Source organism: Glycine max, chromosome 15 (assembly GCF_000004515.6).
Source record: "Glycine max cultivar Williams 82 chromosome 15, Glycine_max_v4.0, whole genome shotgun sequence".
NCBI classification, from domain to species: domain Eukaryota; kingdom Viridiplantae; phylum Streptophyta; class Magnoliopsida; order Fabales; family Fabaceae; genus Glycine; species Glycine max.
In genome coordinates, this window is record NC_038251.2 from 51,180,662 (window position 1) to 51,252,750 (window position 72,089).

A 72,089-nucleotide genomic window follows, 5' to 3' on the forward strand; every position below is an offset into this window, starting at 1 on the left:
TGTTAGATGATGATAATAGCCTTGGATCTTTTCAATCAAATGAAGTCCAATTAGGTGAGTTCCCAGCCATCCAAAACATCATTCTTGGAGAAGAGGGTGTTCATGATGCTGAAGCCAAGAAGTGGTCCCATGATTTTGAAAATGAGTTTGGAGTAGTTGGTGGGATAAAGGAGTCAAGCAAGGATCATTTCCTACCAAAGAACTATGCTGTTGAGCCAGAAATGGACCACACTCAAGCATTTGATTTTGATGACATTGACATGGCAAGGCCAGAATCTGAATTAGACTTTGGTTATATCCAATTATGGCCCTCTTGCCCTCAAAATAATAATACTAGTCTTTAGTTTAATATACAAACCAGTAGTTGGAAAAACAAGTCTCATTTGAAAATCATGAAAATTGTGATTTTACTTAGTAGGTATACTGACTATGGTAAATTAATCAATCAGATTAGGTCCCTTTGATGTATGATGGGTTTTATGTACTCCCCCCCCCCCCCCCCCCCCCCCCCCAAAATCAAGTTAGAACAGGTTGTAGATTGAAGCACAAATATGCAGTGTAATGTATTGAATAAATTGTTGGTAAACAACAACTATCATACACGTTGAAAGTGGGTAGGTGATATTCTCCACTTACTGCCACTAGTGTGACATTTTTTCTTCATGTCCCCACACCTTTGAAGAGCAAGTATAAGACTAGCTCTGTAGCACGTATATAGTTAGCCACAAATGTTGTATTTTACCAAGTCAATTTCCCATTGGTATCCGACTTTGAGTCAAGTGAACTCATTTTAAGGAAATAACTTCTTTCAATATAATTTTTTTTACCTTTTATTTGCGAGCTTCGAACTTGAGACTTTATTCATATTTAAGTGAAATTAACTTCTTGAGAACCATTAGTTTTTACTCAAGTTAATAGATTAAACATAGATGCAACTCCATTAAGTATTATTGGTACTTTTCTCCAACCATTAGTTTTACCTTAAATTATCTTGTAATAAAGGATTCTATTAATTAATGCAAACAATGGAGACAAAACCCCAATTCTGACAGAAGTACAATGACAATGCGTATACAAATAGCACTTATAGAACTGTGCTTAAGTTTTGTCTTTGATTTTATTTTTTTAAACAAAAAATGGTTGAATGAGAATATGTTCTCAAAATTACTCTAATGACATGTCAAGATTATTAGGAGAGACCCACCTAAAAACAAATTATTGCACAAACATTTTTATCCATTAATTTATACTCATTTCAATTAAAACATGCAAATGAGAAACCAAATCAAAAAATTAAAATAGAAAAAGAGAAAAATAATCTATGCCATAAATTGAAAGGAGAAAAAAAGAAGTGAATTGGTGGATGTCATGCATAGGACCAAGTAATGATTGGGACAAGATCTTACCAAACTAGAGCTACCTAGTGGGTGCGGTCATCATTCGCTGCTTTCTCATTGAGTTAATTACAATTAGTCTACCAAATACGAATGGGAGGATGTTGAATAAATTCATTCATGAGTATTGTAATCAATCATGAGGGTGAGCAGTGAACTTCACTGAGTGAACAGTGTGAGGTGTTTGATTCGCCTTTACAAATCTTAGAAGTAAAGCGTTGATTTGATATCAAAGGTAGATGTTGATTTGATCATCTAATTAAGAAGCTGTGGCCTATGACAGACTCTATTAGCATATGTTGTTGTTGTTGTACCTTATCCCAGAGTTACCACCGACGTTGACTGCACACACATGTTGACGTAGTCACACATGGGAAATGGTTAATTTACTTTGGATGCGGCTAAAGAAGCAAATTTGTAGTATCTTTTTCTTATTAGTACTACATTTTATCCATGGAAAATTCTTGCTTATTTATGAGATCCTACCTGTATTACTATATATATTGACACCAAGAATAAACACTACCCAATATTTCAATCAAATGAGTCTCATCAATTTGTAATCAGTTATAAATACTTAAAAATTCATATGAAAAAAAATGCTCGAGAGTATAAAATAATCAAATTAATTCATGTTACTATATGAATCATAATTGTGAGGAAGTATGTTATCAGGAACTCGGTAATGACAGGGCACATTTGGTACAGAATGTAAGGTAAAGTGTGATGATATAAGATATATTGTATAATATCTCATAAAGTTTTAATACTCTGAAGTATATGATATGAGATATATCTTCTATTTAGTAATGATTAGAAATGATGAAACTTTTTAAAAACTATTCTTTAGTTAAAAAATAATTATGATATAAGAATCTATAACGTTGTAGGTAAACAAAAAACCTAATAATTGTTGATAATGTGGATTGACACAAGTAGTTAAAGATTTTTCTCAACTTGTTGTTACTAACTACATATATAGGAATGGACATGTCTCTGAGCTCTACTAGGTTTTAGCCGGAGGTCCCAATGGGGCTATTTCAAGAAGATGACATACTCTATAGGAGTACGAAGAAAAATAAACGTAAGGCTAAAGGTGATAATGATGTTGGGTCTATTTCGAGAAACCACCCACCTAGTGGAACCATGCTCATGGAGTGGAGAGCTCTTATATCAGGAAATTAATTAGTCCACATGGTTGTTTTATCAGTTGTGATGGTATTGAGAGTGGTGAACTATGGTTAAAAATTGCCTAGACAAGGCCTCACTGGCCTTTAACGAGGAAAATGAAAAATTCCTAGAAATCGAGATATCTGTTAATAATAGGAATAGAGGAATTAAAAAATAAATAAGATTAATTTTGTTGTTTAGAAAGCAAGTTGTTTGGATTCTGATATTATAAATAGGAATGATATTGTACAGAACTTGGGTTATGAATAATACGATCAGATTATCGTGTATCCTCTACAATTCTCTTGTGAGGTTGAGAATGAGTGTGTTGGAGGTGTGAGTTCCACCTTTGACATTGGTATCAGTTAGCTTGGGATGTTTGGGACGATGGTGACAACGAAGAAACTTGAGACTCGCCTGGAATCATTTGAGCAGACATTTACAGAGGCACAAGAATCAACCAAGAAAACATTAGATTCGTTGCAGAAAATGTTGGAGAGTCTCGTTTCATCCATAGCATCCTTGAATGGCGAAAAGAAAATCTTGACCGATGAAGACGACGATATAGATGCTCCAGATTCCAGTCGACCAATAGTAGAATGCGCGCAAATTCAATTCCCTATGTTTGATGGAACAAACTTTCGGTATTGGAGAGCAAAAGCTGAGCAATTTTTTGAATTAGAGGCTAAATCGATAGCACAACGTGGGCGGCTACTACTTTTATCCATGGATGGCAAAACCTTCTCATGGCAAAGACATTAGATACACCAACCTAGCTTCAAGGACAAATCGTGGGAACAAATTTTACAAGATGTGGCATATCGATTTGATGACAGTGCATTTGATGATCCTGTAGTGGAGTTATCGAGATTGAAACAAGGAGATTTAGGTAAATATTTGGAAGCATTTGATTCTCTGCCGGCTCGTGTAAGGGTGTCCAAATCCATGGCATTAAGTTTTTTTTTGTCGGGACCGAAAACAGAGTTGGAAAAATCAGTAAGGGTCCACAAACTGTAGTCTCTGCAAGAAGCCGTACATATTGCAAGATTGCAAGAAGAAATTCTAAAAGAATTGGAAAAGAAGATGTAGCAGAAAAGAAAGGGCAGACTTAAACTTAAAACAAGATTCGCAAGGTTGTGGTCAGTACCTGTTAATTCACAGAGGAGCCAGTCCATCACGAGACTGCAACAAAATTATCATACGAATTCAACGTCGTCACCAGCAATGGCCGATTCCAAGGGTACCACATCAACTTCTATTTCTAGGAAGGAAGTTAGTGAAAAGATTGCTAAAGGATTGTGTAGGTTCTGTGGGGATAAGTGAGATAAAAATCATAGGATGAAATGTAAAGTTTGAGGGTAAGCTAAATGCTATTTTCTCCGCTCAAGAAGAAATAGATGTTGAGAGGATGCAGACAAATGATTGTGAAGATGAACAAGCAATAATAGATAGCAGTATAGATATGATTCAAGATGCAGATGTCCACATTTCCCTTAATGCTTTACAAGGCATAGCAGGTGGCAGTACCTTGCAACTTAAAGGATTGATCAAAAAGCAGAAAGTGCCGTTTTTGATGGACACAAGGAGTACACATAACTTTATTAGTGACAAGTGGGTAAAGTTGCTTGGGCTGAAAACTCAGTTTGTCAAGGATTTTCCGATAACGGTTGCTTCAGATAAAAAACTACTGATTACTAGGAAGTGTGAGCAAATAACATGGAAATTCAATGATTGTGCATTCACAGCGGACTTCTTCATATTGCCTAGCAACAACTTTGGGATCATCTTAGGCATGCAGTGGTTCAGGACACTTGGCGAAATATACTAGAACTGTGCAACTCTTACAATGAGATTTCAACATCAAGGCCAGGAAGTGACATTGCAAGGAGAGAAACCTTGTGCAGAAGTTCACGAATTGACTGGGAAGCTCAAGTTGGTACAAGGTAATTGCGTGTCGTTTGCTTTGCATGGTTTAGTTTTGCTTAGTGTTACAAATACAGAGGAGCAGGAGGCACTAACAGTAGAACAACAACATGAGCTCACAACAATTCTGCAGCAATTTCAACAGTTATTTATGGAACTTACACACCTGCCACCTAAGAGGAAATGTGATCACATGATCAATCTTATCAATGACACACCAATCTGCTCGAAAGCCTATAGATATCTGCATGTCCAAAAAGAAGAAATTGAAAAACAAGTGCAGGATTTATTGGCAATAGGATTTATAAGGGAAAGTACTAGTTCTTATGCTTCTCCGTTGGTGTTGGTAAAAAAGAAGGATGTCACTTGGAGGTGTTGCACAAATTTCAGGAAACTTAATGCATTTACCATAAAAAAATAAGTTTCCTATGCCACTAATAGAGGAATTGCTGGATGAATTAAATGGGGCATGCTATTTTTCTAAACTGGATCTTAGAAGTGGGTATAACCAAGTAAGAATGGCCAACGAGAATATACATAAGACATCATTTAGAACGCACAGTGGACACTATGAGTGGGTTGTGTTGCCCTTTGGTTTGTGTAATGCCCTGACCACATTCCAATCACTCGTGAACGATATCTTTAGAAGCTATTTAAGGAAGTTTATCTTAGTATTCTCTGATGACATCCTAGTTTATAATAAGACTTGGAATGAACATGTGGAGTGTTTGATGATAACATTACAAATACTGGAGGAAAATGGCTTAGTGGTCAACTATAAAAAATGCAGTTTTGGAAAAAAGAAAATAGCATATTTGGGCCATGTGATTTTAATTCAAGGGGTACAACCAGACAAAGACAAAATTTCAGCAATTCAACAGCGGCCAACACCAACAACAACGAAAGAACTAAGAGGATTTCTTGGACTCTCTGGATATTACAAAAGGTTCATATGGAATTATGGAAAGATTGCGGTCCCACTAATAGAATTTCATTGGTAAATATCATTTTTAGTAGCTTCTAGCGTTTGGTAAATATTTGGTAAAAAAATTGAAGTATTTGAAACACTACTTGCAGCCCCAGCTAAAAAACTTGTTTGACTATTTGGTAAATATCATTTTTAGTAGCTTCTAGCGTTTTTTGAAACACTACTTGAAGTAGCTTTTCCAATTTTATCCTCAATATATTTTTCCAATTTTCTAGTTTCCTTTTTAAATAAATTATGATTTTGTTATTTTTTTCTTCTCATTTTACACTTTTTAGCTACTTTAACAATTAGGTTTATCGAGCACTTATAATATTAATAAGGTAACTTTTCAGCTTCAAGCTACCCGTTAAGCTTTTGAGCTTTCAATTACTTTTTTCAGCTAATTTTATCAAACATGATCACTTCACTATTTATTTTTTCTCTCTCTTATTTCACCATCTCATTTTCATTCCAATATCAAACAGAAGAAGTGCCAAGTGAACCCTGACCAATGCCACTTAGGGCTCATTCGAACTTTTATTGCTTATGAGCCGTTCAAAATGAGAACCAACCCACTATAATTTAAGTTTACAAATTATGTGTCCAACCTTTTTATCAGTTTATGGGTGCAACATTATACTACGCAAGTTGCATACTTTTTTGGGTTGGATTGTTGGTCCATGTTTCATTTACTTATTTATACTATCCAAGTCTAAAATAGTCATTTTAAATATTTTATTTAATTGAGTTGTTTTAAAAAAATGAATCAAATTACATCTAAAGATTTAAAGTTAATTGCTAATTAAAATAGATGAATGCTAAAATGTATACATAAGGTTATACATAAAATCCCATTTAAGTTTAACCCATCCTAAAATTGTACAATATAATTATATTTTAAAATTCATTCGAGTCCGGATTTAACAAAAAAATAGATATTATTCAGTATTCACACTAGTTAAGGGTCCTCATACATTATATAAACTTACCTCCTATCATGCTTAATATGACCTATCAAAAAAACAACCTCAGTTCTATTTATAACTTAAATTATTGTTGTTGATCACTAAAATTCTTAGAACATGTTTAAATTTCTATTGAAGTTGTAGTGACATGTATTGACATCTAACAGTCCAACACAAAAGAGAGGATTTATATCTGTCGACAAACATAATTCTAGGAGCCGCAAATGATTACTCAAACATGTTCTTATATGTGACACTGAAAATACTATTGAAATGTATTTCTTAACTAATTACTTACGCTTATCCATTAAGATTGGCCTAATGAAGAGAATTGAGATAGATGTATGAGATTTTTGGTTTGATTTTCGTTGTTGTCATTATAAAAAAATCTAATTACTTCCATTCAATAGCCAAATTTTAATATGTTTTTGATGTTGCTAAAAATGTTGATATATATTTTAAATACAAGAAAACAAAGAAAGGTATATATAAAATGATAAATCAAAGGTATTTTTCCACTTCTGTGACAAATTGGTAACTGTACATAAAGAGAGAAAGGATATTAACTAGTGGTGGTTAATGGATATGCCTTGAAAATCATGCTTGTAGCGCTTATGACTTGGCCTTGAAGGTGGAACTGTGCCCTTTGAAAGAAGTGCACGATGAGAATGCACCTTAATTTCCTTATCACTATGGCAATGGCTCCAACTCGAAGATGATGGGGTTGTGCTCTTTGTGCCAAAATTCATTACTTCACTTTCTACTACTGGAAAATATCTCTTTTACGACGATTGTAACGTGTATTCAAAGACGATTTTGAACCGTCGTTGAAAGTTGAAGACTTTCGACAATGGTTTCATAAAAAATCATCTTAAAAAATGATATTTTTCTGAGACGATTGTTAGTTAAAAATCGTCTTAGAAAGTATATTTTCTAAGACGATTTATGTAAGAAATAAATCGTCTTAGAATTTTATTTTTTAAAAAAAATTAAAAATTTGTGAGAATTTTAAGACGGTTCTCTCTTAGAAAGTACTTTCTAAGATGATTTTCTGAAAAATCGTCTTACTAATAAAGGAAAAAAAAAGTTAAAAATTTGAGGATTCTAAAATGGTTTTCTTAAAAATCGTCTTAGAAGGGTATCCTTTTAAGACAATTTTTATGTATCTTTTAAAAAATAATAATAATATTATCATTAAAAAATTGAGCATCTTACACCAGCAAGAACCTGATTAGAAATAAATTACAAATTTCAGCTATAGTGATTCAAAGCACATGCAACATCATATATAAATGCAACATCTCCTAGCCCTAATTAATCATAAAATAGTAGGTCATGAAGAAATACACACTACAACACATGTATATGAAAAGCACTTTCCATTAAGGTCCTGTTTGAATAAACTTCTCTATATACACTTATAGGAGAAGAAATAATAAGGTAAATTGAACTAAACTTTTCATATAAGCTAAAATCAACTTATATGCTTAACTTTTTTATAAACATAGGCTAACAACAAAAAAGTGAAGATAATACATATATATATATATATATATACACACACACACACAAATAAATTAATAATTATATATATAAAAAACAAGTTTGTCATGAGGTGATTGACTTGTCTTTAAGAGAAGAACAAGATAATGACTAAATATGTGTTTGGCTCAACTTGTTTTAGAGAAATAATCCCTTAATTTTGTTAGTTTCTTGAGAGCTTCAAAAAACAAGTACCTTTGGCAATATGTATTGTCTCCTGCATTGGTCCACCATTGGACAAGATGTCCCACTCACTTCTCAGTCGTTCATCACGCAGAAAGTCGAACAGCCTTTGTCGTGACACTTGCATCCAAACAGAAGTTGGGAGATATAATTAAATTCATTTCTTTTATTTCCGACATATATCTTAATCTAATTTATGAAATTCAAAGTACGTGGAAAATGGTTATTATATCTAATAAATGGTTGGGAGATATAATTAATTATCCATTGAATAAAACTTTCCCATTTTCTTCTAAAACAAAACCTTTCCCATTTTTTAAAATTAATACAGTAATATTTATTACCACGTGACTCCCATTTTTAAGAATTTATGATCTTTTGTCCAACTCCATCACATTACACTAATTTTGAGTGGAGGAAACTTTCAGTTAAAAAGAAAAGCAAAATGCAACCAAGTCAAGACTTACTACATGCTTAGCTTAAATTTAAGGTTTGCTTACAGTGATAGTAGGAAGCGATTGGAATGATATAGCTTAAGGGTTAATAAGCCCTTTCCCAAATGTACAAGACCTTGGGCAATCCACACCTATAGATAAGGTAAAAGAAAATTGGTGACCATAAAAACAGTGTAAATTAGAAAATAAGGAGGAAAGCTTAGAGAAAGCTTATGCAGAATAGAAGGTTGGTATCCTTGTAGCAATAACTTGAAAGATTGTAAAGCATGCCAATAATTCGAGCATTGTTTGTTCCAGTACCTATTAGATCCATGGAGATAACTGTTGCCTGAAGCATATAAATTAATTTAGCTACAAATAAGATATAGACCCAAATGTTCAAAGAAAAGAGACTAACATCTTACCATAGCTACTTCTGAATCAATATCATGGCTAAGTCTGCTTAACGTATCCATAACATTGGCCTGTAATTATTCAGAGAAAAATTAGCAAAAGTTAGTGGCATCTTGCAGCCTTATAACAATATGTCATCTTTTAAGAGCAAGGCAATATGTTTCACACTGTTCCATAATAACACTGCCAAAGTGATAAAAATACAGGGAAGCAAGTCCATTTTACCTTTGGATTGAGCAAGCACAAGCAACAAGGTAAAATGAAGTTAGAGGTCACAACTAGTTGAAGTGACTAGAGTTAGTGGATTTAAACATAACTGTTTACTAGAATTGTTGGCTAGAGCTGCAACGTTCAGTGGTGGGTGGGGTTGATTCATGAATCATCATAAGGCCACAAAAAGAATAAAAAATAAAAAATAAAAAAAATATACAACAACTTAAGAAGGAAATCCCAATCTCTTTGCAAGTATGATCAAGAAACACCTTATAATAAATCCGTGAGTATCAACAAAGCTACGACATGGCTGTTGTTAGTATCATAGCATATTATTACTAATGAACATCATATCTAAGACTACAACCTTAACAAATAACAAAAATATTAAATAAAATAAAATACAGCTCTATTTGTAGTATATGGTTTACAATCTACGGTCAATACCAAAATCCCACTCCCACGATATCAAAGAGTCAAAGAGCAATAAATCATTCCAATAAGCCAAAAAGTATTGCATTCAAACACTTCAATTAAACCTTACAAAAACTCAAACCTTAATACTCAAGTTTTCAAGTCACACAAAGCATACACACACACACACACACACACACACACACATATATATATATATATATATATATATATATATATATATATATATATATATATATACACACACACACACACACACACACAAAAGAAAAATCAAATTAGTGTGTGACATGATCATGAAATGCTTATCTTCCTTGCTCATCACGAGAAAACTTGCAGCTAGCTCCCCAAAACATATGCCCCATTCAAATTATTTGAGCCAGAAAACAAACATCAAAACGCAATTCAACAATTGCATCCACACACAAAAAAAATCATTAAAAAAAGAACATATAATAAAATCATAGAACAGGAACCCACCCACAGCAACATTCATGCTTCTCTAATCCTCATATGCAAGGAACGCAAAACCCTTCGATTTTCTGGTGCCTTTGTCCCTAACTAGGTTAACATCAATAACCTCTCCGTATCTGAGTAATAAAAAAACATATACTTCAGATTAAAGAAAAATTGTTAAAAATAAAATAAAAACAAAAAAGTTGATGGATTGAATTGAAATGGAAGAGGAAAGAGTTGTTATACTGAGCAAAAACTGTGAGGAGGTCACCCTCGATAAGATCAAAGGGGATGCCACCGACAAATACGTAAGCGGAATCCTTGTACTTGGTCTAATGCCAAAGAATCATTTGACCAAAAAAGAGTTTAACTATTCAAGCCATGATTCAACTGCTCAATGTTGATTTTCATTTTTAAACAAAAATATGTGGGAAACTTGAGAAAACTTGAAAAAAAAAGTTACATGGTCTCTAAAACCCTAGTGACATCCCCTTCGATGAAAAGAAGAAAACTTGAGACTCTGATGACCTTGTGGTAGAAGATCCATGGCAGCGTCTGCTCTAACCTCGCGGAAGTGCTCGTTGTAATACATATATGAATTCCAAGAAAGAGAAAAAAATCAAATCAACGAATTAGGATTTATAAATGGTGAATTTTTAGAAAGAGGGGAATTGAAGGTAGGGTTTGAGTTTATGATGAGGACCTTGGAGGGGAGGTTAGAGGAGAAATCAAAGGTCCAGTCACGGAAGTAAGGGAAGGAAGGGTTATGGGATTGGAAGAGAGGGTTATTGCCGCAATCAGAGTGGTGACAAAGGGAGGGAGTGGCGGTGGCGGTGGCCATGTCGGGGAACTGGTTGTCATCGGGTGACCAGCGGGTGATGAGGCTAGTGATGTCGTTGCGCCATTGGAGGACGAACGCGAGGGTGGCGAGTGTCAAGGGGAGGACAATGAAGAGCAAGAGGAGACGTGGAGATGGTTATTGGTGGTGGATGGTGCTATGGCAAATGTTACTTGCGCGAAACCCTAGCTCGGCAAAAACATGAGAATACAAAAACACGAGAATACAGAGAGTGAGAGACAAAGGGTGAGAAGTGAGATATAAAAGACATTTATTTCTAAGACGTTTTTTAGAAAACTGTCTTAGAATAACAATCATTCTAAGGCGCTTTTCACGAAACCGTCGTCGTTGAGAAACCTCATATTTATGAATTTGTCATCGCCTAATATACTAAGACAGTTCTTAGAGAATCGTCGTCGTAGAAAACATTTTTTTATAATAGTGTTCATTGGCTAACAAAACTGAACGAAACGGCAATGCAAAAGTGCAATTGGAAACCACCATCATAAACAAAATTGTAAGGTGCCAAGAAGAATAATACGCGGCCATTATGATCTTTCTTAGTTCTTGCTAGAAATCCAAGAGCTTATATAGTTGTCATAGTCTTTACAAGTGGCGCATACTTCGCCTATGGTGCTATATTATCGAGTATTCCGGTGATGCATTGTTGTAAATTTAGCGATGGTTGAGTTAACTTTTGAATGATCCCACTAGAATTTAATTTTACTTAACATGCTGATTTGATTTAGATTAAATTATTCTGACATTTTAAGGTTTTTTTAGATTGCATAGGATATCCTTGTTTTTCTAATGTTTACAACAACCTTTATTTATTTATTTATAGGAGTACATAATGTAATTTTTTCAATTGATGAGGTTAGTGTATAAAGAATGGCAGTGTAATGTTTTTCAATTAGTTAATAAAGTTTATGCAAGGACAAAAGAATGAAGAGTATATATGGTCTAAAATTTTTATGGGATGTCGATATAATTTACTTTTATGTTTATATATAAAATATGTTAAGTGTCCGTAATACATTATTCCCATTACATTTTTTATTTTTTATTAGTTTAAATTTATTAAAAATTATGATTGAGATTTTTCAGATGAGAAGTGAAAAGTTTCTAATTTTCAATAAATTCAATAAAGTGTTAGAAACAATTTTTAGTCTCGTATAATCTATTTGAATTGGTATGAATCAAAGTTATAACTCTTAATTTTATATATAGTTGATAGACTGATAGTATTCATGCAACACAACTCATACATCTAGATGAACCAATGATAGTAGGGATTTCTTCTTTTTTTGTATATAGTAGGAAATGAAAGAACATTTCTACAAGCTAAAGATTTTATACGTGACCGAAATCCATAAGTTTTGTAACTCACCGCCACTTTACATAACCAAAACTAGCCTCAAATGTATATATTCTCTGTTAGGAATCAAATTTGATATACCAAAGTGTAGAAAACAATGAAACATCTGAACTGCCAAAACAGAAGGAACATAGATACTCACTCTTAAGAAGACACAGGTAGTGAGCAATTGACTCGAACCTGGCCTTGAAGTCCAGTGAGAACATCAAGGTTAGACATTTTCAACATGACCCTGGCAAAGTCCATGCGAAAGGTTGATCCATCATCTGAAGCATAAGCAGAGACCAATCTAGCGGTTTTCTCCTCGGCCATCAGCTGCTGATCGGCGAAAAGAAGCCCTCTTCCTCTTAGCAGGCTCTGGTAGTAGTGAGTGTCAAATGATGCTCCTGATGAAACTGAAGATGAGAGTGCTTGCATGTATGACATCCCCATTTTGGAGATCGTAAACTCGTCTACACTTGTGCTGCTGTTCTTGCTATCTGGGCAGTTTAGCCTCATCTGACGAAGGAAATCAAGGGGGATGCTGGGGTCTGGCTGTCCTGTGCCTTGAAAGTTGTACAGCCTTTGCTGAATGAAGTCACAACCGATTTTGCCAATGTTGTGTCCTCCTTCACACCATTAGTCAGATTCTATTCATGGATGATGACATTGAAAACCAATAGAAATGGAAAACAACAATAACAACAAAATCCTTATCCTACTAGGTGAAGTCGGCTACATAGATCCCACCATGCAATCTGGCCGGTTAATGATCAAAAGACTTTATGGATCACATGACATTAATTGTAGGCTTTGCTTACTTTTTTATCCTACTGATAATAAATTTTCATTTGGTCTCCTAATAATATTTGGAGTGACCAAAATGCAAGCAAAACCAACGCTTAGTGGACAAAATAAACAAAAGAAATAATAGTGAGACTGTGAGACTATATAAAGGAAGTAACAAAAAAATGATGAGGACTAGATTACAACTTATTAAGAATGGGGAACTAGATGAAAAACAAAGGGACAAAAAATACATTTAGACTGATACAAGAAATGTATTGAGTGAGTACCAAGAAGGCTGACTGTTTCTCTTGCATTAAATCCTCTGAGATTGAAGAGATTAAGTGTGCGTGTAACGTTATCATCAGGTCTGGGAATCTGATCAGTTGCTTCCTCGAAAAATGATTGATGGCTATCCCTTCTGCCTGTTAAAACTGGATAGAAAGGTCCACCAGCCTACAATGGAGATCCACAAAAAATATCATAAGTACAATGATGCTGAACTTCTATGAAGTGTGATATACATACAGCAAAAGTGAATATTCTTGAAGACTTGGCTGCCCCAAATCATAATATCAATATGCCTGAATTCAAGGAAAAATTATGCACTTGCTTATCTTATCCAGGACATGGATAATATCTATCTAGACACATGATTGAACAAGCACAAAAGTGACATTAAGAGAGAGAAAGCAAACAAGTCAAGACAAACTTGCAACAAACCAACAAGCAGTTGTAGGAAAGAGAATATAAACAAAGTTGAATTCAAACAATTTAGTAAACTTGTTTATAACTGGCTTTACTAATACAACAAACGGGTGAGAAAGATATCATGAAAAGGAACAACTTACCATCACTCTCTGGCTAGTAAAAGATGGTATTTCAGAAAAGAAAAACAAAAGTAATTAAGTATAAACTATTCCAGAAATATTATGAAAACATCACTATTGTTTTACATTTTGGTATATTATTTTGATGGCTAATAAGTTTCAGGATAGAGAAGCAGGACCAAGCAATGCATTACAAGTGTTCCAAACTTGCAATTAAAGTCAAAATGCATCAGAATTCAGATCTTCAATTTAACATCCAAAAACTCTATCTGCTATCATACTACAATCAGAATAACAAATCCTAAACTATCAACATAAACTGAAACTCAAGATACGGTATAGACCCAAGTTAATTGGAAACAAAGAAATATGTACCAAAACAATGGAATCTCTTGCTGCAAGAGCAAGTATGTCAGCACAAGACACAACCCCGGGACATGCTTGCTCCACCTCTTCCTTGATCAAGTCAATTTTGTCAAAACCTCTCAATGTCTGATTCGGCACGGCCTGCTTCTCCACGGAAAGGTTTCTATCACCATTGTTCTCATCCAACAGCAACGAAGCATCACACCCCTGATTCATCAACACCCCAAATGCAACATAAAGTCAATAAGAGATCGTTTACATGCATAGAAAACAGTTTAATCAAAATGTCATCCAATCAAAAATTAACATGTATGGTACGATTATTAACCTTCTTAATAATTACTTATCTAAATTATTTTCTAACTAATTGACAGTATAAGGGTTTTTACACAAATCAAAATTCTCTATAAAGAAAAAGTGAAAATCAACGATCTATACAATAGCACAAGATCATGATCGAAATTTAGGATATTCATGATTCATATTCCAAGTACAAAAAGCAGAGACGAATAACGAATCAAGAAAAGCTAAAAAAACCAAAAGAAAAACCCAAGTAATCAAGAAACACCCATTTGAATAAACACAACAAAGACTCCAAATTCACGGTCTTGAGACCAAGAAACGGAAAAACAAAAAACACCCCATTTTCTGTTTCAACACAAAACACAAAATTTTATCAAAAAACAAGCAACCCAACAAAAGAAAAAAGAAGGACCTCGATGAAGCAATCGTGGAAGAAGAGACGAAGAAGAGCAGGTGCAACGTCCCTGTGGTCGAAGTAGATGCGAGTGAGCGCCGAACGAACAACACCCTCCGCTTGGGGACACGTATCCATGTAGAAGTCGTATTCGAGATTCGACCCATCTCGGATCCTTTGGTTGAATGGAAATGAGTTCGCAAGCTTCACGGAGAAGGTAGAAGAATCGGAGAAAGAAGAAGTGGTTTGGGTTTGGGTTTGGGTTTCGCCTCGAGGGCTTCTGAGAGTGAGGAGCACGGGGATGACGAGTGCCGCCACGATCCAGAGGTTGATGCAGCTTCGCATTTTTGGTTGCTTTCTGCAGAATCTTTGGTGCAGAGAAGAGAGGGAAAAGAAGCGGGAAGCAAGGAAGTTATGTTAGTTGCTGATTAGTTATTTGGTTATAGGCAGAGAGTGGCATTGGGCTTGGGCCTGTGTTCTGATGAGGAGTTTCATGAAGGTGGAATGAATTTGAAAGTAAAAATTAACGCTTAAATGTTTTTAATTTTTAATAAATTTTTGTTTTACAATGATTTTTTCGTAAAATAGTAATTTTATTTTTATTCATTAATACTTATTTTTAATCCCTAATAAATTAATAAATTTTATGTTTATTTATTCTAATATGTATTAGTAACAAATAAGAAATATTTATCATGTTCACGAAATAAACATAAAATTTATTAATTTATTAGGAATAAAAAAAAAATTTAATTTATCAGAGACTACCATAAAATATCAAGGATAAAAAATAAAAATTTTATTTTATTAGAAATTCAAAAAAAACAAAAATTAATTAGAAAACAAACACAAAAATTTGATATTTATTATGGATGAAAAACATATTTAACCAAAAAAAAATACTTTTATCCATAAAAAAAATTAAAAAATATATATAAGGTACAAAGCGAAAAGTTGCAACTCTTCATTGAATAGACATTATTTACTTGAAAAGATGTGACTTTTGATAAAAATGACACGGAACAGATACAACTCTTCTTGAACAGGTACAAAGTGTATAAATAAGAGTATTCTCCATGCACAATATATTAAAATTTTCCTCTCTTCATTAATCCAACCTTTATCATGAATTCATCTCAGCTTTATTATTGTGCTTGCAGTTCTTAGCTCGATCGAGGTTCCTCGTATTCAGGTTTGATTAGATTCTAATATTTCCTTGTAAAATACAACCGCTTGTTTATTGTTTTGTTTGCCGATCATGGTTCATGTTATGTTATACTTCATATTCCATTTTGTCCTCAAATCTTGATTTATGGGTGATCCACAAAGTTTTGAGTTACTTAAAAAATGTGTCTAAACAACATGGTACAAGTGCATAAGATGCTTCATTAAGAGTGTTTCCTCGTTTTACAATTTTTGTCCTATCATAGTTTTTATTGTGATTGTTACTGTAGACTCTGTATTTAACTATATATATATGATGGAATTTAGGCAGACTTTCCAACTCTTACTGGGTCCATTATGATTTACACCTACATTAACACAACATGAGATTGTTTCTTGTCAATTTTGTTTGGTTCATGATGTCACTATGTTTTCAACTTATGATGCGTCGAAGTAAAATATATCATTGTTTCATGGTATTTTCTCTACTTAGTGGAGCTTTGAACTCAATAATGTCCATGAATTTTAAAAAGAAGTCATGAAAAATATTTTTCCTCTCCTCCTGAAAGTAAGGTCTTGTAGAATTTGTAGGTATGTGAATTCTGAAAACAAAATTTGAAGTAAATATAATTCTTCCTTAATGTATTCAAACATTTGTTTATTTATTTTAAATTAATTGGCTGGTTCATGGGGTAGGTTAGGCAAACATTTAAAGGGAAGACGAAATTTATTCTCTCTACCACCATGTACTGTTAGTACAATACAATAGAATGGTGTCATGAGATTGACACGTATATTGCTTATACGGAACTTTAAAACTTCGCATCTTTTGAATAAGCGATGTTGGATGGCATTTCTAGGGTTTGGAAAATAACACCACACTCTTGGAAAAATTGATATTAAAATTAACATTAATGTATGACTTGATACATAACATTAAATTTTTCTTGGACTCTTGATCCTAAGTATTTTTGGAGGGTGAGTCTCAAACTCAACAAATAAATATAAAATTCTACACAATCGAGTTATAAGATTACAAGGCTTCCTCACAACCACAATCCGAGTTCCTTAAAGCAATGTTTAGGAACAATTACATACTATGAACTTTGTGTGTGTTGAGTTTTACTAGTATGTTTGGGGATTATAATGGATCATATCTCTAGCTACCTCAATTTTGTCATTGTCGTATAAAAGTTTTTGTGTGTATGTATAAAAGTAATTTGTTCAAAATAATTACAGCCTCTTCCTCTTGCAAAACAATTTGGAGAGGTAATTTAAAAATAAAGACACAAAAGAATGATTATTTAGTTGTTCAAAATAATTATATCCATTAACTAGTATGAACACTTGATCCTTGTTACTGTTAGTTTGAGTAAAAGGTTATATGCCATCAATTTGAGTTGTGGCAACCAAATATGTTAATGTGTATCAACTGAGTTACTTCTTATTTGATTTTGATTCCAAGGCACTAAAGCTGGTTCTCGAAACGAGATCCCTTCTAGTATTTGCATTGGGATTCTTAATGTTCTCTCCAACGCCATTTTCCTCTCATTTTTTCTAGATTTTGTCGTCGTGCCATTTTATTGCCGATTATCTCTTTCCTGGTATCCTCCTTCTCCAATTCTTGCCAAAATGCTTTATCGACACGATTGACATCAACGTCAAAACATTGTTGGGAGAAACCACTTGGTGCAAACTCAAACCCTAAAAAGTGAATGGTGAATAAAATGAATTTTTTTTATCTTTTAAATAGTAAAACAAATGGGTCTCTTAAAAGTAACATGATCAAGATAGAAAACGAACATTACCTTCTAATGAGCTTCCAGATACATCTGAATTCACATAGGCGATGGTGGAAAGAGATCATGTTGGACTAAAATCAATAGACACTATCTTTTTCCACTGTTTCCTACATAAATTTAAATACCTTTGGACACTCATTAGAAGACAACACTTGCTTTTCTTTTCTTCACATTCCTTTCAAGAGACTCGTGGTTTGCTATTTAAAAAAACAATTTTTTTCTCATTTGATTTACTATTCACTTTCTAGTGTGAGTTTGTGCCAAGTGACTTTGACAACAATGTTTAGACACCAATGTTAGTTCACGTCGATAAAGCTTTTCGACAAGAGTTGTAGAAGTAGGAAATCAAGAGAGAGATAATTGATTGTGCTAGATAGCACGATGACAAGAGTTGAATGAAGAAATGAGGAAAATGGAGTTGGAGAGGACATTGGGAATCCCAAAGAATTAGAAGACGAAATACAAAAAACCTCAAAGAAATTAAATTAACATAAAATAATTGTCAATGACTATGACTTAATCCCAAAACAAAGAGAACTACTCACACATAGTCATGAACAATCCTAAAGAAAACATAAAAGAGAAAGAAGGAATACCGATCGAAGAAGAGAAAAGTTAAGAAAACTCCAAAACTCTCCTAAGTTGTCAATACTCAAAGTCGGAGCCCTTTTATAAAGTTTTTCTAAGCTAAAGACATGACCTAAAATTTGTTTAGGCCCAAAGACACTAAAAACATACAAAATAAGGAAATAACTCATAAGCTTAATGACACGCTCGTGTGCATGGATGGCATGCCCGTGCTAGATGCGTCAACAGCCTAATCAAGAAATAAGGGGCTTGGCATGCCCATGCAAGATTTGCATAAGCCTAATAGTGGAATAGGGGACTTGACACGCTCGTGCCAGATGAAGCCAACAACAAATAGCTCTTTTTTCCTTTCAGAAAGATCCCCGATGGCTAATAAATACTAATGAATTAAACTTAATTATGCACACAATGTATGAAAATTACATATATATATATATATATATATGAGTATACCTTAGAGAAGCAAATTAAATATCAACTTATACTATAGATAGATGGTGCGAGAAACGAAAAATCATTTGAGAACACAAGGACGTGCGTTGCTTCCACATGGAACAAATATCCCAAGGAACGATGGTAGATGATGAGAGAGCAACAATCATCAGCTTTTAATCACATTGCACCCAAAACTTCAACCAGCCAACAATATGAACATATTCAATGGCAGTCATCACCGCACACAATTCATCATATAAAGCAGTTTTAATTCCAATATAAGAAGAAAAACCCTTTACAAAGGCACCACTACTATCTCAATAAAAACCTCCACAAGTCGCATGACTCGGGGAGCCAGGCACAGCACCATCAATGTTGTACTTAATGAAGGCACAAACTGGAGGGAACCAATCAACCCTTTTTAATCTCAAAGGATTTTGGAGGATGAAAGGGAACCAAGAAAGTGAACTCAATCAATTCTTGAATAAACATTAATTTTTGTAAATATTTATATAATATATAGTAACATATGTTTTATAAATTAAGAATAATAAAAAAATATGTTAAAAAATTATAGCATATAAATTTGTAGATTATAAACTTCCCCAGGGCATGGGTTATTAAACTAGTTTATATTAACAATTGTATTTGAAAATCATATTTTTGGAACATCAGAAGTCAAGGTGGAATATTACCTCACTATCTTAATGTTGATGGAACACATCTATTTTCTTGACCTAGTAATGTACATCTCCCGCTTCTACATGTCAATATTCATTTTTGTGTACCAAAATTTGCAGCACCATTAGCAACCAATCATGGCTATTGAGTGCAAGCCTAGAACTTCTATTTGAGATCACTTTGACTGATCCCTCTTCTTAAACTTGGCATGTCACAGTACCAAAGCAAAGCAGACCCAGTGGACATTGTTTCTAAACAGAAGCACAAATATGAAAGTTAATATATTATGTGGATAGTCAAGAGCTGTCACTATTGTTCCTGAAAAATTGCAACAGTTATCAGGAAATCTAAAGAAAATTGCTATTCAAGTTTAGCATCCAAGTTCCACTTACCACCAATATTCCAACTTGTTAGAGTCCGTTTGTACTACTATCTCATTAGAAACGAGTTATGGCCAAAGCTAGCTAAATTTGTTTGCTTTGGAAATCATGCAAAGCTTCGTTTCACACATAATACAAACAAGGGCTTGGAAGGGATGGCTCATGACTGATTAACTTTTCCATAGTGAAAGGCCAAAAGCACCTAATGGCTGGTTTAGAAATTCACAAAAGCAATTAAATATACAATGCAAATGTTATTCTATACGTCATAAACATCACAGCCAGCAGACCACAGAGGGGATGTTTTCAAGGGGGTTGAAGAATTTACACATACGTCTAATCTACTTTGAAATTTCACTTCACTTGTTTTTAACAAGGCAGGGAGAGGAAAACACACCCCCATTTCTACACACTGTTTATGCCTAGGCTTAATCCTATTCTCTAGGCTAAATGAGAAATACTGTGGGAATTCTTTCAGCTCCTTCAGATCTCTCCCCATCTCCACCACAAAGTAACTGTATTTAGGCTCCAAGTTATTTTTAATACTATAACAAAATAGCTGAGGAAATCTTCGGAACATTGAAGTTGCATCACGGCGAGAAAACCCAATATTCTCAAAGTAATCAATCCTGGGCATGAACTTTTCCTCAACACTACATGATAGCAAGTCAGTGTGCTTGTTTACCTCTTCTATGCCAATACTTTGGAGGAAGTACAGGGTAGGACGAAGTCGCTTACTAACACTGCTGACAAGCAACCTGGGACGACGATTTATTACACGCTTAATATCCGAGCCAGGCACATGAACCTCACGATGAAGGAAGGTGAAGACAGGTATGAGGTCTGAGACTTGGGTGGTCAGAATCTCGGGGCACATGCCAACCATACGCCGAAACTCAATTGCAGTGAAATCCAAGGAGGTAATGTACTCCACGGTGGATCTTATGTCAGCAAGAGAGGTTGTGATCACTGTTGGATGGTTTTCAATAAGCAAGAAAGAGTCAATACCGATGGATTCCAGATACAGGAGTTTCTTTTGAAAACCGGTATCATTGGGAGGGATAGTTTGCTTTGGACATCTCCACTTTATAACCTGTAGTACAGCAGAAGCACAGGAATTTTCAAGATGTTGATATTATTCATTAATGAACAATTTGATATGCAAGCTAATAGTCCATTCTCTAACTGAAAAGATGAAATTAATGTGCATGTACAGGAGATAAAAAGACCAAAGAAAGTGTATTATTGACACACCAAAGTGTACCATACAGACTCCCAATAAAAAACAGCACATGTCAAAAAAAATTTCTCCATTCAAATGAATCTTACTATAACTATATGAAAGATAGAATGAAAATAATATGCATATTAGAGGTTAAACCAGGGAGAAAGTTTTCCCAAATTCAACACTATGATAGTAGTATCACTAAAAGTAATTCTTTCGTCATACAGTTTATGATTTGCAAATATCAATAGGATGTTCTATGAATGCAAAATTAGACAACCAATTCCCTAACTGAACCATTGATCAAGATTTTTATTCCCCTATAAATTTAGTGTTTAGGCTAAAGCTACATTTGTTTCCTATCCTTGATTCCATCAGCAAGTTCCACTTTCTATAACAATCTTTGGAAAGTCTTTTAAAGGCAATCGAAAGTAGAAAAGAAAAACAAGTTGAACAAAACAGTGCACATAAAAAACCATCCCCCATTCCAAGGAGAAGTTTGGCTGTTAAACTCAGTTTTAAATCGTATACTCGTACGAGTTTATGTTGTTTCCTATCAACCAGAATGCTTGCAAACTCGCTTGGCTGCAAACTTGAATGAACTTGCAAGAACTCGTATAAACTTGCTAGTTTAGGGTCAAGTTCACAAGTACATAGCAATGCAGCAAAACATCACTCAAAACCCAACAAAACAACTGTGTTTAAGTGTAGCTTCCTTTTGTTTTGTTCTGAAACCTAAGTCACTCAAAACCCACGAGACCCATTGTGACCTGCAATTGCATTCGAGTGTTGCTCAGCCCATCAACCATTCCTCCAATGACCTTGGCCACCATCAACCACCTTGCAACACCAACCATTCTCCTTTGACCAGCCACCAACCATGACCCAGATCTATAACACCATCAATTTACAAAAGGACAACCATCTGTGACACCCACATCACAAAGCCCACAAGGCCACAACAGGAAGCCTGCAACCTAAGAAAGGACACGGCCAGCCACAAACAGAAGCCAGAAACCAGAAAAAGACCAACCACAGCCTTCTAACCTGCATGTAAATGAAAGCTAGAGGAGATGTGCCTTGAATCATGACTGCCTTCATACATTATTAAAACTGAAATCTGCATGTCCAAACCAAAAGGCCAGCAACCCTCTTCTCTGTTACTTTATTTTGTCTTTGTCAATTAATAATTAGTTTTTCTATTTGTTATTATTAAATGTAGAATATTTTGTCTCTATTATGAAGTTCAAGTGTTGGTTTTTGTATTATTTTATAGTATTATATTTGATTTGTATACTATGACTATGTATCTTTTAATATTATTTTGGTATAAGGTAAACTCTTTCAAATTTACAAGTTGAGTTTACCAACCCTCCAAAAGTTTACATAAACTCTTGAGTTTGACAACTTGGCTAAGAGTACCATGTAAAAAACCAAGAGCTTGATTGTATTAGATTCTGATCAATTCGAACAGAAATTGAGCAAAAAGGGATGAATAAGCATCCTATAAACACTATTCAAAAACATGAAGGGTAAATTGGAATTCCAACTTTTCCCCTTTGTGCTAGCTAAAATCTTAACCAAACACACCGTAACACAATTCCAATTCACAAAAGACCGTAGGTACCATGAATCTACCCTGAAGCACGGGAATCATCAAGCAGATTAAAATGAGGTCTTTAACAACTACCAAATGCACACAAAATAGACAACACTCAGTACTTCACTTCTAAGTAACAAGTAACTACGTTGTTTAAAATATAACCAATAGCCAAAACCATGTAACAACTTAAACTAAATTTTCAATCAAAAGACAACTAAATCCTAAATATTACAGAACTTTCCCTCTGCTGAATACCATCCGAACTTCATATAACATTACCAGCAATTTCTACTTTGGTGATACACCTTGACAACGTAAAAGGCAACAAAAGTTTGCACAAACAAAAAGCCTCCCAATTAAAATAAAATAAAATATATATCCATTCAAGGGGCAAAGGACACAATAGAATTCATTAAACAGTAACACCCAAATCTAAAAACACCTCCCAACCATGTCAAGGACAACCAGCAAGTTCATTACACAAATAAGCATAGACCCAGAAAGAAAAACCGAATCTTGAGAATCATTGACCATAGACCCAGCAACAAAAATCAAAACTTGAGTATTCTCAGGCACAATTTGGCAGCTTCTAACAAACCATAAAAATAAAAAATAAAAAAAAAAATTACAGCAATGGGAGAAGAGGGTGAGGCAGAAACACTCACTGTGGCCCTGACAAAGAACTTGGGTCTTCTGCAGTGGAAGAAGGGGATGGAAGTGGGAACCCTTGAATGGAAGGGCTTGCAGAGGCCAGTAAAGGATTTGGGAATGGTTGGAGATGGAGAGAGAGAGTGGTGTTCAGTTGAAAACATGGGGTTAGGGGTGAAGAGAGTGGTGGCAGTGGCAGAGGCCATTTGGGGGTCTCAATGGATAGATAATAGGAAAAGCAAGGTAGAAGAAGAAGGGTTGTGGTGTGGAATGGTATGGCTATGAACAACACTGAATAGTGGTGAAAATAGTAGAGCAATAGGATCGTTGGCGTGTGCTTCCAATTGGAGAAATGGTGGATGAGAAGATAGAGAGAAATCTTGCGTGTGACCCTCTTGTGGGGTCCTAGTCTTTCTGTACACTTCTACATCCATACATTTGGAAAAATCCATCGTCTTACACACAAATGACGAATTTTTAATACAAATAAAAAAAAAATTTATCCAAATAATATAAAATAAAAATTACTTACATGATATTGATCATGTATATATTTTCAAACCCATTTCTCACTTCTATTATATATTTTTGTTTTAAGTTATATATATTTTCAAACTCATTTTGTCATTTGTATTATATATTTTTGTTTTAAGTTATGAAATCAATTCTTGATGAACTAATTTTATAACGTGTTATATTTTTTTTTTCTAAAGCACCTTATTATATGATTTCTCTACAATTAATGTGGTAAGATGCTTTTTTAATTATTTATTTGAGTTTTTTATTTTTGTTTTTTTTAAATTGTTACTTATTTTGTTTTTTTTTTAATTTAAAAATTAACTATTTTTTTGTTTTTATTTATTGGAGTTATTTTGTTTTTGTTTATGTAAAATAAATTATTTAAAAATTAAATGCTTTTTTGGGTTTTATTTGTTTATTTATTTGATTTTATTTGGTTTTGTTTATTTAGAGAAAAAATTATTTTGTTTGTTTTTTATTTAAAAATTATCTGTTTTATTTGTTTTAATTTTTTAAGTTCACTAATTTATATAAATTAAATTATAAAAAATAGAATTTATGTAGAATAGCATTTAAGAAAAATTATATATTTAAATACTTAACATAAATATAATTTAGTTAAATATTTATGAAAATACATATATTTAAGTGATCTAATTATTTAAAAAAACAAATTAAATACATAAAAACGTATTTTGTTTTAATAGTTTGTATTAGTGTAAAATTATGAGTATTTAAATATGAATTAATCTACAACAATATTTAAATAATAATAATTTTTAATTGAAATCAAACAAATTTATTGATGTAAATAATTTTCTCAAATCCTTTGGAGATAAATGATAATCCATAAAATGAAACTACATGATATGTTGCAGGTATGAAACAGAGAGGCTTTTAGTCTATATGTTCTTTATGCAATTCACCAAAAATTATGGCTATTATCCCCTGAAAGCCCAACAAACATTATATTGTTATTGGAATTATTTTAATTTTAAATAAAATCAACATTAAAAAATTTTAAACATAAAGGTATTATTTAAAGTTAAATACTTGCCTAAAATTTACTATGTTTTTTTTGGGTACATAAAAATTTACTATATATTTAAAAAATTACTATTATTTTATAAAAGAAATCTTAAAAATCACATAAAAAAGAACATTTTCTCAAACCATACGTAAATTCGCGTTAATTTAAACTACGTTCTTGTTTCTTCGCGAAACAAAAAACCAAACACGATGAACAAATAAAAATGTCGAGAATAAGGTTTGGAGTGTCATTGTGAGCATTTTGGTTTACAAAAACAATCATCAATCATGGGAAGCGATAGAAAATCGAAACGAGCTTCACCCTCCCAACGTGAAGGTACTTCACTTTCCCTCTATGCAAAACCAAACTAAGTTTTGGGGTTGGAACAAAATTTGATTCATGGGTTTTGCAAAATAGTGAAGAAGATGGAGAAGAAGAAAAAAAATTGGATTTTTTACCCATTTTTCTGTGTATGTTTGTGTGTGCGAACCGTTATTGTTATTATTATAGTTTGTTAATGATTGTGGGGTTAATTGACAGATGAGAAGAGAAGCAAGAGGCAGAGAACGGTAGAGGATGAGGAAAGGAAGAAGCGGAAAAGGGAAAAGAAGGAGAAAAGGAAGGACAAGAAATCTCACCAGCATTCCAAAGAAAATAATTCTGATAAGGGTGAGTGGGGTTTGTATCTTTTATTTTTTATATTTGTCTAATTTTAGAGGTTTTGGACCTAGGGGTAAAGAATCGTGGTGGTGGAATGAAAATGTTCAGAGCAAAGTTAGAGTAAAAAAGGAGTGTTTCAAGGAGTGGTCTAGGTGTAGAAATTCTGAAACTTGGGATAAGTATAAGATAGCTAGAAATGAAACCAAAAAGACGGTGAGTGAGGCAAGAGCCCAAGCTTTTGACGGACTATACCAAGCTCTAGGAACCAGGGACGGAGAAAGATCTATATATAGGCTTGCTAAGGGTAGAGAGAGGAAGACTAGAGATTTGGATCAAGTAAAGTGTGTTAAGGATGAAGAAGGCAAAGTCTTAGTGCATGAAAAAGATATCAAGGAAAGGTGGAAGGCGTATTTCCACAACTTATTTAATGATGAATATGGATATGACTCTAGCAGTCTAGACACAAGAGAAGAGGACCGGAACTATAAGTACTATCGTCGGATTCAGAAACAGGAAGTAAAGGAAGCGTTGAAAAGAATGAGTAATGGTAAGGCGGTGGGGCCAGACAACATACCTATTGAAGTGTGGAAAACTCTTGGAGATAGAGGTCTTGAATGGCTCACCGAACTCTTTAACGAAATTATGAGGTCAAAACGCATGCCGGAGGAATGGAGGAGAAGCACGTTAGTGCCAATCTATAAGAACAAGGGGGATATACAAAATTGTGCAAATTATAGGGGAATCAAGCTCATGAGTCATACCATGAAATTATGGGAAAGAGTGATCGAACGGAGATTAAGAAAGGAGACTCAAGTTACTGAGAATCAATTTGGTTTCATGCCGGGAAGGTCGACCATGGAAGCGATTTATTTATTACGGCGGGTGATGGAGCAATATCGCATGGCCCAACAAGACTTGCACTTGATTTTTATTGACTTGGAGAAAGCGTATGATAGAGTGCCTAGAGAGATTTTGTGGAAAGCTCTAGAGAAGAAAGGGGTTAGGGTTGCATATATTCGAGCTATCCAAGATATGTATGATAGGGTATCGACTAGTGTTAGGACACAGGGTGGAGAGTCAGACGATTTTCCCATCACAATTGGTTTACATCAAGGGTCAACCCTTAGCCCCTACCTTTTTACCTTAATCCTGGATGTCCTCACGGAACAAATCCAAGAGATAGCGCCGAGATGCATGCTTTTTGCAGATGACATAGTCCTCCTTGGAGAGTCGAGGGAGGAGTTGAATGAGAGGTTGGAAACTTGGAGACGAGCTCTAGAAACACATGGCTTTCGCCTAAGCAGAAGCAAATCGGAGTATATGGAATGTAAGTTCAACAAAAGAAGGAGGGTTTCTAACTCAGAGGTGAAAATAGGAGACCATATTATCCCTCAAGTCACACGGTTTAAATATCTTGGGTCTGTAATACAGGATGATGGGGAAATTGAAGGGGATGTGAATCATCGCATTCAAGCAGGATGGATGAAATGGAGAAAAGCATCAGGGGTGTTATGTGATGCAAAGGTACCGATCAAGCTAAAGGGAAAGTTTTATCGGACTGCGGTAAGACCGGCGATTTTGTACGGAACAGAATGTTGGACGGTCAAGAGCCAACATGAGAATAAAGTAGGTGTAGCGGAGATGAGGATGTTGCGGTGGGTGTGTGGTAAGACTCGACAGGATAAAATTAGAAACGAAGCTATTAGAGAGAGGGTTGGAGTAGCGCCTATTGTAGAGAAGATGGTGGAAAATAGACTTAGGTGGTTTGGGCATGTAGAGAGAAGACCGGTAGACTCTGTAGTGAGGAGAGTAGACCAGATGGAGAGAAGACAAACAATTCGAGGCAGAGAAAGACCCAAAAAGACTATAAGAAAGGTTATCAAAAAGGATCTCGAAATTAATGGTTTGGATAGAAGTATGGTACTTGATAGAACATTATGGCGGAAGTTGATCCATGTAGCCGACCCCACCTAGTGGGATAAGGCGTTGTTGTTGTTGTTGTTGTTGTCTAATTTTAGGGTTGTGAATGTTGGGCTTTAAAGGCAGAATAAGAGGGGGGGCGGGGGGAAGAAGGTAGAAATGAGAATGTTAAGATGATATGGCCACACAAGAAAAACAAGGAGATATTGTTGTAGCCCTGATTGAGAAAAAAAAAATGACAGAAAACCAGTTAAAATGATTTGGACACATACACAGGTCATTGGAAGCAGCAATGAGTAGAGTAGACAGCATGGTTTTTAGTCATATGGAAATAGGAAGTGAGAGACCAGGAAGGACATTGGGAGAAGTTGTTAAGAGGAATCTTATGGTAAATAATTTGGTCTTAAACTTATGTAGCCAACTTCATCTAGTGGAATAAAGGATTTTATTGTTGTTGCTTAACTGTAGTGGCTGCAGGACATGATACATGCATATTTAAGTGCTGATTGTCTGGATTGGATAACCAAGTTCCACCTTGGTGGGACTATTAGTTTTAAATCTTGAAGAAACTGAATATGATAAGATTATAAGCATATGTAACCTAGACATTCCAAGAATGGTAACATTAACCTTGTATTATTGTGTCAGTAATGTTGCCTTCAAAGTACCTTAGGATGTGATAGTCTATCTAAGAGATTAGGTCCATATCTCTACTTAAAGGAATATTTCTAATTAGAGGAACAAGGAAAGGAAAGGGTTTGTCTGTAGTCAGCATGATTTGGAGGGTATTGAGAATTGTAAACTAAGCCAGTTCGATTAGGAAGCAAGAGGATATGGAGACTAATTTTTTATTTGCTGAAATCGTCGATGTTCTAGTCTAGCAGGCATGCCAATATTTTGTATTTAAATTTAAAATCTATTTTAGGCATCTTTCTTTTCTTATATATAGGTGTATGAATAGGAAAAGCTGTCTTACTAATACTCCAGCTCTGTAACATAGCTCAAAGGAGACCCAATTTAAATGAATGTGAATTCATGTAGGCTTACTTCTTGGGGTCTTGGACAATGAGAGTATTTCTTATTATCATGACTACCCCACATGTTCGATTTCCTATAGTATTAGTAACAGGGCAAAGTATAGGCATAACACATCACTACCTGATAGGAACTCAGAAAATAAGATGGAACCTAGGTGGAAAGAATCAAAAAGAGTAGAATTTTACTATGGAAAACTGAACACAAAGTGGAGAATTGAATAAGGATCTTTCCTCCCACTCCCTAATCTGATTTGTCGAATACCCTCCCCAATCTGATTTCCTTATTTATCTAACCAAACTCCTCTAACTCACTAACTAACTAACTATTCTCACTAAATAACTTATGGACTAACTAACTAACAGCTGTCCTGATTCAGCCCTCCACATTATACATCCTGACAATACTTCCCCCTTGAAATTCCACCTTGCCCTCAAGGTGGAAATAGGGAATTCTCTTCCTATGAAAGCTCCTGCTGATCAGCTCTTAGCCATGCATCTCTCCCCTGGATGTTGATAATCTCCCCAGACCCACTATCCTATGCCATTTCACTACAAATTCTATTCGCTACTTTTTCCCATCTTTCTCTTTGGCAATGTTGATGATATATTTTTTTATTGACTATATAATTAAAAGCCATAATGATGGGATGTTGACAATACTATTAGGATTATGGAATGTCATATTTGCATGGGTTAGGGATATATTGTAAATAGGGTAGCATCATGGGATTGGTAGATTTTCGTTTTCCCAATATTGATGTTTGTTGGTGATTGGGTCTTAGTTTTAGGAGATTAACTCCAGATTTCCAGCATTAAACAGAATTATCAGATTGATTCTGATTGTATAGTTAGGAGAATATTCCTTTTATTGTTTAAGGATCTGTTGTGTATTCTTTCCTTTTTTAGTTCACGGCAAGTTAAGGGATCTCCCCTGATTTTTAAGCCTAGATTAGTGTACAACTATTGATCTAAATCCCTATTTATCTCTCTTTGAATTTTGAAATCAATCATTCATAGTGAAAAACATTTTTTTCTACAATGTATAATAATTAGGATTGCTTGATATCTATTTGGACTTTCTCTGCTGTTGTTAAATCTATAATTCATAACATTATCCTCAGGGCAATGCTTAAGATATATAAAGTGAAAAGTCTTTTTTAAGAGTGTTTAACATTTAATGTTATCAATGCATTAACTGCCATGGTTTCAAATAGAAACTTTCTATTTATCAATCTATTAACCATTGCTCTTAGGGAAATAGTTTTCAAAACTAAATTTATGATTGAAATTGTTTTTTGATTCGACTTTTATCCCTCTCTCCTACTTGTTCCATATCCCTATTATTTCTAAGCCTCTCCAAGATCTTTCTTCCTACCATATTCTGTTTGGCTTGTCCTACATCAATATTGTAAGTGCTTGAGGTTAAGTTGGCAAATTTACTAAGTAATGGATAATCCTCAAATGTTCTTCTTTTGAGGGAAACTTGTTGTGGAAAGTTTATCTACAACTTCCATTATTTGGTGTGATTGTCTACTGAAAATGCTCTTCAAAATGCAAAAGTCAAGCAAACTCAAAATACTAATTACCTGCTTCTGTTGCTTACAATTGTGGTTAACATTTTACTGTCTTCTGTCACAACTCACAAACTGCTGTTATCAATGGCTCTGCTGATTGTTGTATGGTACTTCATCTTTTATTGAAAATGCTTCAATTTTTAAAAATACTAATTTTGGCTAAATTTTTTTCTCATAGCTTGGTAATTTTCCATATAACAATTTCTCCCTTGGTGAATAGAAAGAAAACTAGAAATTTTCCTTTGAAAGATTTTCTTTCCAAATTAGTTCGATATTATTTTTGTAACACAGGTGAAGTAGAGATGTTTATGTGCTTCCTCTCTATTATGAATTTTCTATTCATCATTGCTTAATATTATATTTGATGAGCATTAACTTTGTTTAGTGTTGTTTGTTTGTTGTTCACTGAACTAGAGTTCTGGTTAATTTACTCTCTTCTATCAAATGGGATTCTTTTCATGGGAAAATAAATCTACATTCTGTTGTTATCTCAGGGAAGTTGAAAGATAAGCACAGAAGCAAACATAGCAAAGGTGATGACCATATGGTAAGTTATATTTCCAATATTATTAATTATGCTACATGCAAAATAACCTTGTATTACTGTCATGCTATATCTGGGTCAGATCATTTTCCTTTCTTCTTTTTTTCCTTTTTTGCATTCATGCTTTTCTCTTCGACAATTGTATCTTTTAAATTTTTATTTAATTTTGTTCTTCATCCCCACATTTAACAGCATTGTTTTTTCTACAAAATTCGTTGATATGGGTGAGGAATGCTTTTATTTTACTACAGAAAAATAATGTAGAAAAAATAAAACAAATAGTTTATGCTGCAATGTCCAACAGCCCAATAATGTTTGTTTCCCATATTTTGAAGACTTTTTCTTGTTGCTACTGTATAATTATCAAAATAATTGAAAACTTTTAAGATGGACCATTCCCATCTATGCATGCCACGGCATTCCTTTAAAAGGCCCGATATCTTGTTGATATATATTGATCTAGTTATGTACTTTTAGTTGTTAGAAGTAATTTTTTATATTATTTATCTATTGGTTTGTTGATATTTACTGTTCATCTTGTTCTTTTGAATGTAGGAATTCCAAGAATTGTCAAATGATGACTATTTTGCGAAGAACAATGAGTTTGCTACCTGGCTAAAAGAAGAGAAGAATGTGTTTTTCTCTGATCTTTTGGCTGAGTCAGCGCGCTTGTTGTTTTCTGATTTCGTCAAAGCCTGGAACAAAGGAAAGCTTGATTCAAATTACTATGAAGGCATTGCAACTGGACCTCGCACATCCCATAACTGGAATATCAAGAAGTAGCTTTAGACATAAGAGCGCTCATCTTGATCCGTTCTCTATAGAGCTTTTGATTAGCCTTGCTTTCTAACCACAAGCTTGAAACAGTAAGTATAGATGTTTTTTTTCTTTTTTTTTTTATCTGTGTAAATGACAATCTGCATCAAATTTCAAGAATTAGTTGTTTGAGGTGCTATATGGAAAAATGATACTAGAACAGAGAACAGGTGAGTTAAAACAAAAATCTTAGGGGATTAGTTTACTCAATGTGACTGATTCTGGATGATGGATAAAAGTAGGGCTGTTTTTACTAATTACTGAAAGATTTATACCAGCTCATCTATGAACCTGTTGTGTATCATTGTAACGAGGGTACAATTTTTTCCTATAATCTCTTTTTCCCAACTATTGTTATCCTTACAATTTTTTTTACTACCTTATACTCAAACTGAGATTTGTGAATCCCCCTACCCCACTTATTGCATGTTTGGATAATTGTTGCATCCTTTCCAAAAAATACATTCAGTTTAGCATCCCACCTAAAGGTATGCTCAGAATGGTTAACCAAACATGTAATGTGTGTTTAAAATGACATAAATACGAACGACGAAAAATGGTCTCGAACATAATCACAATTTGTGATCTTTATTTTTTTTATTTTTCTCTTCTGTTTATCCACAAGAAGGAAAACTTTTTTTTTTCTCTTCATTTTTTTTCATATTATCTCTATGTCCCCATTTAAACAAAGGCTTAGAGTAAACTAAACTGATGTTAGTAGAATAATAGATGTACATGCCTAATATTCTATACATAATCTTGTTTAAACTTGGATATTCATAATCTTGTGTGCCTAAGAGGAAAAGGTTATCTTCTGTTTGTACCCATGAAATCCACCCCTCAAAGTGTGCGTAAAGAATATCAAATATGCACCTCTGTTTTTGAAACCTTTAATATTTTCTTTCTTTTAGGATATAAAATGCACCATGTAAGATAACATGTGATGTAGTCATACTGCATATACAAAATTATCTATACCAACACATTTGACATAATTCCATAATAACATAAATTTGATGTGTAAAGTGAGAAATAAAGATATATTTGTCTTCGTTTAAAGTCTATTAAGCATATGCAGTATTTTAATTAAAATCAAGGGTGGACAGAAAAGTGAGAAAATAAGGATATATTTATCTTCTTAGCGAATTTTATTTTAATCTCAACTAATTATAAATAAGAAAATTTACCAGGAAACAAACACTAAATTTGATAAATTATTATGGACTGAAAAAAATATCAAGAATCAAAAATAAAATTATTTTATTAGGGACTTCATATAAAATAAAAATTTATTAATAAATATAAAAATTAAATATTTATTAGGAATAAAAATATATTTAAACTCTTAAAAACACTAATTTTTTTTGTACTTTGTCTTTAATCTATTAAGAACCATTATTCAGCCTAATTTACTGAAACCTATTAACCACTGGTTTGAAAACTAACGAGATTATAAAAGAGCAGGTAGTGCTTGCTTATTCATATATATTTTTTCCACGAACTAAGGTACTTTCCATTTTCTTGGGATGGGATGGGAAAGGCTTAAATATTGATCATCTTTAATGGCAAAATGAATCGAACTCCTCAAAGTCATTATTTACTTTCTCTAGTATTTGTATACCAATACCACCACATTGTCCACGCAAAATTCATCTTCGTCTCACTTAACCGAGAGGGATGTATTAGGGCTTTTTTTCCAAAATGGATGCAAAATAAAAACTAATTATCATAATGGATCCGATAAAAAGTATTTATCAAAATAAGTAATTTTTGTCACGTAAAAATGTAGGAGATATTATCTTGATATATTTCATCTTGTTAGATATTTAGTTTCGACATTTTCAGTCAATTTAACATCAACCAAGTTATCAACACAGAATATCATTTTGGATTATAAACAAAAAAAGGAAATTGCTTATTTTATTGAAAAATATACTTTTTTTAAAAAAAGTAAATTTAAATAAACTCACTTGTTTTCTGTTTTCATTCATATGTATTTTGTTGATCTTTATTTCAATTTTTAATTAAGATTATAAAATGTAAGTAAAAAATGAAAAATATATTATAATTATAAAGTTTACCATGAAATATAATCATATAATGAAAAGTTAAACAATAATTGACATACTATTACAACTGTAATTTTAATTTTTTTTATATTAAAAATATATTTGCTTAATAAAATAATGTATTTTATCACAAGAGTTTAACTCAGTTGATTAAGTAGGATATGAGTTATTATAAATCTCTTTGTTAGATTCTTTCGAATAAATAATAATAATAATAATAATAATAATAATAATAATAATAATAATATTTCAGATAAAATAATATTATGACTAAATGAATTTCCTTTATTATAGCACAAACATATAATATAAATAAATTGAAGCCTAAAAAACATGTCATTGGGATACTTGAAAGAATTGTGTAGAAATGGATTTTAAAAAAAAGTTTAGCATTAGCAATTAACTTTTAAGAAATTCAAAGCTTGCATTCTTTTGGTGAAGTGCATGAAATAAAGACAAAACAAAAAATTAACTATATTCGTTCAAAGCTTGTATTCTAAATGGCCGTATGCTCGTTTAGATGGAAGGAATTTTAATTTTTCAACCTGTTCTATCCTTCTAAATCTGCAATAATCTCTTTTTAGGCTTCCCAAAATAGAACATGTTCCTTATTAGTTTATATGAAAGTTCTATTTTTGTCTTTATTCCTTGAAATCATTTTTATTTATATTTTTTCTAACTTGCCTGCTGCTTGATCATTTTTGAGGAAATTAGTTGTCATTTACTAAAAGATAATGAACCCAAAAATTATATATAAAAAAGGTGAGGTTTAAATGATTTTTTTTCTCAAAAAAAATATTTTATTTATTCATTATTTTAAAGCCAAAACTTTCATTCAATATCAGACAACAATAACATATACAAAGGGGTACCAGAAAAAAATATAAGGATTTTTATCATGATTTGTAATATATTATAATAATACTAAAATACATATTCTTATTACTTTATTTTTCATTACCAAAAGAAATAACAGTATATATCTTATTACTTCATTCTTCGTCACTCATAGGATGTATTCCTTTTTTCATGATTAATTATATATTTATACTTATTATAAGTAGCTTCATCAATATAACACAAACATGATTGATTGAGGTGGAAATAAATTACTCTAAAATCAAGAATTTAATTTTATAGATATTTTACTTTAGTTTAATTGACTCTAAATTGAACGAAAATATATCAAGGTGGTGCCTCCTACCACAAGATAAATAAAAAGCATAAGGTGTCACTCAACTTGATATCTCCTATGTTCCTATGTAGCAAAAATCATTTATTTTAGTAAATATTTTTTTAACCAACTTATTATCATAATTAGTTTTTGTTTTAACCCATTTGGATTAAAAAAAAAAAAACAATGTATTAGTATCTTGAACAGGGAATTATAGATATTCCAGAATTTGTTCTTGTCGAGTACTTCAATATCGTACAGTTATCTTTCAACTATCACTATATTGGCAACCAAAATTAAGAAAAGGCTTAAGCATAGAATCACAATTCACATATCTTAAACACCTAGTCTTCAAAATTGCATTGATAGACAAAAGAAACATGACAAACGTTACGCTAAAAAATTTCACCTGGCATACTTAACCACTTATTAGGTAAAGATAATTACTATTAGACATTTCAATAACTTCATAACACTATTAACCATATGTGAGATATGTTTAACCATTAGAGTCACGAGTATATATATATATATATATATATATATATATATATATATATATATATTTGATAATTGTATATACATATTTATTTATTTTTAACCACTTGTAAGGCAAGATTAGTCAATTTCAATAATCTCATGACACTATTAATCACTCTCAGACATATTTAACCATTAGCAACACGAGTATAGATTTATAGTTGTATACTCACATTTATTCCCTCTTAACCACTTGTGAGACAAAATTAACAGTATTTACACATCACATGTGATGGTGGATACTGGGTGAAGAATATCAATTATAGATTATCATTAATCAAAAGTAAGCAACATCTTTGGTTCAAAAGGACGGTTTGCTTAGATGAACGTCCAATTTGACGAAGGATTAGAATACAATACACCCTATTTAGGTGTTAAATTATGACTGAGAACAGAAAAGAATATTGTGATTGATTAAAGAGGAAGGGAAATACTGGATGGTACGAAACGAAATACACGAAAGTTATGTGTTGATTACTTTTAGCGTGATTTCTATAAAACTTTCCTTCTTCTTTTTTTCTATTTTTGATTTATATTTAACCAATGATATCCAACCACGTTTTTTCCTAATGAGTTCGTACTGCATTGCTTCGTACCATATAGCAATGGAGGAAATGTAACTTATTCTATCAATCTAACTTGATGAAAAAATATTTGCATTATTTAAAGTACAATTAACAATAGTGTAGAATCAATTAACCTTGAAGAAATCCATCATAGGATCATAGATCATTTGATTAGCATTAACACCCATAACAAAATCAACGTGAGCATAGTCTTCGTTCAACATTACCACGAGCTTGTTCCTATCATGATCTTTGAGGTCATTGAGCAAAACCTGCACATCCTTTGCATCAGATAGCGTATCTTGCCCTCCATAGCTGAGGAAAAGAGGAAATTCATTCGGAATTCCGGTCATGTCATAAAGAGGAGGAAGTGGTTGTCCATAGTGCTGCATATTTTGTCCTTGATCACCATAATCATATTTTGCTATTGTTCCTGTTCTGATCACTGCTCCAAATCCATAGCATGAAACATCAACAACAAATCTATATCTATAATCTATAATATATACAATTCTTTGGATTAGGATGTTTCAAATATTGATGTTTCAAATCCCACTTTATATGTGATAGGTTTATGTACTTTTATATCTGTTTTTATGTAGCATTTGTCTCCAGTTTGACATCAAATTGCTTTTAATGGTAATTTAAATTTATTTTCTTAACAAAACATATCACTTATATAATCATTGATAAACTCTTCATATCCCTGTGCAACTAAATCTAGTTATGTACATGCTAGTACTCCCAATCAGAAATGCATACTTCAAAATCAAATGACATTTGGTCACACACACACACACACCAAAAATGTTGCTTACTAGTTACTAGTGGACTTACTTTGAGATAGATGGACCAAATTCTTAGTTGATGTTGGCTGTGGTTCATGATCAAGAAAGACATCTATCGTGGACGAATTTAAGCAGCAATTGGGACCTAACGTTTCAGCGTAAGTAATACCAAAACAATGTCAATATCTGCAGGAACTGGTTTAATATATACAACTGAAAATTTAGTAATATTTATAGCACCTGCGAAAAGTGTCATTAGGTTTGAGCACTTCAAGTTTAGAATATGGCAGAAGTCTTTCGCAAATTTTACTGCAACATCCCTGCTCATTAGTAAACATTGCTACTATTGGCATTTCTTTTAAGCTTCTTTTATTTATGAAGTTAACTTTTGTGCACTCAAACACATTGCAGAAAGAGATTGTAAATTTCCAAGGTTAAGGTTTTTCAGTTACCCGTTTGGAACAAATTCGCGGAGTCCTAACCAGCATATTTCCTGTTATATTAAGAAAAAGGAAAATATTTTTCATCAAATCAAATTGTATTCAATAGATATTTAATGCTCAGCTAAATGATTTTCTCCTATCTCTCACATTAGCTAGAAATGCAACAGCAGCAATTTTTGTTAGTATTGATGTCATTTGATTCATATGGGCAATTGGGCTAAGTAATGCAGCTGATCTAAACTTGTTCAGCACTTGTCCTTGATAGAAAGCAACTAAAGCCATTAAAGTTCCCTGAAATTTCAAGTTATTGTTAAATATACACTCATTTGAAGTAAAAGGTTTAACCACATTTTTTGTGATATAGTTCTTTTTTTCAATTTTGGTTTTAATCCTCATGCTTTAAAAGTATTGAGTCCTATAATTATCATTTTTAATATTAATTATTTTTATTTATATTTTTTATATATTAATGATGAATTATAAAATTTAGAAATAAATTAATGATGATGCAAGATTAATTTTATGAAATTATTATTTTATTTTTTCTAGTTATTTTTTATTGTACGTGTAAAATAAGTCAGGATGATAATTATTTTGGTACAGCCCCCAATAGCTTTTTCCTGTTAAAGTTAATGTGATCTGTATGCCATGACGTAACTGCCATACTTGTTGGAGAATATCTTTCTCCTTCGTGAAAGTGTTGATACTTATTGATGAAGTAACGTTATCTGCATATGGGAAATTAGAGATTCGTAAAATCAAACACATAACTAAACTTTTTTTGGCTAACGGAATTGCGTTCCAAACAAAAGGATATTTTATTGTGAGATGAGAGTGGGACTTTAACAATAATATGTGATCATGGATTCATATTTTGTTGTATCAATGGAATGAATAAATTAATTGAGAAGAATCATTGGATAGCAAGAAATTGCGTTCCTTATCGAAATACTTATCTCGGGCACAGTGTTGTCATTATTTTCAGCATCAGTATCATCCGTGTTTTAAACCTTTCTCGGACACCACAATTGCAATTATTTTCAGTCACATAAAATCAATGAAGTTGCGTTTCCTTTGCAATTTCGGCGCTGCAACAATCAATTGGTTCAAGTGTTCTGTTATACATGATGGATTTTATTGGAGTTTGTTTTATATCCATGACTAACCTGTTGATTGGTTAAATTGTTGGCATTATATAATTTACAATGCCCCAAAGGATCAGTTATGTTTATGATAATATCACTTGATACTCTCTGTCTAGTGTGGACCTTGTTCACATATGAAAATCCCAACGGGAAAAAAAGAAAAGTCTATTTCTGCATAAGTAAATGAACATGATCATTGGCAAAGGAAAGGTGAACCAGGAAAGGAATTTGAGATCGCAGTGCAATTATATTGCATTGAACTTAACCGGCAATATATAAAATAATAAATTTAAGGAACAATCATCAGAGATTCTAAAAAGGGAAAAATAATAATTAGCAATATTCATTGAGAAGTCATTGCCGCGTCGTCTAAACAAACTAGGTCTGTTTGAAAATGTTTATGACTTTGGAAAAGGTTTATCTGAAGGCTTGCTGGTCATCACAACGAGTAGCTCGCAAATTCACTATTGCCATTACAATGTCACTATTTAAGCCTCCAATTAAACCCAACTGTGAAACAACTTCAGGAACACAAGATTTCTTCATTGCAGATTATTCTACTTCAGCCAAATAGTCATCAATTTCAGCTGGTGTCAATACCCTGCAACATCATTAACATGCTATTGTTAAGTCACCCAGTTAAACAATCTAAATATGAAAGGATGGCTTTGAAGTTTGAAGTCTAGATTGATTTAGAATTTAAGTGTAGAAAACTTGAAAGTCTCATTTTTGTGATGCAATTCTCTTTTACTTTGAAATACTCCAAATTTATTATTTCAGATTGAACAACCCAAAATCAACACAATTAGACTGATGACAGAAACCAGAGAGTCATGCAATGTAGGTATATTTCAAGTATGCATATATGCACCTGAACTTTTTATCAGCACCAATTATGCCAATTTCAATGTTTTTTCCTGAGATCTGTCCCTCAAACCTGGAAAACACCACAAAAGAAAACAGTAAAGAAAATTTGAGAAACAATCCAAAAGACTAAATAAATACTACAGTAGCATATGAGAATAAAAAACAATAGCATAAAAACTGTCAATAAAGGGAAATAAGAACGGTCGTTAACTCCCTGTCATTATCAAAGTTTTTAAAGTAATATAAGCTTGATTTAAAACTTGAAAGAATAAAGCCAGAGGATGTGATGATGGTTGGGAGGGATGTGCCGTAGGTAATTGTCAAGACCACTACTATAAAATTTCCTTAAATACCCTAATTAGCCAATATTCTCATCTGAACCCAAATTAGCCAATGATGCATTTTCCTCCCCCAGACTATAATTGTGAAACACAAGCTATCATGCATTACTACTTATGGTAGGAGAATAACATTTGACCAAAAAGAGATGAAAATAGCCAAATAATATAAAATAATGTTTGGGCCTCCTAATGGACAGTAATAGTTAAACATGTCATTTTCATTAAGGTTTTATAATTATTTAGTGCATAAACTTGGAATGTCATGCTCCTACCCTTCCTTCAGAGTCAACATTGCTGTGTGGACTGCATCATCAAGCTCCATATCATCTGTGTACCTGTAAGTGGACAATCAAGTCAACCATAGAAATGATGGGGAAAATGAGGTATAACAAATGAATCTCAAATCACTCAGGGAAACATAATCACAATTATCTTCAAAGAAAGAAAGTTCCAAACACAAAATTAACAACTGTAGAGATGCATTAAAATAGGCACAGCAGGCAAATTTATTTATAATACATTAAAAAAAAAAAAAAACTAATGTACACTGGAGTCAGAAGGCTCCTCGCTATGCAAAGGTATGGGGGAGGGTCATCGTATATGCAAAGAGGCTATTTCCAGATTTGAAAACATGACCAACCAGTCACCAAAGCACAACTTAACCGATGCACCAAGGCTCACCCTCTTATAATACATAATAATGTAAAATCATTTTTGAAGTGTGCATTCATGAATGTCACTTCAGCTATTATGGATTACAAGAATCAATGGATTTTTAAGTTCTCGTACAGCTATTATGTGTCATCATATCGTACATTAATGTTCAGCATTGACAGTTTTCATAGATTTCACCACTACTTACAGTGTACAAGGGGTACCAGCCACAGCACATAATGGACACAAACACAAAAAAAATTGATGCACTCCACACATTTTGCTTGCAGAACTGCTATTGATGAAAAGCTTACCTCTTCTCAAGAAACGTCTTTGCATTAGAAACATTTTTCCCCATAGCAGAAGCTTTCCAAGAAAAATATGAACCTGATGGATCCACCTACAAAAAAACAAATCACATCAAATCACAACCTTCAATTCCATCTCTTTAAAATTTAAAGCAGTAACTTTAAACAAGTCTTAAATGCAACAACAAAGAGATCCCAGTAGGCCAGTACAAATGCAATGAATACACAAATGTCTAGATGCATAGTGATATGGACAACCAATTCTCTGATGACACATTTGAATTTGAACACACATAATCAATGGGCAATTTTCAATTTGAAGCAAAACTAATTCAGGTGAAGCAAAACAAGGCAGCATAGAATTTATGTAATTAAATTATAGTCTTCAGAGAATCTAAGGAGCACTTAATCATTTCACCAATGAATGAGGTTCTGAGATCTAGACTTGTTACACGTACAGTCTGTATATGTGACAGCTAAACATACAGAGTTCGAGTTCACAACAAAGGGTTAGACAATGCAATATAATCACAAATTAGGATTGCAAGTGATGGTCATTTACCAGGGTTTAAAAGCAATATGTCAAGAGTTACATCAAAAAAAGAATATTAACACACCTGATATAATTGTGGCCCATTATCATCAAACCCGGCAACTAGCAGAGACACTCCAAAAGGCCTGACACCACTATCATGACAGAAACAGAAATGTCAGAATTCAAAAAATGATAAAGGGTAAAAATGGAAAGTGAATGTAGTTGGGTGTATACAGAAATAATCACAGGATCAAACTAAGTTCAGTGCATGTAGTTAGCTGCTTATTAAGGATTTATCTACTATAAAAATCTGTCTAATTGACATATCGAATTTCTATATGGTCACATCTAACATATACCTCCAGAGGAAAAGGAAAGAGTAACAGCTCAATCAATATTAATTCATGCTGTTTCTTTTCAAAAGATAAATCCGTTTTAGGCATCTTAAGTTTAGCTTTAAATTTCCAGAGAATTATATTCATGTCCCAGGTTTCTAGAAGCTAATGATAATTGAGACTTTGACAAATCAATCCGTCATCATTTAATTACAACAAGCAATCCCCCTCAACATTGAAAGACATCTGAATGGTGTTCATAGTATTGGAGGATTTCAAAATAATTAGTTTATTATTAAAAAATATTGTCATAAAGTTAAGGGAGAGAATCAGTAGCTAAAAAAAAATCTGGTGGGGGGATGACAGGGAAAAAAAACAAAAAACAGAGGTAGGGAGTCACTCATTTAAGGGGTTGTTTGGTTGGAGAGAAGAGAAAAGAGAAGAAATATTTGAATTAAGTAGAGAGATAAAGGTGTGGGACCCACGCAAAAATTTAAAAATTTCTTCTTCTTTACTCCCTATTTGATCTCAACCAAACAACTTGTAAGGGATCAAATTGACAAAGCCTCAAAGATGAGGACGGTAACGTTAACTATACCTCAAAGATGAGGACGGTAACTTTAACTGTACCTGAATTATACTCTTGAGTATTTTCATCCCAATTTTCCTTTTCTTGGGGTATTTCTTTCTTCCTTTCTTTTTTTAGGGAGGGGGATGATGATGATGATGTATATGCATGAAATAAACTTCTATCTTATCATTTCACAAGCTAAATTACAGGGGTCATATTATATCTCAAAGAGAGGACAGTTTGCAAATAAATATTTACCCAGACTGAGTAAATTCCTGCATTACAGCGGCAACTTCCCTGACAAGTTGAGTGACAGGAATTGGTTCCTGCAAATTTCAATTATTATCAGATATAACTTCCACCTGTTGATCAATGTTAGCAGAAGAAATAATTGTTTGAAAGGGCTGATGGTTAATGGATCCTGAATAAAAGAGTCGGCAATAGTTAAAGAGGCAGTCAGGAAGTTCTTTGCCCAGAGATTCCAAGAATTAGAGCAGGATAGGCCTAGGTTGGATGGGATATGCTTCCAGACCATTGGTAGCCAGCAAAATGATATTCTGGTAGAGCGCTTTCAGGAGGATGAGGTAAAAAGGGCGGTGTGGATGTGTGGGAGTGACAAAAGTCCGGGGCCAGATGGACTGAACTTCAAATTCATCAAACAATTTTGGCATACTATTAAATCTGATTTCTTGAGGTTCTTGGACGAATTCTATGTCAATGGAATTTTTCCAAGGGGTTCTAATGCATCTTTCATAGCCCTAATTCCCAAGGTATCGGATCCTCAAATGTTGAATGAGTACAGACCCATCTCACTGATAGGGTGCATGTACAAGATTGTTGCGAAAATACTAGCGAACAGATTGAAGAAGGTCATGCCTAGTATCATACATGAAAGGCAATCAGCATTTATAGAGGGCAAGCACATGCTATTATGAGAAGCATATGATTTTGTATCTTGGGAGTTCATCATGTACATGATGAAAAGAATGGGCTTTTGTGCTAAATGGATTTAGTGGATGGATGGGTGTTTAAAATCAGCATCTGTCTCCGTTTTGGTGAATGGTAGTCCCTCAACTGAGTTCTTACCTCAGAAAGGGCTCAGGCAGGGAGATCCACTATCACCTCTTCTTTTTAATATTGCTGCTGAGGCACTTAATGGTATTTTGTCACAAGCCATGGAGAAGGGGCTGTATAGGGGATTCTTATGTGGGAAAAACAAGGTGGAAATCAGCATTCTCTAGTATGCGGATGATATAATTTTCTTTGGAGAGGCAACGATGGATAATGTTAGAGCTATCAAAGCAATTTTGAGGGCCTTTGAACTTGTATCAGGGCTCAAAATCAACTTTGCTAAAAGTGGGTTTGGTGTTTTCGGGGTGTCGGATCAATGGAGAATTGTCGCAACTGATTACCTCAATTGTAACTTGTTGTCATTCCCTTTCACATACCTTGGTATTCCTATTGGAGCAAATCTGAGAAGATACCAGACATGGGACCCTATCATTTCTAAGTGTGAGAGAAAATTAACGAAGTGAAAGCAAAGACGTTTCATAAAGTCAATGCTAACATCCATTCCTATTTATTTTTTCTCTTTTTTCAGGGTGCCCAAAAAGGTGGTGGACAAGTTGGTGAGTCTACAAAGGCGTTTCCTATGGGGTGGGGGTCATGGTCAAAACAAGATATCATGGGTCAAGTGGGAAACTGTATGCTTGTCAAAAGAAGAAGGGGGCTTGGGAGTCAAAGACATAAATTCCTTTAACATGTCATTACTGGGCAAATGGATAGGGAATCTATTTCATCAGCAGGCGGAATTGTGGGCTAGGGTACTCGAATCAAAATATGGAGGATGGCGGAGTTTAAGTGAAGGACCTAGAGCAAATGGTGATTCTATATGGTGGAGAGACCTAAAGTTCGTGTTTCAGCAGCCACAACATGGAGCTATGATGAAGAACACAACATTATGGAAGGTAGGATGTGGGGATAAGTTTAAATTTTGGGAGGACGGCTGGATTGGTGGAGAGGATACGTTGTTATCAAGATATCCTAGGCTGTATGCCATTTCTTCTCAGCAAAACCAAAAAATACAGCAAATAGGGGCTTTCGGAGGTACGGGTTGGTAGTGGGATTTCAGGCGGAGGAGGCCATTGTTCGATAGTGAAATTGATATGGCGGTCTCATTCCTAAGGGATGTTGAAGGTCACAGGATTCAGCCCCAGAAAGGAGATGAGTGGGTTTGGTTGGCAGACCCTAGTGGTCACTACTCGGCCAAATCTGCCACCATGTCATTAGGGGGGATATGCCTGTAGAGAACCAGGATGGAGCATTTGAGGAGTTGTGGAAACTAAAAATTCCGTCTAAAATTGCTATATTTGCATGGAGATTGATTAGAGACAGGTTGCCAACAAGAGTAAATCTGGGAAGGCGACAAATAGAGGTAGCGGATCCTAGTTGCCCATTTTGCAGAGAAACAGAGGAGAGCGCGGGTCACTTGTTTTTTCATTGCAGGAAAATAATTTCAGTTTGGTGGGAATCAATGTCGTGGGTGAATTTGGTGAGTGTTCTTCCAAACCACCCAAGACATCACTTCCTCCAACACATTGGTGGATTCACAGAGACAATGAGAATTAACAGATGGAAATGGTGGTGGCTAGCATTGACTTGGACCATTTGGAAACAAAGAAATAACATTATTTTCTCTAATGGTTCTTTCAGTGCCAACGGAATCCTAGATGATGCAATTTTCTTACTATGGACTTGGCTCAAGAATTTAGAGAAGGATTTCGACATCAACTACAATCAGTGGGCTTCCAATATCAGGGATGGGCTTGTAATCACAGCAGGATAGCATCCATCAGTAACTATTGGCAGTAATTTCATTATGTAACCAGTGTATGGTCCACTGAAGAGGAGCCTTTTCTGCTATGTAAATTGTTCTGTAGTACCTCTGGTACTTATTTAATATAAATCTTTATTTTGGCCGACCAAAAAAAAATCAGATATAACTTACACTTCACAAATGATCCAACATAGAATACCAAAAGCAAACAGAAAGAACATATGTTCTAGGGAAAATCTAATCAATATATGACAATCAACATTAACAGGCAATAAATCCTACAAACAAGTAGTACAAAATTCACTGACAGAAAAAGGAAATGTGTCATTAAAAATTCCAGGCGATAGAAAACATATGATACAGAATTGTAACTATTCTCTCGGAAAAAACAATTATATAGAGCACGAGTTGTAAAACTCAATTTAAGAAAGAAATAATTAAATTCTTCTATTTGACCCCATTAAAACTGTCAACATAAATAGCACTTTCACGGCCAGTACTTTATCAAGATATTAAATCTACAACTACTTGTAGATTTCAAAGTATTTCCTTTATCCCTCCAAATAAGCAACAAAATCTGAATTTCTGGAAAAATATAGTATACTTGAGCTAAAAAACAACAAAACGCTCAAGTTATTCTCTCTCTAGTGCCCATCCAGCTCCTCAATAATTAACTATTGGGCAAAAGGTGTCACTAAATAGACACAATTTCCTTGGCTAGTCCACATCTTAGAAAAATGGGTATTAAAAAGTAAGGACAAAATGTAACACTGACCGCAGTAGTTTGCATATCTTAATTATGTATTGGTGGCTACTTTTGATGAATCCCATTATAAAAGATGAATTCAAGCAATCAGTACAATTATATATAGAATTTTATCCTTTATTTCTCCTCCTAGACATCCTTCCATCATAACTAGCTTGGACATAGCACTGACTGTTTATCCATCTAAATCAATTTTATTCTTTATTTTTCCTCAAAAACATCCTTTTATTATAATTATCTTTTTGTTTCCCTTCTCAAAGTATACAAAGCATGAAAGTTACAAACACAGAATTGTACAGAAAATAACCACTCTCAGTCAAAAAAATATGCATTGCAAAATAATGAAAACTACCTACAGATGTCTAACCGATTAACAACAATCATTGAGACAATATAATTCATTAAAATACCAAGTTCCAAAGTGAAGCTGACAGTCATCTTAGCTAAGTATATGCAGAACAAGAACTCAGTAGTAAGAAAAATGTGTTGGAATAAAATTTGGTATACCATACTTTATATAACCGATGATACTGCTCGGCTTGTTTCCTGCTTTTTCGAACCAAAACTCGAAAATCGGGACCCATGCCACTGAACAACAAAGACCAAATTTGCAAGACAAGTTAAGGACAAATAATTATTTCCATTTGCCAAAAACTTTAACAGAAATTAAAAAAGGTAGACTAAGCCTGGTTATGAAGTTTCAAACACAAATTAAACATCAGAAAATAAGTTATTTCAACAGTTTTATCTCTTACAAAGTGCAAAAAGAGAACAGAAAGTGAAATTTTTCTGTTGTCTATATTGCCTTTTTAATGTTTTAAAATAGATTTCAAAAGTCTACATTCAGAGACAACTCCTATCATCCATGAGAAAATGGTCAATAGTCAAATGTGGGTTGAATCCAGTAAATCTCTTTCATTAGGGAATCTATTGAAATCCTAAAGCAGCCAGTGATGATCTATTATATAAAAACAATGCAGATTAACAGTCTTCCACCTGCAAGTATGCTTTAAGTATACTTCTGTCTGTTTACATCAGTATACAAGCACTAATTAACCATTTACCATCAACAACACTTTTTCTTATATGTTGACTGAAATAAATATTTTCCATCTAGTAAGTCTTTAATCAGTGTTAAGTAAGCTGCGCAAATTTCTATTTCACACTTCTTTCAGAAAAACATTTCCCCAAAATAGTTGTGCCACGTCCCTAATGCCTCCCACCTCAGTTGTTGATATGTCTAGATAACTTAAGTGGCATCTCATGTTTAAGAAGACATTCAAAGCTAAGCCATCAATTGCCATTATGTGTAACCACTATCAAGATACAATGAATTAATGATGTAATAAAATATATTTAACTTAAAATAATTTAAATATTACAAAGAAACAAACCTATATACGACACCTATATTTGGTGTTAATAACTGAATTTTCTGGACCTGCAATCAAATATAACAAAGAATAAATACACAGAATGCATCATGAATTAACCGACATCAAAAAATTTAAAAGTATATTGACAAATTGCTTGCAAAAACTACATAAAAGATTATTTTATCAATGGCCAGACTTTGAAACATCCTTAACTATCAAAATATAACAGGCACATCATTCCACTTGGCAAATATTTTTGAAGAAAAGTAAAGCAAAACAATGCTATATATTATACTTTAGATTACTAGGAAGATAACGCAGTATTAACAGAATGAATTGCTCCACATGAAGCATGCATCAAATTGTTGTAAGGTACTAAAATCATTAATAGGTACATTATCAGTCAGCATAAATTTCAAAACAATATTGAACACAGTAGTATCTAAACAAAGATGTAGACTAGCATATATGAGCATTTATACAGCATACACATAGGTGATCCAACCTGGAAATCCAGCCTTGCAACACAAGGAATTAGCAAGGAGATTATGTGTTTGAAACAGAGGGAATCAGGGAGTATTAATGATGGGTGTATTGGGGTCAGGGTTCGAGTTAAATAGACAAAACGGTTATAGCAATGTAGCTTATAATTGGGACCATCAAGGTTATGCGTAACTAAAGGTGTTAGAACCATGTACAAACACAGTAGGGACACCAAGGATTTTCCTATATTGGAAATTTGGATAGGACATGTTTTTAAATATAAAAAATTACATGAATAATGAACAAAAACAGTGTCTTATCCCACTAGATGAGGTTGGCTACATGGATCACACAATGCCATTTGGCACGGTTAAAAAGCGATCTAATAATGGAAAATAAACTCACTGATGCTTCATCAACCAATATAGATGGTAATTTCTTCTCGGTAGCAATGACAACTCCATTTGCAGCTGCAAGAATCAAATATCAAATCTATAATTAGAACTAGCAAAAGCTATAGCTTACATTACAGGATCAAATCTAGAAGACACAAGAACCCAATGAATCAGAAAGTAAAAAGTACAAACAATAGCAGACATAGATTTTAAGTTTTTAACAAACAAAATGAACCCCCAAAATGTAAAATAAATTACACCAAAATACACAATTAAATCACAAACTATCTTTAACACTAGCCTCCTCTAAAGCATACTCAACCAAAGAAATTCTACATTTAAGAGAGCACTGCTTTCCCAAAACAGAACTGAACTTCCCCATCATGTCAAAGCCCCTTAAATGGCCTAACAAAGAGCTGTAAGCCTTTCTGTACCGAAACAATCTTCTGCCCATCTATTAGAAGGCAATCATACAAGCTCATTCTTTCAACATTTGGTGGGAAAAAATAAAAAATCCTGTCATTTTTCTTTCTCATAATAATAATCTAACACAAAGATGATACTTCATTTAGAACAAGGAAACAAAACAAGAACATATCGTGCCAGCATAATAATTATCCAGCACACTTTTTTTCAGTGATCTTTCCACACACCACCAGTCTATAAAACAAACAAGGGTCAAACTTAATATATCATAGATGCATACAACATCACTCCAGTTTCTGTCTATTTACCAGCACCATCAGCAATCTCAATCCCACTAAACTTACTCAGAAATCCCAGAATACTTAGGAAAACTAAGGCGTGAAATTCAAAACCTAAACTGCTTCAGTATCCTAATCCCAGGTACCTCACTGAACAAACCTAAGTCCCATATCCCAGCACCCACCCAGTTAACTTTAGTTACGAAAAACAATTAGAAATTCAAGAAAAACAACTTAACACAACAAGATATCATTTATTTACATTGTTCCCACACCCCATAACAAATCAACAACACAAGTGCATCAGTCATAAATAGATCCAGTACGGAGCCGGAGATAATCAAAGACCTTTAATTCCCAAAGACGTTTGTCCAGACCCAACAGCCGTCAAAGCATGCTCAATCTGAACAAGCTTTCCAGAAGGGCTGTTCCACAACACAACAAAACATATCACAATCAGTTGAAGCACACACCATTCTATTTCATATAAACAATAATTAAATCATAATAAACCAAATTAAAAGTTATCAGCGATTCTAACCATACCTAAATGTGGTGAGAGAAAACGAATACTGACTATCCCCCATGATAAACCGCGCAAGAATCTGCACTCACAAGCAAGTTACAATCACATCATAAAACAAAACAAAAATAGCAATTCTACTCTATTTATTGAAAATTAAAAACACTTGAAAGAGGGGGTTTTTTTCATACCAGTCCTAGTAAAAAGATCAAAAATTAATTTTGGGCAAAGTGTGAAATTAGAGCATGTGTGTGATGGGTAAATTGAACTAAAAGGCGTGAGAAAAAATTAAAAAAAAGAAAAAAAAAAACGCGATCCATAAGGAGCAAAGAAAAGAAGGGAAATGAATGAGAAAAACTAACCTGAGAGAAAAAGAAAGAGAGGTCGCAGCAGATGGTACCATTGTTGGCTTCTTCTAAAAGTGCGTCTATAATAGACTGTGAGAAACAGAAAGAAGTAGAGAACAAGTCTTGAATTCGGGCCTCTACTTGGGCTGGGCTTCGGCATGTTGGGTCTATCAAGATAGGAAATTGCTATTGGCACGACCATAATTTCTAATGGCACTATCCACACGGGTGCCCTTTTGTTTTATCTCAAAATTTTACCTTGAATGAAAACACAACAGAACTGTGATTTTATTGTACAATTGAGGGTGAAAAAAAAATTGACAACTGAAACACGATTTCATTGTACAACAGAAATATGTTTTTGTTGTTAAATTTTTTTCTCCCCCAATTACACAATTGAATCATAATTCCATTATGGGAATTTTATCACCCCCAAATATCACAACAAAATCATGATTCTATTGTGATATTTGATTCCACCCCCAAATGTTTAACGAAAGTACAATTCATTTTGTTATTTTATTTTCATCCCACTTTGCAACGAAATCATGATTCTGTTATATGTTTTTTTGTATAAAAAGTATTTTAATTTTAAAAAATTAAGATTAAATGTTTTATATTGTGTTTTAACAATCAAATTTATGATGGTCTACAAGCTAGTAATGCTCTTGTAAAGCTTGATACAATCTGAACCATTCTATTTTATCAGGGCAATCTTGGTCATTGTTGATAATTGAGTCACAAGAGAATAGTACAAGATGGTGATAAATACTATTGGTGGTGTGAGGCAACCTAATGCATTGTGTTGATATTTAGAAGATTGTTTTGAAGATGGAGGGAATCGTTGTTGTTGTATATTATTATGGTAATATGGTACCAACCTCTGAGGGGATATTTTTTTAATGTTCTAATGGTCCTAAATTCATTAAAATTAGTAAGGAATGTCACTGGTTTCTCTGAGGAAAGTAGTTATGGATGTCGTTGGAGGTGAAAGAAGTTTACTTGACATTTTTTTACCATAAACATGTATATGTAAGTGATGGTTGTGTTTAATACAACTATATGGATCTTAAAGACAACAATGATGTGGGGAAGATATTTTTCATCTTTTCACATTTTAGTTCTAAAGGATCAATCGAGTTGTATTCAATGGTAGACCAATCTCTAGAAGAGATCCTTGTCCTACTGTGTAAACCAAGAAAACTAAGATCTGTTGAAAAGATCATTGCTCTGATGTATGGATCAATGGTGACAATAAGCTCTGATGAAGTTGATAACTCTATGTAGTCATGTTTTTAATTGATGAAATTTATGTTAGTGGTTTGTTTTATGAATTTAATCGAAATTTTATTCTTTACTACATTACTAGGTGTGTGTTATCTAATATCTAATATTTATAATTTCTAATCTACTTTCTATTAATAAAAGAACGACCACCTTGCACACGTGGCATTTTTACAAATTTTTGCCAATAAAATAATCAATGTCAGTACTGCATTTTGTCTCTGCTTCGTTTGCGTTTTGTTTCTCCTTCGCAACTTGCCCTTCACATCGACAATCCGTACACTCCCATTTTGCGCTTCCATCCACTTTTTTTTTTCAAAATCTTGAATTTATGCTTTCTTTTTCTTCTTCCCACGCTACCTACCTACACTAGCTCTATAAGTCTGAGCTACCAAGGCTATGAGGTCAAGCTTTCTTCCTTTTCTTCCCGCTTTCTTTGTTTTAGGCCTCTTTCTTCAAAATTACTTTTCAAATTTGAATTTGAATTTGAAATGGCTTCAACTTTTCTCAATATCCCTCATTTTCAGTCTCATTCATTCTCTATTCTTCTTCTTTATCTTTTCCCTAAACAAAATCAAACACAAAACTATCTTGGATGAACCTGTACCGGTGTCAATGCTATTTTCGAGTTGTGTCGCCCGCTTCATTCTGAGCTCCATTGCCGTTGACTTCTCGCCGCTCCACCTCTTAGTGTGATTGCTTCTATCTATTGATTGCTCTTCTTCTTTAAAATATTTTGGAGAGATTAATGGCCCCCAAAGTTATGTTATAATTTTGAATTTGTTTTGCTTTCAATTAGGTATTTTATGAGGAAACTGAAAAGGTGAAGAAGAGCAACAACCAAGTGCTTTCTATCAACGAGGTACAAATTCCTAATTAGTTTAACAATTAGTTGTATCTCTTGTGACCATGTTGACTAATTATTCATTGGTTTCAGTAGATTAATTACATTTTTGTTTGCTCTAGGTGTATGTTGAGACTATGAAGCTGATTATTCCTCTGATTTTCCATCGAACAAAAGCAACCAACTTTGCATTTGGTCAACATGGTAAGATTTTGTTTATTTTTAAACAAGTGTACAAACAACAAACATGATCCGTATGTGTGCACATAGGTGTCGTATTAGTTAAAGTTATAAAGAATATGATGGATCTCCTCACAACTTTACTCAGATCCATAAAACTGGATATAACCTAAACATGCAAACACATGAATGTGATATTCAAGGAAGTTTTTCAAAATCTATGGTAAGTATCTCAAAATTCATCCAAAATCTATGTGAGTATCTATGGTAACTATCATTGTTATTAATATTCATTCTCTCTCTTCTATATTTGTTTACGATAATTAGGGACGGGAATAGAGACCATGTTAGGAAACAAGAATAAGAAATAACATATAATCTCGTGGTACTCCATTGTCATGCTTATCTTAACCAACATTTATACTTTTTTAAAAAAAATTATATATAAACATAAGATTAAATACTTTTTATTTTTTTATTTTTTGGGTTTAATTTTGTTTTCTAAATTTTAAAAAAAATACTTTGATTTGTTATCATATTTTTATTAAATCATTTATCATATGACATTGCCAAGTTGATGCTCCAAATTAATCTTGTAATTGTTCTTCAATATATTTATCATGAATGCATCTTAATATGTTATCAGATTTAGATTTTTACTTCATAGTTTAGTTTTTTGTAAATAATATACTAACAACATATCTTACAACAATAACCTCAATAAAATTAAATGTGTTTCATTGTTAATAAAATTTTAAAACATGAATAACCATGGATATAATCAAAGCTAAATAGGCAGTGTTATTTTATAAAATATATTATATACTTTAATCATATTAGTTTGGGTTCTCATTTAATAAGTTCTACACATTTACAATTAAATGTATATGTTAAAAATATAGGACTACATTGCTGAAGGATTTTAGAAAGGTGTTGAGTTTTTATTTCTCAGCCACTCAAAGCCTTTATATTAACACATATATATAGTACAGAGAAAGAGTGAGAGAGTGATCAAACTTCCCACTCACTCAACCTAAAGCTTAACATCACTCAACCTCACACATACACTCAACACTTTTTCCTACACAGCTGTCTACATACAGTTGTCTACAATATAATACTTTAACATTGCCCCTCAAGCTGGACCATAAATTAAATGCTCCAAGCTTGGAACATGAGTTGAAGCATCTCAAGCTGCACCACCAAACTGGAAAGGACTGCCTCCTGATGGAGTTTATGCTTCCAAATACAAAATTTGATTGAACTGGGGCAGGTTGCTGACTTGTGTGGAGGTAGAGGCTGCTGTTGCCGGAGTGAATGAGAATTGAGGAGTGGATGCACTGGAGGTTGATTAAAAACATTAAGGGAGGACTGGCAGAAGTAACAGACACAGTGGATGACGATGATGTACTAGATGTGGAACCAAATACAGACTTGGTGGGCTGCCTATTAGATCCAAATTAAGTAGAACTTGGACCACATTGGAGCTTACAGAGTATATCGTCGAAGAGGAATCAGAGGTGCCAAGTTCAAAAGATGTGACAGGACTTGAAGAAGGAAACAATGAATTCCCAGAAACAAAAGCTACACTTGCTGCAGGGCTAGACTTCAAAATGATTAGTAGACAACACACTCCCCTTCACGAGATGGAAGGTGGAGTTAACACTTCCAGCTTGGGATGAACAATAGCTTGGGATGAACAATACAAGTAGAAAAATAGACAATGAAACATGCCAGAAATACATTGGTAGCAGATTGAAAATGACTGAAAAACATTCAAAGACAATTGGAATATGCTGAACCATTAAGCAAAAGCCACAACACAATGCTTAACCACTTAACAGAAGTAAACACACTTAACCACCTAAAAGGTAGAAGCAAACCAAAGCTTAACCATCAAGAGCAGAAGCTAAACATGGTGCTTAACCACTCAAGACAGAAGCAAAACACAATTTTTGAATGCTTAACCACCATAAAGGCAGAAGCAACACAACAATGTTTAACCATCCATGGTAAAAGCTTGACATTAGTGCTTAACCACCATGGATAGAAACTTAATGACTTTTTTTTTAATAGTAGAGGTTCTTGACCAGATTGAACCCTAGGGACAACAATTGCTTCAAGGACAGAGACAAGGAAGAAGTTGTTGGACAACAGGATCAACAAATGACCTAAAGTAGGGTTCTTGACCAGATTGAACCCCGGGGACAACAATTACTTCAAGGACAAAGACAAGGAAGAAGTTGTTGGACAACAAGACCAACAAATGACCTATAGTAGGGTTCTTGACCAGCTCGAACCTTGGGGACAACGATATTAAACAACTTACCACACAACAGATGAATAAAAGGACAGGAGACAATGGAGCTGCACAACAAAGGATTGAGAGAGATAAATGAGGAAGGAATAACCTCAAACACCTTGCAAGCATGGTAGAAACTCCAAACCCAAACTGAACAAACTCAAATTTTCCTTCAAAAAGGAATATACACAAAAACCTTGTGAGCACTTCTGGCCAAACTAAAAGAATACTTTAAAACAGTAGCATCCCTACCAATCTTTCTTCAAAAGTCCAATGGAGGATGTCCAAGAAACAAAAAGAACATGGCCTAAAGTTGACATTTTCTAGAACCAGAATACAATGGAACTTGGAAGGCAGCTGGAAGGGGAGCCTTGACAACATACAAAGACATACCAAACTTAGCAACTACTTTTGAGGAAGGACTTCAAGCCAAAGCAATGGGTACCCTCTGGCTTGGTAACAATATTGCTGTTTGTAACACGAGAGAGAGCTGCCCAGCAGAGACAGTGGCTGACAGCAGAGAAGGAGAACACAGGACTGGCAAAGGCCATTTTTGATCAAAAAGATGAAGCCCTAACGGAGAATGAGAAGGAAACGCAAGAGCTGGACATCAAAGGATGAAACAAGGGATGAAACATGCCTTGAAGAAAAGGACGAGACGTTTGAAACTGGTCCGGCAAGTTTCCAGTGGCCGGAGGGCAGCGCGTGGACTTCACGCACCGGAAACGAGGCGCTGTTGTGGCTGCGCTGCTGGTCACATGACTTGCAGGGGTGGGTCGCGCTCCTCGAGGCGCACCCAACCCTGGTTTTGCCGGAAAATTTGACAGCAGCGGCAAACAGAGACAGTCAGAACGGGATCGTACCCGCTCTGATACCATGTTAAAAATATAGGACTACATTGTTGAAGGATTTTAGAAAGGTGCTGAGTTTTTATTTCTCAGCCACTCAAAGCCTTTATATTAACACATATATATAGTACAGAGAAAGAGTGAGAGAGTGATCAAACTTCCCACACACTTAACCTAAAGCTTAACATACACTCAACCTCACACATACACTCAACACTTTTTCCTACACAGCTGTCTACATACAGTTGTCTACAATATAATACTTTAACAGTATACAATTATACTATACATTTAATTTTGCAGCTTACTTGTGTGTCCGCACGGATTCACCTATTTGAATTTGGAAGGAATTACGGAATGTAGGATTGCTTACAATCATTGGAGGAAGTATGCAAAAATTGGTTGTGGATGGAAGACTTTTGTAGAATCACAAAATTTGGAAGTTGGAATGCAAATTATATTTGAGTTCCTAGATGCAACATCTAACTTTGTTTTCTTTTGGATTTGTTTGTAATTTAAGTACATTATATTATACTAATATCTGTAAATTTTTGTTTATAACTCTTGGTGGTGTAATTTGTGGGAAATGATGGTTGGAATCTTTCTGCAAACAATCTTTTTCTCAACTTATCATTTTGTAGATAGACAATTTATTATATAAAATATGTTGTGTTTTACTTGGTTTTCAAATCAATTTTAGTTCTACTTTACTAAGTTCTATAATGTTATAACTAAATGTATATAATTATACTATACATTTAATTTTGCAGCTTATCCATGCGTTCGCATAGGTACCGAACTAGTTTCTAATAAGAAGAAGCTTTGACAAGAACACATGTCACAAGCTTATATAAAAATTTCCCGCTCAAAAATTTCTCTCTTTTTTCATTCTTGTTTTATTTAAAAAAATTCATTTTAAAGAATAGAACGTGAGCTCTTTCACAACAAATTCAAAATCCTTCTTCCCCTTTCCACTCCCTTGGCTTATTCTCTTTCCCTTCTCTTTTTGGATGCAAAAAATCCTTGGCTCTTGTCTTCCTTCGTCTTCATCAAGAACGCGTCATCGTCAAAGCATGAGTATCTCATACAAAATTACAAGTTTGTGGCTGAAACCCTAACTACACCACTTCTCCACATAACAAAAAAGGTTTGGTAAGCGTTCATTTTTCTCTTTTTCTATTATCATATATTCCTCTTCAAAACTCACAATAACATGATTTGGTATTATGAGTTGTACGCAATGACGGATACAAGGGGGGCAAGCATGGGCTCGAGCCCCCCCCAAAGAAAAAAAACTTAAAAATAAAAATAAAAAGATTGTGTGACCTATTGGGCTCTCAAGGAGAGCCTATTTAGGTCAAGAGGAAGGATTGTGCATTGCATAAAAGAGGGAAGGGGGACTGTGCATTAATGCACAGAAAGGGTGGCACAAATCTCGAGGACAAAAATCAGGCCAATTACGTCGAGCCATTTGAAAATGTCGTTAGAGAAGAGAGAGGGGTCACTAGGTAACCCCTCATTCCCTCACTTTCTCATGTTTTCCTCTTCTCTCTTCCTCTACCTATTCTTTCTCCTTTCTTTTCTTTTTTGCGATCTGTTGCTTCATTCCATTCTATCTCACTGGGAGCACCTTGGCCACCGCCGAGGTTCATGTGGATTGGACTGCAATGTACAGTTAGTTATTGTGTTTTGTTTTGGTTATTCATGGATTCCTCATCACCTTCCTCATGGCATCTTCTTTTTCTTTAGCTTTGTCGCCACGCCACCACCGTGTCGTGATGCCACCATTACCGGCTCACTGGCCTCGCGCCATTGGGCCATGCATCAATGGCGCCACAGAGGCGTACCACCCTTCGTGGTAGCAACCTCCTTTTTTACGCCGTTTTAGGGTTAGGCAATTAGGGTTTTTCCAACCCTGTTGCTTAATTACGGGTTGGACCGAGTTGCCTTGACTCGGTTCCTATCCTAACCCAAAAAGAGAAAACGTAAAAAAAAAAACGAATTTATTTACACCTCCCCTCTTACATTTACACCCCTTGTCTGAAATAAAATAAAACTAACTAAAAGTTTGTTCCAAAAGATGAGAGAATCAGGTTGGGATAGATTTTTCAAGGAAGTCACATCATTTTGTGAGAAGCATGAAACTACTTTTTATATTCCTAGACGAGGTCGAGCTCGCCGCAATGTTGATCATATTATAGTTGAACATTATGATCGCATAAATTTGTTCATTGCTACCCTTAACACCCAGTTACGTAAAGTTTAATAATAGATTTTGTGACCATATGGTGGAATTGCTTACTTTGAGTTCAACTTTAGATCCTAAAGATCTTTACAAATCACTTAATATGGAGAAATTATGTGATTTGGCAACAAAGTTTTATCCTGATGATTTTACTGAACAAGAGAAGTTGCATCTTAGGATACAAGCTCAACATTATGAACTTGATAATCCTTTTCATTCTGAATTGAGAAATCTATCAATAATCTTTGTGCTATGTCAAGGATTGCTGAAAACAAGAAAATATTTGACTTATCCTTTGATTGATCGATTAATTCGTTTGGTGTTGACTCTTCCTATTTCAACTGTCACGACTGAAAGATCATTTTCTGTTATAAAGATTGTGAAAAACAGACTTAGAAACAAGATGGAGGATGAATTTCTAGTTGATTGTCTGATTACCTATACTGAAAGAAAAATCACTGAAAAGTTTGATACAAATTCTATCATTGATGAATTTTATGATATGAAAGAATGTCGTGCATGACTTAGATAAAAGGTACAACATATTTTATTTATTATAATTTATTATTTATTTAACATTTAGCATTTGAATTTTTGGTCCCCCTAAGTTAAATCCTGGATCTGTCCCTGGTTATACGTTCAATTTTTTCAGAAAGCAAAATCTCCCTTTTGTTTATTTTTTTACTGTTAAATGAATATAGTGGTAAATATAAGATGTAAACATGATTTGGGTTGGGTATTTTGTGGTTAACATGCTACAGAGGAAACTTCCCTAGTGTAGAATGCGCTGGTGTTATTGAATGCTGTAGTTCTTTATAGAAACCATGAAATCAAAAAGCTAATGTCATGATTCTTTCTTCCAACATCTTGGAAACATTTAACAAAATATGAGATCCTATAATGTTCAGAAAATATGCTTTCTTTCATACTTTATTTGTGTGTCCTTGAGTTGATATTCATCAATGCTACGAAAATAAGAATTTAACATTTCATGTTTCATTACTGATGTTTTTACTTGATAACTCAAGTTTTTTTTTGGTCAAAGTGTGATAATTTTTTGCATTCTTAGGATCTGATTATTATTTATCTTTCATTTCTATTTTATGGCTTGCATTCTTACAACATGCCTTTTTGTTATTAGAAAAGTGGTTGTTCATTTACTTGGATTTGATTACTAATGTATTTTCTTTGTGAGTTGTCCATATTACAACATCATAACTAAGGATTGCCTGCAAACTCAGTTCTATCAAGGACATGAATGACTCGCGAGAAACATGGAAAATAGTTGTTAGAGTTGTTAATATTTGGAATAGGGACAATACATCCACGTCGACAATGGACATGATATTTATGGATAAAGATGTAATTTTTTTTTATTTTGATTGAAATTACCATTTCTATTTGGTGTTAATTTCATTGCCAATGTATTATGTTTGCTCCTTTTATGGCTCGACAAAATACATGCTTAAGTGAGAAAATTCGAGATAGAAAAATGGAAAGAGAAACGGAAACATGGTGTCTCTTATGTTGTCCAAAATTTCGAAGTTGAAGCTAATAGTTGAGACTATAGACCAACAACTCATAAATAGAAGTTGATTTTTGGCAAAGGAACCAAAGTCAAGGTTCAAGATCTGCCTGATATCCCCAAAAATGTGTATCATCTCAAAGTTTGAGGATATAAACAATGGGAAAGTTTCTCCTGATATATTAATAGGTAATCATCATCATCATTGATATACATTTTGTACATTATGTTTTGTACATTATGTTTTCTTTAGCTAGCAATCTTCCTCTAATTGTTATGACAAGTCTACAAATTCATTATGCAACACTTGTCATATTCACAAGAGTTGCTCTATTAGATAGGTTGAGTACAATGGCCTTTGTAGTGTATAGGTTAGGCATAACCCTCTTAGCTTACTTTCATCCTCTTTCACTAATATTTCTCTTGACTAGATTTTTATCTCTATTAAAATTCAAAAAATTTAGAAAGGTGACTACATAAGTCACGAATTAATAAACTCTCTCTTTCTAAAAGCTACAGTATTTCTATCAGCTAACCTCAAACCACCTAATTCCCAATATAACTTCTGTTACATGTCTGCTATATCTTCTGGTTTTGTGATTACAAATAAGAGTTTTGTAGACAACTGTTTGGTCATGTGACTCATTTGATCTATCTTTATTTCCTTGGCAGGGGTGATATAGTTTCATGTACACTGCGGGAAAAGTTTGCACTTCAATTACCATCAATCCGGTCCAGTGGTTTTGTTGCTGAATTTGGTCAAGATAAAGACTCCTCAAGGTTGAAACTATATAATATCTTTTTTTTATTAATATTTTCCTTTTAGATTTAGTTTATTTCATCTAATTATTTATTGGAATATTGTTTCAAGTAACTTTAAGAATCCTGCCTAGGTTAGCTTTGCTATTCTTAGTTGGTCCCAAGCCCGGATAAAAGGAGAGGGTTGTGTTAGGCTTTCGACAGCCAACGTAAAACTTTGTCGAATCTCTACGACATGGATCAATTACGTAATAATGTGAATGCTAGGTCGTTGCCCGGAAGCAACGCGCTGTATGGCTCGAGTACAGTGTCAAAAGAGCAAGGGCCGCTGCATCGCCGCCCGGATGTAGTGAAAAGTAAGCAAGGGTTCCCACATTTTCGTGAACGGGTGTGGGTAAAGAAGCTAGTTCAGGACAGAAGGATTCGCTTTGATACATGGAATATAGGCACACTTACTGGAAAATCTATGGAAATAGTGGATGTTATGGTGAGGAGGAAGATCAATTTTATGTGCCTACAAGAAACTAAGTGGACAGGTGAAAAAGCGAAAGAATTAGACAACTCGGGATTTAAGCTGTGGTATACGGGAAAAATCAGATCAAGAAATGGGGTAGGGATTATTGTGGACAAGGAGTGGAAGAAGGATGTCGTGGATGTAAGAAGAGTAGGAGATCGTATCATAGCCTTAAAATTGGTAGTGGGACAGGACACCTTTAATGTTATTAGTGGGTACGCACCTTAGGTTGGGTTAGCAGAACACTTTAAGGTAAAATTTTGGGAGGATCTAGAAGGGGTACTTCAGGATATACCCCAAGGAGAGAAAGTTTTCCTAGGAGGGGATCTCAATGGACATGTAGGTAGCGTGGCTAGAGGTTTTGAGGGGGTGCATGGGGGTTTTGGCCTAGGGGAGATGAATGGGGAGGGTAAATCCATCTTGGAGTTTTTGGATCTTTCTATAGCCAATACATGGTTTACGAAAAGAGAGGAACATCTTTTCACTTACAAAAGTGGAGGGACATGTTCTCAGATAGATTTCTTCCTTATCAGGAAGTCTGATAGGAAGTATTGCTTGAACTGTAAAGTTATCCCGGGAGAGAGCTTGACTACCCAACATAGAGTTTTGGTTATGGATGTAAGAATTAGAGATAGGGCAAAGAGAAGAAGTCCTATGGTAGCACCAAGGATCAAATGGTGGCACTTGAAGGGTGAGAAACAAGGAATCTTCCAACAAAAGATATGGGAGGGATGGTGTGGACAATCACAAGGAAGTGCAAATGATATGTGGAACAAGATGTCCCAAGAGATTATTAAAGTGGCTAAAGAGACGTTGGGTGAATCTAGAGGTTTTGGACCTAGGGGTAAAGAATCGTGGTGGTGGAATGAAAGTGTTCAGAGCAAAGTTAGAGTAAAAAAGGAGTGTTTCAAGGAGTGGTGTAGGTGTAGAAATTCTGAAACTTGGGATAAGTATAAGATAGATAGAAATGAAACCAAAAAGGCGGTGAGTGAGGCAAGAGCCCAAGCTTTTGACGGACTATACCAAGCTCTAGGCACCAGGGACGGAGAAAGATCTATATATAGGCTTGCTAAGGGTAGAGAGAGGAAGACTAGAGATTTGGATCAAGTAAAGTGTGTTAAGGATGAAGAAGGCAAAGTCTTAGTGCATGAAAAATATATCAAGGAAAGGTGGAAGGCGTATTTCCACAACTTATTTAATGATGGATATGGATATGACTCTAGCAGTCTAGACACAAGAGAAGAGGACCGGAACTATAAGTACTATCGTCGGATTCAGAAACAGGAAGTAAAGGAAGCGTTGAAAAGAATGAGTAACGGTAAGGCGGTGGGGCCAGACAACATACCTATTGAAGTGTGGAAAACTCTTGGAGATAGAGGTCTTGAGTGGCTCACCAAACTCTTTAATGAAATTATGAGGTCAAAACGCATGCCGGAGGAATGAAGGAGAAGCACGTTAGTGCCAATCTATAAGAACAAGGGGGATATACAAAATTGTGCAAATTATAGGGGAATCAAGCTCATGAGTCATACCATGAAATTATGGGAAAGAGTGATCGAACGGAGATTAAGAAAGGAGACTCAAGTTACTGAGAATCAATTTGGTTTCATGCCGGGAAGGTCGACCATGGAAGTGATTTATTTATTACGGCGGGTGATGGAGCAATATCGCATGGACCAACAAGACTTGCACTTGATTTTTATTGACTTGGAGAAAGCGTATGATAGAGTGCCTAGAGAGATTTTGTGGAAAGCTCTAGAGAAGAAAGGGGTTAGGGTTGCATATATTCGAGCTATCCAAGATATGTATGATAGGGTATCGACTAGTGTTAGGACACAGGGTGGAGAGTCAGCCGATTTTCCCATCACAATTGGTTTGCATCAAGGGTCAACCCTTAGCCCCTACCTTTTTACCTTAATTCTGGATGTCCTCACGGAACAAATCCAAGAGATAGCGCCGAGATGCATGCTTTTTGCAGATGACATAGTCATCCTTGGAGAGTCGAGGGAGGAGTTGAATGAGAGGTTGGAAACTTGGAGACGAGCTCTAGAAACACATGGCTTTCGCCTAAGCAGAAGCAAATCGGAGTATATGGAATGTAAGTTCAACAAAAGAAGGAGGGTTTCTAACTCAGAGGTGAAAATAGGAGACCATATTATCCCTCAAGTCACACGGTTTAAATATCTTGGGTCTGTAATACAGGATGATGGAGAAATTGAAGGGGATGTGAATCATCGCATTCAAGCAGGATGGATGAAATGGAGAAAAGCATCGGGGGTGTTATGTGATGCAAAGGTACCGATCAAGCTAAAGGGAAAGTTTTATCGGACTGCGGTAAGACCGGCGATTTTGTACGGAACAGAATGGTTGGAGGTCAAGAGCCAACATGAGAATAAAGTAGGTGTAGCGGAGATGAGGATGTTGCGGTGGATGTGTGGTAAGACTCGACAGGATAAAATTAGAAATGAAGCTATTAGAGAGAGGGTTGGAGTAGCGCCTATTGTAGAGAAGATGGTGGAAAATAGACTTAGGTGGTTTGGGCATGTAGAGAGAAGACCGGTAGACTCTGTAGTGAGGAGAGTAGACCAGATGGAGAGAAGACAAATAATTCGAGGCAGAGGAAGACCCAAAAAGACTATAAGAGAGGTTATCAAAAAGGATCTCGAACTTAATGATTTGGATAGAAGTATGGTACTTGATAGAACATTATGGCGGAAGTTGATCCATGTAGCCGACCCCACCTAGTGGGATAGGGCGTTGTTGTTGTTATTGTTTCAAGTAACTTTAAGCCGTTTGTACAGAACTCAAAATATGGATCAAAACTTTTGATAAATGAAAAGATTCTAGAGATTGAAGACTTCAAAAAGAGGTATATTTTTTTTCAAGTGATTGAAAATTGATTAATTATTGTGTGATTAGTGTTTTCATGATTAACTTATCAAGTTTTAATTTCTCATGTGTATAAATACTGATAAATATTTTGCTAGCACTTGACAATTTGGGATCAAGTGATACTGGTGGTGTATCATATTCTTAGAGGATGCGTTAGTCATCTCTCTCCTACTATAATGCTATAGTCAAAAGCTTGAATGAACTTGATCAAGTTAAAAACGTGTTTACTTGGAAGTTATGTAATGTGTTACTTAATGATAAAAAAAAATTCTTTGTAAAATTATTAAGCTTCTTTTTTAGGAATGGTTACTGTTTGACTGTTGCTAAGATTAAAAAGCGATTGGAGCTATGAGGGATATCCCAACTATAAAAGGAAAAATGATTTTGCAGAGGCAAAATACACATGTCTTGGATGTGGCAGTGAGTACTCTAAAACAATCACACTGAGTATTGTTTAAGCATTTTATAGCAAAGATTTATTAAAAATTTGTTTTTTTTGTCATATGACTGACTGATATCATACTCTTTGAAACAGGTTTAGAATCCAAGTCAAAGATTCATACCAAAATCAATATTCAAATTTCATTCTATGGGATTGAGAATGTTCCCACTTGATTAAGCAAGTTACTGCTGATATAAAAAAACAATTGATTGAAGAGGTCTAAACTGGATATGCACATTTTTATAATCAGATTCTCGATCAAGCCCATTGAATGTTACCAATAATTTCCATGTTGTTTCTGTATAGGAGGGTGAGTTCGATCCAAAGTGCATTCCTAAGGCACTTTATACTCTTCTGAACAAGTAGCTTGTTTTCAAAGTTAAGGACATACCAGGTAGCAAAACCTTTTCTGTTTTTGAAGTGTTTGAAGATGAAGATACTATTAAAGCAATAGTTGCCAAAATTTCGGTAGATAAAGTATAGCTAAACTTATAGTTCAGTCAAGGAATACATATGTAACACAACTAATAATAAATTTTTTACATAGGATTTGGGGACATTTGAGAAAGAAAAGTCGATGTCTTTTGTACTGAAGTTGGATGATATATATGACAATGTAAGTACAAGTATATGCTTAGTAATTTGTTATAGCTGTTTATAAATATAAGGTGGGTTGTTCGGATTTTATGTTAAACTTTTTTTAATTTCATCAAACTCTGTTTGGAACAACAGACTATGATCCTGATTCACTACTTACCCAAAGCCATGCTAAAAGAACTTTATTTGTTGATTCTCAAATGGATTATGTTACATTTGAAGATTTGACTCATATCCAATTGTCTTCTTCAAAATTCTCCAAGCAGATTAAAACTGAATGAATAGCTAGCCGGTTCAGTGATGTACATGTTTTGGATGTTTGTTAAACATTATCTATTGGATAACTTTGGTTTGGAAGTAGTTGTTTTTTGTGATCTTACAATTGATGAAATCATTTTGTGCTTGACTGAAATGTTATAGAAATTAATATTCAGTTTTGAAGGGTAGTGGATGAACTAAGTTGTGTGCCCTGTAACATAAGGACTTTGGATGCGTTGTGACTAGTAATTATTATATTTTAAGCTTCTGTAATTGGTACAATGACTTCCTTTGTATTTTGTTCAATATAGTATCACATGATAATTAAATAAATAGAAAAATAACTGAGAAGATATGTAATGTATCTTCTGTAGGTAAAAGGAAACTTCAATGCAAACAAATTGGATCATACTGAGAAGAGTAATGTTCTATCCTTTGCAATATTATGTGACTATCAATTATACCTAAAATCAGTATTTTATATGCAATATAAAATGATGTAAAGGTTATAATAAAAAAACCTTTATTCCCTAAAGCGTCTAAAATAGAACTTAGTAAACAAAAATGTATCGCATGTAATTGACACAAGTGCTAATTTATTGACTTTATAAATTATGGATAACAATTATTAACCTTTTTAAATTAGAAATTTAAGATATAAAATAAAAATTTTATTGGCCAAATTTATCAAATATTAATTTATTTATTTTACAGTATCTATCGATATTAGTAATATATGATATTTTCTCAATCAGAAACAATAATTAAATTAAGTGTCCTCTTTATATTCGCGAATTCTATTTAAAAAACAACTTAGCATTAAACAAGTGTACTCTTCAAGTATTTTCTAGGTTGGACAAGTTATAAGAAAAGAAATATACCCACAAAGTATTATTTCATACTACTAAAAAAAATACCCACCCATTACGAGGATAAACATTATAACAAGCATAATTTATTTTTAAAGTTTAATTTAGTTCTCTTTTTATTCATAAATTTACTTATGTCCTCTCATTTTTAAGAATGACTTAATTAGGTTTTTTATTTTTTAAAATTGCAATAAGGTCTTTTTCTTAAAAAAATGTCAGTTCAATTTGGTTGATTTTTTTTAAAAGAAGAATAACATTAAATTCGATTTTAAGTGGAACATAGTTGATGCCATTTTTAAAAATTAGTATTAAAGGACCTAATTGAAACCGTTCTTAAAAATTAGAAGTATTAAAGGACCTAATTAAAATCATTCTTAAAAATTAGAGCATTAAAGAACCTAAGTGAAATTGTTTTTTAAAAATTAAAGTATCTAATTCAACTTTTTAATAATAAGATAACTAAATTAAACTATTTAAATAAATGATAAATAGTAAAATTCATCCCTGAAGTATAGGATATTAACAAATTCATTCCTGAAAGATGAAAAATTAAAATTTAGTCCCTAAATGTGATAAAAGAAAATACAACAAATTAGTCTTATAGATAATTTAGTGGCAAATTGATCTATAAATTTTGAAACTTAATATCAAATTAATTCTCAAAAAATATAAATTATTGTTAAATTGGTGCTTAAACATTACAATTTAATAATAAAATAGTCTCATAAATTTAACGATAAAATTAATTTGTTGTATTTTTTGTACATTCTGAAATCAAATTTATATTTTTTATTTTTTAAGAATGAATTTGTCACCGTACTATACTTTTAGGAACAAATTTGATTATTTATCTTAAAATAAATTAGAAAACAAATAATAACTTTTAAAAGTTAGAGTACTTTTTAATTGAATTTTTTAAAAATATTGAAAATTTTAATAAAAAGATGACGAAATGAAATTATAAAAATAAATTAAAGAACTAAAATAGTAACACTTTTTAAAATAAGAGGACTAAATTAAACAGTAATAATAAATTAGAGAACTAAAGGAGTAACACTTTTAAAAATAAGAGGACTAAATTAAAGGATAATAATAAATTAGAAAATTAAAATAATAACACTTTTAGTAATTAGAGGACTTAATTAAATCTTTTAATAAAAATTATAAATCGGACTAAATTGAAGTTAAAGAATAGATAATGGGTAAAATATGTTATAAGTGTAGCTGGCACAATAATTGGACTTAAAAATTTGGATATCAAACCCAATAAACAATTGTATTCCTATTAAAGTTATTAAACTAATAGTAAAATTGAGTCAAATGCACTCAATGGATAAAGTCAACTTCCACATTCTGTGAGCAGTATCACATGTGGTTATTGAAGACCTAAAGGTTGGTTTCAAAGGCACAGCTGAGGAGATTGCCTCCATTAAACCAATACTGGCCACTGTTTCATTCCACCTCCAAAAAAATGGTACCCACAACCACCAAAGGAACGTCTAAAACAAAGATTGGTAAGGTGGATACCATTATTCTGGATGACACAATAGAAGAGACTCCCACACCAAGGGTAAGGGGTTTAAAGTCTCCATGTACAAGGAGCAAAGTAAAAAAAAAAAAATTGCTAATGTGTCAGCCACCTCGATGAACGATTCTAGGGTAAATATTTTATCTGTGGGCTATATTTTGTATAACATTTACTTAGTTGATGGATAACATATTTGGGTGGAAGAAATAATTAACTGTGACAGTGTTGGGTGTTTCAAGGTGGAAGAAATAATTGGAAGCCAGAAAAAAAGCTAAGTAGTTTGCGCAAGCAGCTTACTTTTGACTCAAGTCAAACAACAGTAAAAAAAGATGGCCAGAAGGAATTCACTGCCAGTTGTAGAGGTGAACCAACAAATGGAAGCATTGACGAAGGGGTCAACAAGACCTGTCCACATTGTTGACATATTCCTCAGGTATTTTTATATCTCAATGAGTTTTATAATTGGAATAATGTAACTGTTGAATGTCAATGCTGCCTTTTTGTTCAGGCTGCAATGTGCACATTCATACCCACACCGGATATGCACGCGACCAAGTCCGTGTGTGTGCATATGTTTTCAGCTTTGTGAAGAGTCCTGCGTGAGTGTACACATGCAACAAACCCTAATTTTTATGAACGCACCATATTGTTTATGGTCATTTAACATTGACTAAAACGCTTTAAATTTTCCTGCAGTGAGATTGTATATGTAGCTGGCAATCATATGACAACTAGGAAAGATTTTAAAAGTCTACGTGGTATGAGGATTGTGTCTAAAGAGGTTTGTTAAGTAAATTTATTGTATTGTTGCTGAAACGTTTTTGCTATACTAAAACATAAAACATAAGTAATCAAAAGTGATATTTAGGGTTGATTATTCAACCTACCTTTCTTCCTCATTAAAGAATTAAAATTCAATTAAATCTTAATCAAAACACTTATGTATCTGTTTTCTGGGTCGAAATTTTGAGATATTATATATTTTACACATTTCTTTTATAATTTAAAATATTTTTTAAAATTACATTTTAGATTTTATTTAAATTAAAAGATATATATGAAATGTACTAGAAAAAAATGTAAATAATTATATTATGGTTTAATTGTATTATATACTTATTCTTTTTTTTAATATCTAAAAAATAAAGAAATAATTATTTTCGTCTAAAAAGTGTGTGACATTGACAAATTCATTCCTGAAAGATTAAAATATAAAATTAGTGTGTAAAAAGTGAGACAAAATTTATCCCACCATTAACTTTCTTCCATTAGCATTACAGAATTTGCCTACGTGATACGGAAGGGCGAAAATGATAATTGCTCACTTGAACATATAGGGACTAATTTATTAGTATTTTTTTTCCATCGCTTCTCCTGTTGACTATTAGACCTCTAACAACTACTTCTTCTTTTCCTCCATTTTATATATTGTTCTCCATGAATGAAGGACTAGGCTTTTTATTTTTCTTTCGTAGATTTTTCTTGTTTTTTTATCTCACCTCCGTTCATTTAAGTTGTCTCTAATTAAACAACTTATTAATATTTGTTTCTTTCAAAGACAAAACTTACTGATAAATATATCTACAATTGTAACTACTATGATTAATTAAACTCTCAATTACATTGTAGAAATTAACTTTGAATATGACACTAACATTGAAAGACAAAAGTCATGACTAAGGAAGTATAATAAGCATAATAATTGATACAAAGTTTTGAAATTTATACTGTGACAACATTATGAGTGTGATAGTATGATTGCCATTTGATGTTCAAGTTATTTTTGTAAGAGTTTGTAGCAATTATTATGTTTATTATACTTCCTTAATCATGACTTTTGCCTTTTAATGTTATTGCCAAATTTAAAGTTAATTTTTATAATACAATTGAGAGTTTAATTAATCATAATGATGATAATCGTGGATATATTTGTGGTTGTGTCTTTAAAGAATGAAAATATTAATAAATTTTTTAATCCAAGAATATCTTTGTGAGTAAATTAAATGAATAAAGGTGAGAAAAAAAAACAAGAAACACCCAAGGAGGAAGAAGAGGAAAAAAGAACAAAAGTTCAATTTTTAATCTGTGGATAACTATATATATAAGATTGAGGAAGAAGAAGTAATTATTGTAGGTCCAATGGTCAAAATGAGAAGAGATAAAAAAAAAATTCTGAGAAATAAGTTTCTATATCCATGTGAGTAATTATTTCGTGATATTTTTGTTCCTATATGTTATGTAGGTGAATTTCATAATGTTAACAGATGAAAGGTTGAATATATTTATCTCACTTTTTATATTTTTGAGAATTAATTTTTATATTTTTATTTTTTATGAACAAATTTGTCCATAGCACATATTTTGAAGGATGAAAATAATATTTATATATAAAAAAATTATACTAAGATCATCCCATTTGTCACCACATTTCCCGAGTTACTATTGCCTTCCTCGTTTCGGAGTATATTTTCTTCGTCATTCAATAAACGGGAAATCAATATCAAAATCGGTTCTTTGCGAGCAAATTGAACTGGTTGGGGCTTTAATTTCAAGTGAAAAAACATATGGGGGTAACTCTAAAGTTGAATTTTTCATTAACCCTTACTCTGTTTTTTTTCTTTGTTGGATTATGCAAAGTGTTTAAGTTGATAACTGATTATGCATTATAGAAACACAAAAGTTCCTTCCTTATCATTCTCTTGAAATGAGGCTAACCTTAAGCAGTGTATACCGTCCCTATAGCTTCCCCACACTCCTCAAATCCTCTTCTTTCAGCACTCTGTGTAGACCCTTTTGTTCTTCAGCACTATCATCTTCCCCCACTTGTGTGAAGCCCCAAGTTCCCCTCTTTCTGAGGCAACCCATTTACTCCACCAAGTTGTGTGAGCTCAAAAAATGGCATGATTGGGCTAAAGGTGTTGCCTTTTCAATTGGGTCAACTTTTGTGGACTCAGATAATGGGCCAGACTCAAGCCTACTGTGCAGGGAGCTCAAGTGGCTCATGGAGGATGCTGTTGAAGACCACTCAATGATTGTGAAGGATGATGATAGTGATGAGAGGGTGAAAATGAGGGTTGGAATAGAGGAGCTTTACTGTTTGTGGAAGCAAAGGGTCCAAGAGAGGAGACCCTTTCAGTATGTGGTTGGGTGTGAGCATTGGAGGGACTTGGTGTTGAGTGTCCAGGAAGGGGTCTTGATTCCAAGGCCTGAGACTGAACTTCTTGTTGATTTTGTGGATGATGTGGTGTCAGAGAATGAGGATTTGAAAAGGGGTGTTTGGGCTGATTTGGGGACTGGAAGTGGTGCTCTTGCTATTGGTATTGGTGGGGTTTTGGGGAGTGAAGGGAGGGTTATTGCCACAGATTTAAGCCCTGTGGCTGTTGCTGTTGCAGCTTACAATGTGCAGAGGTATTGCTTCCAGGTTAGAGATTTTTCTTCAAGTTCTTTTTCAATCTCCATGTTGTCAAGTCAATTCCTTTTTGCTTGCTCTTTTCCCCACCATGGATTTCACTGCCTCCACTGCCGTATGACTTCTTTTTGCCAATATGTTTTTGTTGGTTTTTTTATAGGCTTAAATATGTTTTGAATTTCTAATAAATATCTAAAATTTTTTTTCGTTTTTCGTTGAGTTCCTAATAAAATAACACTTTTGTTTTTTATCCTTCATATTTTGTTTTAATCTCCAATAAATTAACGAACTTTGTGTTTACGCTTTAATAAATTAGCAAATTTTGTTTTAATTGTGACTAATAACAAATGCAAAAAAATTTATTAGGGAACAAACATAGAATTAGTTAAGTTGAGGAACTAAAAATAAGTATCAAAGATAAAAAAAAAATTGTTGTTTTATTAAGAATTCAAAGCAAAACAAAAATTTATTAGGGAACAAACACAAAAATTAGATATATATTAGGGATCAAATTCATAGTTAAACCTTTTTACATTTCTTTCATTCATTGTATCTTGCATGATGCTGTGTGTGTTTGAAGTAGAAATTAAAGCAAGACTGAAGAAAGTATGTTTTAGGCTATTTAGTAGCTCCGAACATCCGTTCAAGTCAATGAGACTACACCTATAGATTGGGGAAAACGTGCATCAAAATGTTGTGGACTGCAACACTAACACAAACTTGTTATAGAGAAGTATATCAACATAACAAACTGAAAAACAAAATTAAAATTGTTGATTTTCATGTATTTTCCTTTTGTTGTTTATCTACTTCACCTGTGCCCCTTAAAATATATCTTACTGGTTCCACTTTTGGTTTTTGTGTCCCTCATTTGAACCACCTTGTTGTTCTTTACAGGACAAAATTGAATTAAGGGAAGGATCTTGGTTTGAACCATTGAAAGATATGGAAGGAAAGCTAGCGGGTCTTGTAAGTAACCCACCTTACATACCAAGTAAAGACATCTCTGGTCTACAAGCTGAAGTTGGTAGGCATGAACCTAGAGTTGCATTAGATGGAGGTACTGATGGCATGGATGCTCTTCTCCATCTTTGTGATGGGGCTGCTTTAATGTTGAAACCTGCTGGATTTTTTGCTTTTGAGGTATGGATCTTCTGCTTTCTACAAATTTGTACCTAATTTCATTTATGTTTCTTATTATGCTTGTGCTTAGTGCCTACTTAGTTACTCATAAAATTTTATCAAAATGGTACCACCTAGCTTAATTTGATGACAATTTCGTGACCAGTAACCCTCAATAAGTTGTCAGTTTTGCACATCTGATCAAAGTTGGAAAAATTGGGAATGATTTTTATGAGCAGTCCCTTTTGTTGAAAGGTCATAAATGTAATTCTTGAAAATAAAAAATGTTTTTTTTGCTAAACTACTTTTTTCCAGACTAGTATCTCCGTACTAGAAATCAAGTACATAAATTGGGTCACAGGGCGTTCCTTTCTGTTGTTATTTTTTATTAAATTATTATTGTGTGTATTCTTTTTCAATTTTAATTTATAGTTTGGCTATTACTCAGTCTGTGTGTGTTGGCTTAAATCTGATGCAGATCTTTCAAAATTTTGAGATTCCCTTTGACAATTTAGGCAATATAATTAGAAATTTTTCTGTGGTGTCCAAGGTTTAGCATTAATGTATGCTATCATGGGACACACAACATGTAATGTCATTGTTTAATGGATTTGAAGTTAAATAGCTATGTTAGTGATTCCATGTTTCTTTATGTCATCTTAAGGCAACATGTTATTCGTGAACAAAGCTGATATCTATGATGATAAAAAGAAATTTAGTTTTTTAATATGACAAAATTTAGATCAAGTCTCTTATATCCTTGCCATCAAATCCTCAAATCAAACAAACAATGACACATGGATGTTTTCTCCAACAATAAATAGCCTCTGCTAAGAATATGATGTGAAAATTTTTAAAAAATTATCTGCATGTCATTTTTTAATTGGTTTGCATCAAGGGTCAACCCTTAGTCCCTACCTTTTTACCTTAATTCTGGATGTCCTCACGGAACAAATCCAAGAGATAGCGTCGAGATGCATGCTTTTTGCAGATGACATAGTCCTCCTTGGAGAGTCGAGGGAGGAGTTGAATGAGAGGTTGGAAACTTGGAGACGAGCTCTAGAAACACATGGCTTTCGCCTAAGCAGAAGCAAATCGGAGTATATGGA

General features: G+C 33.7%; 7 protein-coding genes across 7 annotated transcripts in view; 3 read left to right on the forward strand and 4 right to left on the reverse strand.

The window, feature by feature from the left end:
- The window catches only part of MYB14 (protein), a 3,151-nt gene extending 2,510 nt beyond the window's left edge, over positions 1–641 (forward strand). Inside the window, exon 3 of the mRNA XM_006598151.4 lies at positions 1–641. This exon is cut by the window's left edge and continues 533 nt beyond it. Coding sequence (XP_006598214.2) covers positions 1–344 — 344 coding nt within the window. The 3' untranslated portion in view covers positions 345–641.
- Positions 642–12,217: 11,576 nt separating this feature from the next.
- On the reverse strand, positions 12,218–15,315 carry LOC100799801 (putative Peroxidase 48). The gene is made up of 4 exons (XM_003545879.5): positions 14,989–15,315; positions 14,283–14,480; positions 13,368–13,533; positions 12,218–12,920 (listed from the first exon to the last, which is right to left on the reverse strand). Exons 1-4 carry the CDS (start codon positions 15,313–15,315, stop codon positions 12,457–12,459), a joined length of 1,155 nt encoding a protein of 384 aa, XP_003545927.1. The 3' UTR covers positions 12,218–12,456.
- A 2,537-nt stretch (positions 15,316–17,852) lies between these two features.
- On the reverse strand, positions 17,853–23,888 carry LOC100794678 (transcription termination factor MTEF1, chloroplastic). The gene is made up of 2 exons (XM_006598152.3): positions 23,514–23,888; positions 17,853–21,113 (listed from the first exon to the last, which is right to left on the reverse strand). The coding sequence occupies exons 1-2, from the start codon at positions 23,700–23,702 to the stop codon at positions 20,280–20,282; spliced, it is 1,023 nt and encodes a 340-aa protein (XP_006598215.1). The 5' UTR covers positions 23,703–23,888; the 3' UTR covers positions 17,853–20,279.
- A 1,311-nt stretch (positions 23,889–25,199) lies between these two features.
- Positions 25,200–31,944, forward strand: LOC100795206 (style cell-cycle inhibitor 1-B). The gene is made up of 4 exons (XM_041009530.1): positions 25,200–25,381; positions 25,586–25,714; positions 30,731–30,783; positions 31,336–31,944. Exons 1-4 carry the CDS (start codon positions 25,333–25,335, stop codon positions 31,561–31,563), a joined length of 459 nt encoding a protein of 152 aa, XP_040865464.1. The 5' UTR covers positions 25,200–25,332; the 3' UTR covers positions 31,564–31,944.
- A 4,126-nt stretch (positions 31,945–36,070) lies between these two features.
- LOC100800336 (triacylglycerol lipase 2) lies at positions 36,071–37,840 on the reverse strand. Its single transcript, XM_003545880.1, has 6 exons — positions 37,778–37,840; positions 37,324–37,467; positions 37,186–37,226; positions 36,974–37,053; positions 36,783–36,878; positions 36,071–36,390 (listed from the first exon to the last, which is right to left on the reverse strand). Exons 1-6 carry the CDS (start codon positions 37,838–37,840, stop codon positions 36,071–36,073), a joined length of 744 nt encoding a protein of 247 aa, XP_003545928.1.
- Positions 37,841–38,631: 791 nt separating this feature from the next.
- On the reverse strand, positions 38,632–49,464 carry LOC100795748 (proteasome subunit alpha type-2-A). The gene is made up of 12 exons (XM_003546760.4): positions 49,378–49,464; positions 49,039–49,097; positions 48,841–48,917; positions 47,799–47,863; positions 46,929–46,975; positions 46,047–46,122; positions 42,191–42,258; positions 41,109–41,178; positions 40,498–40,583; positions 39,802–39,864; positions 39,193–39,258; positions 38,632–38,922 (listed from the first exon to the last, which is right to left on the reverse strand). The coding sequence occupies exons 2-12, from the start codon at positions 49,077–49,079 to the stop codon at positions 38,874–38,876; spliced, it is 708 nt and encodes a 235-aa protein (XP_003546808.1). The 5' UTR covers positions 49,080–49,097; positions 49,378–49,464; the 3' UTR covers positions 38,632–38,873.
- Positions 49,465–68,872: 19,408 nt separating this feature from the next.
- LOC100796269 (protein methyltransferase hemK homolog) overlaps positions 68,873–72,089 on the forward strand; it is a 5,365-nt gene continuing 2,148 nt past the window's right edge. The window contains exons 1-2 of the mRNA NM_001255389.3: positions 68,873–69,870; positions 70,756–71,001. Coding sequence (NP_001242318.2) covers positions 69,154–69,870; positions 70,756–71,001 — 963 coding nt within the window. The 5' untranslated portion in view covers positions 68,873–69,153. The remainder of the gene's footprint in view (positions 69,871–70,755; positions 71,002–72,089) is intronic.

Coding starts and splice junctions, on each gene's coding strand:
- LOC100794678 (XM_006598152.3), bottom strand. CDS start 23,702: ATGGCCTCTGCCACTGCCACCACTCTCTTCACCCCTAACCCCATGTTT. Junction 21,114..23,513: donor AGTTCTTTGTCAGGGCCACA/GTGAGTGTTTCT, acceptor GCTGTACTACAG/GTTATAAAGTGGAGATGTCC.
- LOC100795206 (XM_041009530.1), top strand. CDS start 25,333: ATGGGAAGCGATAGAAAATCGAAACGAGCTTCACCCTCCCAACGTGAA. Junction 25,715..30,730: donor AGAAAATAATTCTGATAAGG/GTGAGTGGGGTT, acceptor TTGTTATCTCAG/GGAAGTTGAAAGATAAGCAC. Junction 30,784..31,335: donor GCAAAGGTGATGACCATATG/GTAAGTTATATT, acceptor TTTTGAATGTAG/GAATTCCAAGAATTGTCAAA.
- LOC100795748 (XM_003546760.4), bottom strand. CDS start 49,079: ATGGGGGATAGTCAGTATTCGTTTTCTCTCACCACATTTAG. Junction 42,259..46,046: donor AGTATCATCGGTTATATAAA/GTATGGTATACC, acceptor TGAAATTTGCAG/GAACCAATTCCTGTCACTCA. Junction 40,584..41,108: donor ATGGGCCACAATTATATCAG/GTGTGTTAATAT, acceptor GTTTTTTTGTAG/GTGGATCCATCAGGTTCATA.
- LOC100800336 (XM_003545880.1), bottom strand. CDS start 37,840: ATGGCAGTTACGTCATGGCATACAGATCACATTAACTTTAACAGGAAA. Junction 37,468..37,777: donor GGAAAAAGCTATTGGGGGCT/GTACCAAAATAA, acceptor TTGAAATTTCAG/GGAACTTTAATGGCTTTAGT. Junction 37,054..37,185: donor CGCGAATTTGTTCCAAACGG/GTAACTGAAAAA, acceptor ACTAATGAGCAG/GGATGTTGCAGTAAAATTTG.
- LOC100799801 (XM_003545879.5), bottom strand. CDS start 15,315: ATGCGAAGCTGCATCAACCTCTGGATCGTGGCGGCACTCGTCATCCCC. Junction 14,481..14,988: donor TCCACGATTGCTTCATCGAG/GTCCTTCTTTTT, acceptor TTGATGAATCAG/GGGTGTGATGCTTCGTTGCT. Junction 12,921..13,367: donor AGAAACAGTCAGCCTTCTTG/GTACTCACTCAA, acceptor AATGGTGTGAAG/GAGGACACAACATTGGCAAA.